The 72,089-nt window shown below is 35.6% G+C and overlaps 4 protein-coding genes and 1 long non-coding RNA gene across 11 annotated transcripts; 2 read left to right on the forward strand and 3 right to left on the reverse strand.

Moving 5' to 3' along the window:
• Window positions 1–650: 650 nt before the first annotated feature.
• On the reverse strand, window positions 651–9,633 carry LOC146906233 (protein ACTIVITY OF BC1 COMPLEX KINASE 3, chloroplastic-like). The gene is made up of 8 exons (XM_085730237.1): window positions 9,237–9,633; window positions 8,177–8,404; window positions 6,581–6,916; window positions 5,596–6,151; window positions 5,295–5,481; window positions 4,610–4,976; window positions 3,615–3,775; window positions 651–868 (listed from the first exon to the last, which is right to left on the reverse strand). Exons 1-7 carry the CDS (start codon window positions 9,561–9,563, stop codon window positions 3,656–3,658), a joined length of 2,121 nt encoding a protein of 706 aa, XP_085586363.1. The 5' UTR covers window positions 9,564–9,633; the 3' UTR covers window positions 651–868; window positions 3,615–3,655.
• Window positions 9,634–14,029: 4,396 nt separating this feature from the next.
• LOC146906234 (uncharacterized) lies at window positions 14,030–19,519 on the reverse strand. 6 transcript variants are annotated; one of them, XM_085724054.1, is made up of 7 exons: window positions 19,441–19,519; window positions 18,826–19,038; window positions 18,383–18,472; window positions 16,999–17,248; window positions 16,813–16,909; window positions 14,820–14,885; window positions 14,030–14,354 (listed from the first exon to the last, which is right to left on the reverse strand). In XM_085724054.1, the coding sequence occupies exons 2-7, from the start codon at window positions 19,028–19,030 to the stop codon at window positions 14,157–14,159; spliced, it is 906 nt and encodes a 301-aa protein (XP_085580180.1). In that variant the 5' UTR covers window positions 19,031–19,038; window positions 19,441–19,519; the 3' UTR covers window positions 14,030–14,156. The 6 variants fall into 6 exon arrangements, with proteins under 6 accessions (XP_085580180.1, XP_085580182.1, XP_085580181.1 ...); XM_085724056.1 differs by having other exon boundaries at window positions 18,826–19,043; XM_085724055.1 differs by having other exon boundaries at window positions 19,416–19,519.
• A 1,924-nt stretch (window positions 19,520–21,443) lies between these two features.
• On the reverse strand, window positions 21,444–22,324 carry LOC146906235 (uncharacterized). Its single transcript, XR_015017906.1, has 2 exons — window positions 21,858–22,324; window positions 21,444–21,695 (listed from the first exon to the last, which is right to left on the reverse strand). It is a non-coding gene; the product is annotated as an uncharacterized LOC146906235 (long non-coding RNA).
• Window positions 22,325–29,690: 7,366 nt separating this feature from the next.
• LOC146906236 (scarecrow-like protein 22) lies at window positions 29,691–32,643 on the forward strand. Its single transcript, XM_085727775.1, has 2 exons — window positions 29,691–29,939; window positions 30,205–32,643. The coding sequence occupies exons 1-2, from the start codon at window positions 29,931–29,933 to the stop codon at window positions 32,380–32,382; spliced, it is 2,187 nt and encodes a 728-aa protein (XP_085583901.1). The 5' UTR covers window positions 29,691–29,930; the 3' UTR covers window positions 32,383–32,643.
• Window positions 32,644–40,565: 7,922 nt separating this feature from the next.
• LOC146906237 (scarecrow-like protein 27) lies at window positions 40,566–43,482 on the forward strand. 2 transcript variants are annotated; one of them, XM_085727774.1, is made up of 2 exons: window positions 40,566–40,797; window positions 41,062–43,482. In XM_085727774.1, the coding sequence occupies exons 1-2, from the start codon at window positions 40,789–40,791 to the stop codon at window positions 43,270–43,272; spliced, it is 2,220 nt and encodes a 739-aa protein (XP_085583900.1). In that variant the 5' UTR covers window positions 40,566–40,788; the 3' UTR covers window positions 43,273–43,482. The 2 variants fall into 2 exon arrangements, with proteins under 2 accessions (XP_085583900.1, XP_085583899.1); XM_085727773.1 differs by having other exon boundaries at window positions 40,566–40,593.
• The last annotated feature ends 28,607 nt before the right edge of the window (window positions 43,483–72,089 follow it).

Consider the following 72,089-nt stretch of genomic DNA (forward strand, 5'->3'; position numbering starts at 1 on the left):
TAACAATAGCATAAAATATCCAACGTTATAGCCGGTGGTGGAGCCCTTCATGGGTTGGCCCACCCGAAAAAAATTAAAAATTAACGATGATAGGTCTACTTTGAAAGATTTTATACAATTTTGTGCCGGTTTTAGATTTCGGTTGATCCAAATTCCCGTAAAGTGGTGTAGTGGCCCACCGGAAAAATTTAAATAATTTAATTATAAGTCTGTTTTGTGAGTCTTTAAACAAATTTTCAACGGTTATAGTTTTCCACGGTTTCGAAAGTGGCATACCTGATTTTTTTTTATGCTTATACTTGACATTTTGTCATGTCAAATAAAAAATTTCTCAGTTAACCGTCGTAATGTACAAAAAAAGTTTCACGTCATGTCAAATAAAAATTTTCTCAGTTAACCGTCGTAATGTACAAAAAAAGTTTCATATTTTACAGTAGTTGTTAAATACGTAATTTCATATTTTATCAAACTCCGTCATTTCAATTTCGTATGCTTATTGCAATTTTAATTTGTGTTTATATATTATAATTAATTTTAGTGGCCCACCGAACTTTTTTTTCTGGCTCCGCCACTGTATAGCCCAGATAATAGAAACAGAATTCATATAATAAGAAGAAACGGTTCTTTCAAAAAAAAAAAAAACGGTAAAATGTGTAAGAAAAATGCATTTCCATTTGATATTACATTATATTATTATCTGTTGATGTTGATCATGATGAGAGCAGCATCAATAATAATGAGTAAGTAATAATATATACAGTCTTTTGTACCATCCCAAAAGAACAAAGTAATCAAACAATTTTGGAAGAATTAACGTTTTTTCCTTCTGTGTTTGTAAAGTAACTCCTTTTTCCTTGGTCAAAACCACCTGGAAAAAAGAAAGAAAAAAAAACATTATTAGCAGTATGAAAGGAAGAATTGTGCAAAGTAATTGTTGCGACTTGGGATTCAAATCTCACACCAATAAACTTAGATGTGTAGAGCAAAATGAAGTAGTAATCAATTTTAAAGTAGCCTCGAGCAAGAATCACAATAACAGACTTAAATCTAATCTAGTAATCAAGTGTAAAGCACAAACCACAAGCAAAAGATAAATTGAGAAGAGAAACAAACATACCAAAAATTGTTCACCCAATTCGACCTAATAATGACCTACGTCTAGAGGAGAGAGAGATCTCCACCTCACTATCAATGAGTTCTTTACTAAGAGATACAAAAGGGTTACAAGAAATTAGTTTCAACAAACTCTCAAAGAACAAACCTAATTTCTACCATTTTCCCGAATCTTTCCCCGTGATCAAAAGACTCAATGATATCACTCTTCCAAGGTGTTTAAAATCGTTTCTCAACCCAGGAATCTCACCAAAGACACTCAACTCCTAGCTTCTAAGTTCCCTAAAAGTCAGTCCTTTGGTTTCATGAGATTGCCCATCAAATGGGTCAAATAAAGCTTAGATAGTGCTCAAATACTGAGAAAATCGCGCTGCCCGGATCACGCCACGATTCATTGTCTCGTACACAGTACAAAGTTGTCATCAGTCAAATTGATTTGACAAATCGCGCCACGATTTCTCTAAAAGCGTGCCACTATTTTTTACGAACCAAAACATGCTCACAGAATCACCAAATTGTGCCACAATTGTTCCAAATCACGCCACGATTTTCCAAAACTTCCAACATCAATTTTCAGTCATTTTTCAACAATAATTATTTTCAATTCTATAGTTTAAATATTTAAAACACTGCATTCAAGAAACGTGATTTAGGATGTCTGCTATGATTTGAAAGGAAAAGATTTGCCATTCTCTTTTGAGGTATGGATGCCATCAGTGAAACAATGATCATAAATCCGAGGACCAACTTGTTTTGAAACAAAACTTCCACTTTAAAATTATCTGACACAATATCTAGGTAAAAATAAGAGTAGGAATATTTCTATAGGAACAGTGAGGTAATGGAAAAAATAAAATTCAATACAACAAGTATGTATGATGACAAATCCACACCAACTTCTTTATAATTTAGTTTTTTGTTTCTAAAACTTAGGACTTTAGCCATAACTCAACTCCAAAAGCTGGTTCAAGAGGCGAGGATCATACATAATAGCGAACTTGGCCTGATGATAAAGGTTTCTTAACATGCGAGGCCTAAAATGCGAGGATTGCTCAAGCTTTATAAGGAAAATCGCTCCAAATTACATGGCCTTCCTCCTCGGATTAATCTTGCTCACAATGTGGACACTATGCCTGGGGAACCAACGGAACCTAGAATGCAAGGTCAACGGATTATATGGTCGTACTCACTCCTCATACTCTGAAGTATGTTAAAGGATAATCCTGGTCAAGGTTTATTGTATGAATGTAGAGGTCATTCTTGGGTGATTGGTTGGTTACTTAGATGTTGATTGGACTGGATCTTCCTCTGATAGACGTTCTACCTCATGGTATTATGTCCTTGTAAGAGATAATCTGATCTCCTAGAAAAGCAAGAAGTCGGATGTCGTTGCTAGATCTATACGTGTTCCGGCATTGGTCACGTATGACCTTATCTGGAACGAGCAACTAATTCATGAGTTGATATTTAATTAGGTCTATCAAATGAAGTTATTTTTGCGATAATCAGGCTGTTATTTATATTGCTTCCAACCCAGTTTTTCAGGATAGGGCCAAATACATTGAAGTGGATTGTCACTTCATCTAAGAGAATGTTTTTTGGTTGTATTGTAACTAGTTACACTAGTTCTAATGATCAACTAGTTGATATTCTCACTAAATCTCTTAGAGTGTGTTTGGATGAGGTAATTTGGAAATTTTAAAGAATTTAAAATTCTATGCAATTTACCTTAAAGTATTTGAATTCCCTCATAACATTACATTTCCTCAACATTACATTACATCCCCCCATCCAAACAATGGAATTCACCTCAGAGTATTTGAATTCCCTCATAACATTACATTCCCTCAAAACATTCCCTCATCCAAACACACTCATAACAATGGGATTCTCGAATTGAGTTTATTTGTAATGAGTTTGGTGCATAAAATATATGCATCAGCTTGTGGGAGAGTCCTAGAGTTCTAAGTATTGGGTCCATATGCCCATTTATGTATATGATGTATAGCCTAGTATATATGTCCTAGCAGTCATTCTCTTTGCTTATGAATGAAAACCATTTCTCACAATTTTTGCAATTCACATAAGATTTAATAGTACTTCCCTAACATACTTCTTTAATTTCAAAGACTCCATCAATGTAGAGTACTTTTTAACAGCTTCAACCTATTAGACTTGAGAAAACCCAAAGATCTATACTATGAACACTCTCATGAAGATCCTGAAGTTCTTCTTGAATACTGCAATCTGGTGTCGCTGAACTTACACTAAGAACCCTGAACTTACTCTCACACTTGCACCCAGATTCCTGGTAGAGAGATCTCACATTATAATAAATCAAGCATAAGATAAAATCAACCTTCCGTATTATCCTACATGCTCGTTTAAATGTCATATTTTAGGTATTGTGACAAGTAAATAATGTCAACAATAAACATTTTTTTATTATCAACGCAATCAGATTATCTTCAAAACTACTAAATTATAAATAATATGTATACCTTAGCTAAACATTTGTTGTCTTTTGAGAGTGACACAAGATTTATGTAGAAGCTGTAACTGGAACTCGAAGTACTTGCTGCAGAAATCGTGCTACGAGACGTTGAGTGATCCCATCCATAACACCTCCCCCAATTCTGCGTACCTCAGGTTGCTGAAGGACCTGTTACCACATGCAAACATCCATTGAATAATATTTCAACTGAGGACAAGTTTGAAACTTGGGAGAAAAATGTTTGAAACAAAGGTCATAATACAAGAAAAAAAAGTATATCAAAATCAACTATATGCTTTTTTTTGTTGACAAAAGTTTAACTAAATACTTAAAACAAACAAATTCATTAATTTTAATTTTAAAATTTCTCTCTTATCCTACAGTAAAAGTATTCAGTCCACTGTTTCAAGACTATATTCTTCATGGCATTTCCTATGTTTAAATTTTATTTATCGCTTGTTTAGTTCCACATCGGGCTTTTGATTCTCGCATCCCAATTTTATTTATACTGCAATTTTACGAAGCTAGAAATTCAAGCTTCAGTCTCACTGCACGGTATCACCACGAGAACAAAAACTCACTTAAGGGAGTACAGACATTTGAAAATACAGTGCTGTATTTGTGTCTGAATGTCATATCCTCAAACACCATTAAATAATACTTGCTTGCATCCTACAACTTTTTCTCCATTTTTTTTTATAAATGTGCCAATATGTGTGGGATACCAATGGTATCATACCATAATAATTTGATAAGTTATAGTGTCTTTCATTGTATGAAAAACGACTAAAAGCTGACTTTTTTCGAGACAGTGATTTAAAATAATGATATTTATAACATTTCATACTAGAGTTATATCAAGTAAACACCAACTGTCAATTTTCCACAAATTAAAATGGACATTTGTCGCTTGAATCCCAAATATATTGTATATATTGGAGGTAAGTCCTCTATTTACGAAAAGATATATGAGATCATTGATGCAGAAAATATGGATCTTACCCGGAATATAGGTAGCACAAGAGCTGGATCAAAATCATTAGAGGATTGCAAAAGTCCCCATATTCTAGATACTTGATTCCTAAGCTCTATCATGCTTTGCATTTCAGATTCCGGCATCATAAGGGGACCATTTGCATTGCCATTGAAAACAAGAGTCCTCATAAAATCAGGAACTGATTTGTATGAATCAGAAATTGAACTGAGAGTAAAAGCTTCAGATACGCGCACAGCTTCTTTGATAACAAGAGTCCTGATAACTTCACCATCAGAACTCAATAATACCTTTAGGACAGGTTGTAGGGCCTCTTTAGCAGAGAAATCACTGTCCATACTGCCTTGGACTAGCAAGTCTTCAAGTCTACTCCACCTGCACTGGAACAGATCAATGAATGTTCAAGTACACTTTCTCAAAATTATTGTGTATCACTACTTCAACATATATAGGGTCTGTTTGAGTTGTTTTATTGATCTTTATCTACCGGCATAAGCACTTATGAGACTGTTTGTGAGAGCTTATAAAAACAGCTTATGACATGTCCATAAACTCTCCAGAATAACTTATGAAAACAACTAATTGATTATATGAAAACTGTTTGACTTTATTTTATCTTTGGTTATAAAAATAGTATATACATAAGCACTTAACCACATAAGCACTTAACCAAGATACTAGTGAAATACATACCTAAACTTCCCATCCTTGAAGAGCAACTCAATAAGAGCATCTCTTAGATATGGATTTGGATCTGTTAAAAGCCTTTTAGCAAAATATGGGTATGAAGCCGCAAGCACCTTAAAATTGGGATCAGCATTAAGTGCTAAACCTTCTAAAACAGTGAGAGATCTCAATATCAGAGCATAGTAAGCTGGGACTGCCAACAGAAAAAGAACAAAAAAAGAAGTATAAACCATCAGACTCTGCAGAAAATAGCCGAAAGTAGGAAAAACTAGTAAGTACAAAAATATAAAGCATGGTATAATCTCACCATTAAACGGAAATTGATACAAAACGTTCCCCAAACCATCCACTAGTGTCTTGAAGTTAAGTTCACTGACAGTATAATTAAGGGCATCGTCAAAAAAGTCTCTAAGTGCCGGCACAATCGGAGAAACATCAACATCAGGTGAAAGGAAATCAAGCGCATAGTAGTCACGAGCCATAGCTTCATAATCACGGTTAACCAAATGAACAACATGACCAATTATGGCGGATCTTGCATCTTCTGGTGTCTCACTCATCATTCCGAAGTCGAGAAAAGCAAGCTTTCCATCTGGTGTTGCTAAAAGGTTACCAGGATGAGGATCGGCATGGAAATATCCATACTCAAGCAGTTGTCTCAGGCTGCATTGTATGCCAGTGTTCACAAGATCCAAGACTTTCAATCCTTGTCTCTCAATAGCTTCTTGCTCACTTAGTTTGACTCCTTCAACCCAATCCATTGCCAGTACTTTAGAACTTGTATAATCCCAGAAAATATCAGGAACGCAAATATCTTGCCTGTCAGCATACAATTTTTTGAACCTCCTTGCATTTTGTCCCTCCTGCAGTAACCTGTCAAAATTTACATTCAATCCTAAAAAAGAATCTTATATAATTTACAAAGTAGCAGTTTCATTGTCATCGTTTACGAAACATATCACCCACGTGCGAAATATTATTATTAATTAAAGTGACACTATTGGCAATTTTGCAAGTGTCTTCAAGGGATTTGATCTTCGTCACTTGAGATTATAAGGTCAAACTCTTACCGCAGAGCTGACAACTCATGGACAGTATCACCACACGCGGGAGATTTTATTATAAATCAGGAAAGGTCCGACAGATAGATACAACCCTTTGCTTGGACACTAGTCCCTAGGCAAAGGATCTAACGTTCAGTGTTTTATAGTTTTTTCTTGAGCAAAAACAATTACGCAGAGGGAAAAAAATACGAAAATATAAAGTATGGTATTGAATGAAGAACAATATACCTGCACATAGTTGAGCTCTTGAAAAACTCTGCGTGCAAATTCATCAATAAGAGCAACAACATCGGTGGTGATTATGTCTACATATTTATTTATGAAACCCCCGAGACCTCTGATTAGGTAGAAGTCCAATCCTATAGCTTCCTCGATGCTAGGACGTTGAACCTTGATAGCTACGAGTTTACCCGAGCACTTCAAACGAGCTTTATAAACTTGACCTAAACTAGCCGCAGCTATTGGTGATGCTGATATAGAAGAAAAAATAGAGTCAAGGGATACTCCTAATTCCCTTTCGATGCACGCAAAGGCTTCCTCGTCAGGAAATGTAGGCAAACCATCCTGTCAAAGCACGGCAACGGTCAAAGTTGTCCAAGTTTTAAAGTCTTTATTAAAAATATTCGTTAGTTTTTTTAACCAATTCATATAAATCTATTAAGCAGAATATATAAAGGGCTGCAATATCCTGCTACACTACATAATTGAATAAACTTTCAATGCACTAACTATGTTAAGGTATGAGAAGAATCCATATATTATACACAGATGAAGAAGCTAAGAAGTGCATTCTATGCTGCATGTTGACATCATCCACTAAACCAATCAACACTCTCACTTTTGCCGAATTTTGATGGACTTATTTTCATATTATTTAGGCTTATATCATCTGCATTGAACAATGGTGATTGATGAAGCTTATTAAAACAGCTTTTGAAACTTACAGATGGTATTATAGTGTTATTTTCAGGAAAATAACCCTGGAACAGTTTTAAAACAATTTGATGAGCTTAACTTCCACAAAACATCAAAATTCCATTAATGTACGGACACTAATTGAAATATGTATGCAAATACAAGGCTTGTTTGGTTTGTGTTGCGAACATCTGTTTGGACATAAAAGTATGTTTGACAAACTGTACGGTCAATTTAGGTCCAAATATCCATTTTTTCAACTGCAAACCAAACACACCCTTAGCTTACTTCATTCTGCATTTCAATAAACTCTACTCAAGTAAATATTAATTTAAGCTGCTTCCACCATACTGGGCCAGTAAGATAGGGCTATGCAGGTGCACAACAAATAGAATAATAACTCTTGATTGTCTTATAATGTATCAACTACTACTAAAAGCTGATGTATCAACTACTATTAAAAGCTGATAATTCTAGACCAAAACTTGTTTCGATATAGTCCTCTTAAAATGGATATATAATTGTCCTACGTATGGCTGACAATAAACTGAACCAACATGAAATAGTTCACAACTCAATTCAATAACTGACTCGTTAAATATGTTTCATGAACCAAATGAGTCGAACAATTAAGCTGAATAGAGTTGTTCATGAACTTGAATTGAGTTGAATTCGAACTGATAAAAAGATTTACAACAAACTCGGGTCGAATTTTGAGCTAAAGTCAATTTATATCAAGTCGAGCTTCAAACTAAACCAAATCGACTAATTTTCAACCCTAGCCACATTTTCCAATTGCACCAAAACAGAACACCTAATTCTGTTCTGTCCTAAGCAACACGTAGAACATGTAAATTGAACAGAAAAATGCAACTATAAAAATGAGGGAAAGGGTAGAGAACACAACACCTGAAGCTCAGAGAGTTCTTCCAAATATTCAGGCGGGCAAATGTCAGGCCTAGTGGACAATCCTTGACCCAACTTCACAAAAGTTGGTCCCAACTTTGTGAATATGGTCTTCAATTCAGTAGCACGTGCCTTTTTATTCTTATCAAGTGCCCCATTCTTTTGCTCTAAAAACAGCTTCAACCCAAATGAACCCAAAGCACTCACAATTTCAACTGCCCTTTGTACAACCTAAACCATAACCAATAAAACCAAAATCAGGGTGGAATCAATCCTCAAAAACCCAATCTACAGTATGAATTCAAGTTTGAGTTAAGGTACAAATTTGACTCCAAATTTCAACAACAATTTGGACAGTCAGTGCAGTGAAATTTAAATACGTGGTTGATTACGTTCAATAGACGGTTAATGAATATAACAGGATGTCACAATTCATCAGCCATCAACATGATTATAATTGACCACATCAGGAACGTCATTAGTTACGATATTTAGGTAGGTGTTTAAATATATGTGCATGATATCCGTTAACCATCCAAATTGTGTTCAAATATACATGACTTTCGACTGTTCAACTATATATATGATATCCATTAACTATGAAGTGTGTTCAAACATACACCTGAAAAATTGAAGTTAATCAAGTTCCAAATCATGATTGACTGCGTTTAATGAATGACTAATAAAAAAGAACACTTTGTTATATGCATTAACAAACATCTTTTGCATAATATTTATGTAAAATATCCAACTAGTAGAGTTGTCAAAATAGACCACTTTACAAACATCGATATTAAACGGTTCTATTAGCCCGTTTTGACAGCTCTACCAATCGGTGAATCAAGTACTACCAAAGAAAGAACTTTCAAAAAGGGTATTCAAAAAACCGTAAAAGTAAAATACTTCTTTTCCTAACCTATTGATTTCTCGCGGGCCCTATTTTATTCGTATGATATAACTCAAACCGCATAAAAACCTCCAAAACGCATTAAAACATTTCCGATTTTAGAATCGGCATGCAAGAAACTCATATGACGGAAAAGTAATGGTCAGAGTAAAAAACCTTGACGCGTTGGGACCCATATTTAGAAGCCAACAATTCAGGACTATACAAAGTAGCATTAACAGCACGTGTCATAGCTCTAGCCTCAGCTTGAATATCATCAGCACGGTTGAATGGAAGTGTAAGAACACGGTTTGTTCCATTTCTGACCAAAGGTACGATGTTACTTGAAGGTGTTGTTTCTTCCACCACAGCAGCAAGAATTTTGAGACGTTTGAGGTTGGTTTTGCCTCTGAAACGACGTCGTGTGATGGTTGTTGTTGAAATGGGAATTGAACCACGAGTCCATGATGATGAACATGGTTGTGTTGTTGCAACTGTAGCCATTGTTATGTTGTGTGTGCCAAATGTAACTTACTTTATTGCAAAAATTTAAAATATTTGTTCAACTAAAGAGGGAGAGATTTTTTTCTTTTTAGAAGTTACAGATTTTTGGTATCCTCTAAATATATTCGTGGTTGCAAGCAAACAGAGCTTTTGTGTATACTCGTGGGCATGTCAACGCCAATGACCGCTTATATTTCAGGATATATATTTTTTTAATGGGGAATTGGTCACTTTAATCCCTGAATGGGAAAAGAGTTGTCACTTTAGTTCCTGAATGAAGAGAAATTGCAAAACAGTCCCTGAATGTAGACTCTGTTGATCAATTTCAGGGACTAAGGTGACTAACAGAGTCTATATCCAGTGACTAAATTGACTAACGAGGTCTGCATTCAGGGACTAATCAAAAAAAAAGTCTGCATTCAGGAACTATTTTGCAATTTATCTGCATTCAGGAACTAAAGTGACGACTTCTTTCCTATTTAGGGACTAAAGTGACTAATATCCCTTTTTTAATGTGAAAAAAATTGAACAAATATATATTTTCGTGAATTGAGTAGCAACAATAATCTATAAATGTATTGGAATTTTAAAATAATTGTCGATTGTGCAATGCATCTATGGATGTATTGAAATTTTAAAATAATCGTTGATTGTGTAATGCATTAGTCAAAATAGTAAGTGATGTTAAAAAAATTCGTTAATATTGTCATATAAGTTTCTCAATATATACTTATTTATCGATATATCAATCTTCATAAATAATTACGTACTATTATATTAGTATATGTATGAAAAAATGTATTGTCAGCGTTTGAATGACAATTTTAACATCAAAAACTATTTTGATTAATAGAGTGTACAATCAGAGACGATTTTAGAATTTTAATACATCGAAGTACTATTGTTGCTACAAGTTACACAATCAAAGAGAAAAATGATTATTTGCCCAAAAAGTTTATATAAATTGAGTATCGTGGCTCATCTCGATCACGACAAACTTCAAGATTTAAAAAATACTTACAAAAATATTTACATACCACTCACAATATATATCTTTACTAATAATGATAGCTAAATCTATGTATAAGTCAACTCCTTATCAATTTAGTTTATCGTCATTATCATTTTTGAATATATATTAGTTGAGGAAATATCAACTTACTTTACGGATAACCAGTGGCGGTTCTAAGGCCCGGCGAGCCCGGGCACTCGCCCGGGCTCCGGCCCAATTTTTTTGCAATTTCTTATGTAAATCCCCTTGAATTTCTTATATAAACCCCTATAAGTTGGGCAATTTCTTTAAATTTTTTATTATTTGCTTGCAATTTCTTATGTAAACCCCTATAAATGTATTGTAAAATTTTTTTTGCCCAGGCTTCATAATAATCCTGGCTCCGCCACTGTGGATAACCTTGTATAATACAAGTTTTTTTTTTAGAGCCGTGTAATACAAGTTATAGCACTTGATAATTATTATTGATAATAGATTTTACAAATTCAACCATTAAATTAAAAAATTTATTGAATAGATCAATTTAAAAAAAAATTATAGCTATGTAATCTATTGTCAGCATTTAATTTTATTTTTAAAGATTTTATTATACTTTAATTGAAATGGTTAAATGAATTATCAAATAATTTAAAATTTTATAAAAAAAAAATTGTTAGAGTTGATTTACTCAATAAAAAAATAACTACATCGTTTGATCACTATTATAACAAAAAAAAATATATCAAAATTTATTGATGAACTAATGTATCTTTTTTTTTAAGAAAATAACTAATATATTTTATCTACGTTATAAATTAGATACATCAATTATTTAGGTTAGTTACTAAAGGAAGAATTTCAAAATATTGTTTTGGCCTCGATGATCCAGCGGTTTTGTATCTTATAAAAATGAAGAAGTATTAATTAAATAAATAACCAAAGTTTTGGATAAATACAATTACGTGTCTTCAACCTTAGCCGACTTGGCAAGTTACGCACGATTGAACCACTCATAAGCATACAAAATATTTTCAAAGTCTTTCCTTTTCACTTGCTTTGTCTTTATGATTTTGTATTCTTGTTTATTTTCATCCAATTGATTGGAGCATTAAAAAATCTATGTTACATCATTTGTTTCTACTTTGAGATAATATGAATCTTCCCTAAAAAAAAAAAGATAATATGAATCTCTAACCTTTGGTAGGGAAAGTTATAGTGACTTTAGCTAAAAATTGGAGAAAATAAGTGATTATGATGTATAAAATGGATGAAAAAAGAAGTGAGAAATGGAAAATCAAAAGAGATAGAGGTAGAGAAGTGAACGATGGAGATTCAAATTCAAAAATATTAAGTAGAGTCGATTCAATAATTTGAAATAGTAAGGGAAGCTTACAACAAATTTTAATGAACGGGGCCTTTTATATATGTTTTTGTTGTTGGTTGGTAGGTTTAAAACGAGGCTATATTAGACTTACCTTTGAGCCGTCTATGATAATAAGGATCCTCAAGTTCAACACCGCCAAAAAATGGAAATTGTTATTTCATATGCATACTTGTTTTTTTTTTTTTTTTTGTTTTGAAAGAACTCATACTAGGTTTAAAATACTTAAAATCTCATTTTATATTAGTTCGTTGTATTTAAAGTATTTTTGACAGTGTAGTCAGGACGGTTTTGGTATAGGATGTGGAAGACTTATATTTGAGAATGAGATTGTTTAGTACAAGTATTAATGGGTTGGTCCCACATCAACTATAAATATTCTCAATATTAGACCTATAAGAGAGATGCCTCGTATGTCTAATATCTTAATATTTTAGATTAATATCCAATGTTCAATTCTATTAGTATGATTACTCTTAATTTAATACAATGATTATCGAACTATCTTCATGACCAAAAATTTGTGGTGTCAAGATGCTGAAAAGTATGATGATGAGAAACCATGTAAATTTCCTTTTAAGTACATGTGGTGGTCACTCTTGTGTAGTATGGGACACAAGAAGTCAGTTCTTGGTTTTGGTGAGGATTTATGGTAAAGGTTTAAATATTTGGGGATGTAATTGGTAGTGACGTATTCATGGATCAATGGATAGCTCTCATTTGTGTCGTTGTATAAAATGGACTAAGGGTCCGTTTGATGGTTAGGATAGGATAGAGGCAGGATATGATATAAAGCTAGATAGAGATAGGATATGATAAGGACATGATAAACATTATCCTATCATGTGTTTGATGCGCACGTGATAACAAACAGGATAACATTATAATTAAATGAAAAAACTGCTCTCATAATTAATTAAATATTATAAATATGGCATGTTATTAATTATAATAGAAAGTACATGCTATAATTATTTTAAAAATGACAATATTTTAAAAATGGCAGAATATCAAGATAATAAATAAGGAATGATCTTCTAATCCCATCAGGATAATTTCTAACCCAGCCTATACTCAGGATAGAAATTACAAAGGAAAGTCGGGATAGGATAGGAAAATGGTTTATTTTATCCTATCCCTTTGGTGCATCAAACATGAGATTTAATCAGGATATGATTAATGTATCATATCTTGTCTCCCTATCTTGGCCATCAAACGGACCCTAAATATCCTAACAAGTGTTCATTTCCAAATGAAGAGAAACTTTCATCATCTTAAGAAAAACCACAGATATTTTAAATCCAATATTTTTTTAATGGCATATTTATTGCTTAAGTGTGTGTATATACCAGTGAGAGTTGGGTCTAGATCAAGGGACTAAACTCCGTCAATGTGGGGATTGAGATTAGTAGTAGATACTAACATTTAATATCTAACACAAATGGAATTACTTGTAGTGGAGGAAGAAGAAACTATGAGAAAACAATAAAAAAAATATATTAAATAAGTTTGACATAAATGAGACAACATAAGCTTATATTTGATCTCTTACTTTATTATAGAAGCTTTTTACCCAAATAGGTATGCTAATTCTAATTTTAGATTCAAATAAGTTCATAGTCGTTGTAACCAACAAAAAAAAAAAAAGGTTCATAATCGGGTTTGTGACGTAGATTTACTTGATCTATTTGTTTTCTTTTATCAATATTTATTCTAAGGTTCTTTGCGGGAGCATATTGTTTAATTTGAAAGGTTAGGTGGATTTTCCATACAATTTTGGAAGGTGTTTCATCTTATTTGGTTAGCGGTGGTGTGGGTGATTTGGAAGGAGAGAAATAAGCTTATTTTTCATTAAAAAAAAAAAAGAGGAGCAGTGAAAAAGTAAAGCTTCATTCTTACCGGTGGTTGAAATCGAAACATGTCATGTTTGACTTTGATTATCAATTATGGAAGCTTAACCCAACTTCCTGTTTATCACCTGTTGTTTAAGGTCTATTGCATGCAATGGCTACGGTGTCAACCTATAGTTGAGATTGCAGTCATTATTGTGATTCTTATGCGCATGCCAATTTGATGTACAATGTACACAACCAATAAGGATAAAGAAGCAAGTTATACATTACACAAGAGTAAATTATTCATCATCAGTCTACATAGAATAGAATTGGATGCAACCATAAATATTTTGGCAGATCCGTTACTCTATATACCATGCACATTATCATCTATCTGAAACTTTACATATTTTGTAAGTTTTCTGACCAATCTTACATTCAATACCTTTGAATTTACAGGTAAAAATACACTTCTTCAATGATTTCCCAGTAACACATTTCTTGATTTCGTCATCCACAACTTTCTTCAAGGAATCGGCAGTGTCGCCCAATGACGATGCTAACGAAATGTGAGGACGTGGATCCTGTACAGAATACTTCAATTTTGAGTACTAGTAAAGAAAAATATCTTATAGCAATGATGATAGAAGTAATACTTTTGAAACAACACATTCTTGGTCCATAAAACCGTTGAGACTCATTTACTTTCTAACAACATTTTTAATTTCCATTTTCAACTTTTGCTTTGTATGCGAGTGGTTGGAAAATTTTGCTTATGAAGTTTCTTTTTTAGTTGTTATGGAAAGAAGATGAAAGCTACCTAGAGAGAATGCATTTCCAGAAACACTGAACATTTTTTTGCTTTTTTTTTAAATATTCAATCTATTTTTTAAATGAATTTTCCGAAAGTTCCATAATGTATTCTCTGAGTAAAAATAGAAACAAATAACACCAGAATTATACCAGGCCTTAATAAACTGCTGATTTTCAAAAACAGTTTGGCCATTCAGTGTTCTTCAAAGCCCAAGTCGTGGTTTACAAACACTGACCTCGTAAAATTCAGGAAGATTATGAAGTTTGTAAATTGCATTGACTGCTTCAATTTGCTTCCTTATCTGAAATTAATTGAAAAGAAACACACATTTAATGTGGCAACAAAAAGAGAGTACTAATTCACAAGACTAAAAAAGCAGATATTAATCGGAGTCAAGAGAAAATGAAAGAAAAGTTAGAGATATATAAACAAGTCTTGGAATCATTTGACTTTCACTTAAGAGTATAATATAATAAATAAAATGCAAGTTTAGCGGGATATACACAAAGCTTAGCTAGTTGAAAATTGAAAAACACACCATATCACAAGTCTTGTGTTTCAAGTACCTTAGATCCATCAAATAAAATGACGTGGAGATATATGATGATATAAGCTTTAGGATTCAAGAAAAAAATACTACTTCTTAAAGGAAAATTATACCACACAACTATAAAAAAAACATGCAATTATGAAATAAATGTTGGACGGTAAAGGGCTAAAATTAGAAGTATGCTACCATAGCAAACATGAGAATATTATGATAGACGAGAGATTACTCAAGAAAAGATTACCGAAACTTCCTTGCAATAGAAAAGATGATAGAATTTTGTGCACGGTTGTTTAGACATACATGCAGAAGACTCGACAAAGGGTTAGACATGACGGAGGATGTCCCAAGAAATAGATGTACAAGAAGACCAAGGAAAACTATATACCAAACTATTAGCAGAGGTATAGACTATTCAGTTCAAAGGTCTATCACAGGATTTAACTCAGGCTAGGGAATCATGGCATTATTTGATCCATGTAACCGACCCCGCTTTACGAGAAAGAGTTGTTGCTATTGTTGTAAACAAGGAAAAATAAGTACAAGTGAACAACCAGTAAATTGAAAGAATGAATGCGTATCGATTACCAAAAAAAAATATGAATGTAAATTGAATATTTGATTATTTGATGATGAATGTAAAACAAACACAAACGTGTTTACTCTGTTTTCCACATATTCTGAATATCTCTATTTTCCTATTCTTTGCAAGTGTCTGTAAGGTCAAAATAAGAGTGACGCCCTCGAAATTCCAAAGCATATAGTAACAGATTTCATCTTGGAGGCTTCTAAAAAAACCTCCATTTGAACCTTGGTTAATTCAATGTTGTCCTGGAACACTAATGCTGAATTACAAATATAATAAGAGCATTGTATAAACATCCATGTTCAGCTTCCAAACACAACTTCTCCAAACTTTTCACAATTCCATTACCAATAAGAGCATTGTATAAACATCCATGTTCAGCTTCCAAACACAACTTCTCCAAACTTTTCACAATTCCATTACCAATAATCCGATTTCAATTACCCAATACTCTATAATAAGGACTGGAAGGTAAGAGAAGATAAAAAATTGAATATATTCTCTGAATTGAATGAAGAATCAAGAACACTTAGGTCAGAAATAACAGAATTCTTATAGTGTCAAGAGATGCCTGTTTGATTCCCTTATTAAATCTGTTTTAAAGTATTAAAAAAATAAAAAGCTGAAAACTTGTCTGTTTAACATATTTTGTAAAACTGTTTCTTATTTTCTTGTTTTAAAACTTAAAAGTCAAAACAGATAGTAGCTGTTTTAAAAACTAAAAAAATGAAAAACACAATCAATTTCTCTATTCTCATATCCTTTTCAATTCCCCTCCCCACCCTTTTATTCTTACTGACGAACTCCAAACAACTGTTACAATTATGCAGAGTTCTGATCCCCTGTTTCCTTCCTATTACTACTACCATACGCTCTCCTACTAGGAAGTCTCAGCCCCCTATTACTTTACCATCAACAATATTATATATCAGCAGTTCTATTATAAAAAAAGGCAAAATATGAATATTGGTCCACTCGCGACACACATTAAGCATCAATCAATCAATCAATCCAGTATAAAAATCCAACTTGCATATGTACTAACACAATAAATAGAGGCATAAAAATTGGAAAAGAAACAGTTATGAATCATACCTCTACAAGCCCACCGTGAACAACCTCGACTGAGAGGAAGGTGCGTGTGCGATCATCATTAACAAAAACCTCCCATTTGTCAAAGTCAATCCAGTAGCTGCTCAAAATGACAAGTTAAAGGCAAGAATCAGGTAAAAGGGTTGACAATATGCCGTTCAATTTTTCAAAACAAGAATAAAAACTTACAGGGGTTGCGTCTGAAGCTTCTGCTTTAGCATTGTGACCACTGAGTCAATCTGATGTACTCGTATTGGAACAGTTCTTCCCAAACTTATGTGAAACTCCCTTCCTAGTAAAACTTGTTCAAGCTTCTCGTCATTTTTAAAGAGGACGTTAAGTGGGACATCAACATCAACGGCACAAAGACTTGGATGCAGAGATGAGATTTTCTTCAAGAAAGCGGCTACTTCTTTTTTCGATGAAGATGAAATATTAACTGAAACAGAACAATTGCAGTCTGAGTCCAAAGTCACTGCACCTTAAAGCAGGAACACTTTTGAACAAATTTTATAGCATTGTCAAGTCTACTCAAGCATTATAAAGTAACATGGAAGTACAGGTATGACATCAAACATTGAATAACCTTTCAAATCAATTAGCTTCAAGAATATCACATTGAACATCAACAAATTCATTACATGTAAATCTTAAAAAGGTATATCTTCAAATTTAAAGAATAACAAATTATCCATTTCTAGATCCTATCAGATCATCCGACTGAGTTTTCCAGGGCTCAATGGAGCTTGAGGAATCAATTGAGATAGGTTTGAATAGATTTAGATTGCACAAAGAAATGATTGAATGAAATCAAACCCCAACCACATATGAAATTTGACTCCAGGGTATTACTTTAAATGATTTGATGCACTTACTATCTCTAACAGTCTCGGTTCCAACTAACTCTAACCAACTAACTAACTCTAAATTCCTCAACAATTATTGTTTTGAAAGAACTCAACTCTATAAATTGTTTTTGTTAAAGTTGCCTTCGAAGTGAAGTGATTTGTGACTAACTGTTTGTACTCTAAAAAATTTTGATGCAAGACTTGGCGACTTTTCAAAATTTAGTGACCAAGGTCATAAGGCAAAAGTAATTCTACTTCAGAACACCCAAACATTTCAAAAAAAATTATTAGTTTGTGGTTCAAAATACCCATTTGCCTCACAAATGTGGATCAAAACATGCAATAACAGTCCAAACAGGAATGTATAACTTCAAAGAACAATTGCAGGCCAATTTGAGATCACCTTAACCTGGTTACAAATGATGATTAAACATTCATGTTGCAAAGAAAGAAAGAATGGCTGATAAACAAGAAAATCAAGTAGTGTATAAAGCATAAAGTTGTCAGATCATATATTTAAGACAAATGTGATGGTTAATTTCCCAACTAATTTACATGCTGACATACAGGTCTTCCAATTCCCAGGTAAATCTAAATGCATGGCATAATCATATGCAATGCATAGACAGATAATGCATGTAAAATTAAATTAAATCTCTAAAATACCATAACCACTGTGACAAAACAGAAAAGTGTTTTCCAACACTAAGATAATGTTAACTTACTTGGTATGTATACATGCAAGGCATAGTTACCATCAACATGAGGGAAGCTCCTAACTTTAGTTGTCTGGCTTATCTGAATATCTTGAGGCCCTTCATCACAACAATGAACATTCATCATGAAAAGGCACTTATCATATGCAATTACCACATATAAATAAGAGTTCATTATTTATTTGATTGCCGATGGAAAGAACTTCAAACATATGAGTAAGAAAATCAGGTCTTATCAATGTTTTGATCATCATCATACTGAAAAATATGAGGTTATTACAAAATCAAATAGCTGATTATCATCATTCTGAAAAATATGAGGTTAGTGCAAAATCAGAATATTATTATTTTCTAATTAATAACCTAAATTCTAAACCTATCCACAAGGAACATATTTTAATTATCTTTTACCCTTGTAAAGAGTAAGAAAATCAGCTTAAAACGCAGCATACCAAGAAAATTTGGAGGATGAAGGAGCGCAATAGGAGGTGGCGGCAAGGGCTGGACGCATGCTTTGTGAAGTGGTTCACGAATGTTTGTTGCCCGGGGTGGCAAGTGCTCACGTCTTTCTGCATAAGCTAAGGTTGGATTGGAAGGAGAAGATTCAGAATCTGAATCAGAAGATCCATCCCCATAACATTGCATTAATGCCTCCATTTTTCAGTCTGCACTACGAAACTTAGAAGGATCAGGACCAGAAACAGATACTACTGAAAATTGAAAATAAATAACATTTACAATATCTCGTCAAACAAATAAACAATCAAAGAATGACTAAACTTTCATAAGCTCTTCAGGATAACTTATGAAAACAACTTATAGCTTACATGGAAACCACTTGACTTTAATTTATCTTTTTCTATATAAATAGGTCATGCATAAGCACTTCTATGAAAAGAGCTCATCCTAGAATCGCTTAATTAAACATCATTCTCACTAGAATCAAAATCTATATTAAAAAAAAAAACTTGAAAAAGGATTTAAGGTTGTTGAAATTGCACTTACAGTAGCAAAGAAAAGGAAGGCAGGTTCTGTGCTTCACTTCTCGCGGTTTTTTTACGACCTACGACGGAGACGGTGGCAGCAGGACGGCGGCGGTGCGGCAAGGCGATGGCGGATTGCAAGGTTTCAAGCAGGTCAAGCAATGGGTAGGGGACACGGGTTTTTGTATGATTTAAGCTTTTTCTGTAAAAAAAGAAAGAAAATTTAAACACGTGTCAAGAGCTGAACCGCTCGATTCATCTAACGGTTCATTAGTCTTTGGCGCCAAGAGTTACATGATCCCGATTCGTTGAGAAGAGAGGGTGTGGTTATGGTGCACTAGACTCTTGACCCGTGCTATCGCACGGGTCTGTTAGTAGTTTAGACTGTTATATATTTTTACAACCAATATTGAATTGTTATTAACATATTAAGTTATATAATCTAACATCCACCAGATGACAATCAAATATAATGTTATTGATTTGAGCAGACGCCATTTTTAGTGAAAATGACATTGAAAAGAGCATAGGAAGGAACATTTTCCTTGTAGAAAAGAGCATGCCAATTTGAACTCAGTGAGAACTATTTCTTTATACCCTTTTCGCTTCTTCGAGACTCAAAGCAACACTAAGGTTCTTGAATAGATAAGATACAATTTTCTAATTAGACAGGTAGAAAAATATAAACGAATAAGTTATAACATATTAAAACATAGTATCCAATCGAAGTAGTATGATAAAGAATCAAAATGGATATTCTACAATAATGATCTAAGAAAGAATTGAGTTTGATTGAAGGCGTTTATTTAACTATCTCGAAAACAAAACAAAACTAACTACTTTAAAGAGACAAATACAAATAGCAGAGGCCAATTTATGCAGTGGCCATCCGAAGAACCCATGATTGAACAAAAGCATATTCTAATTGAATGTTTGATATATCATTCAAAGCTACCGTTCAATGCTCTTAAAAAACTCTAATTATGCTTAAAATAGTACATTGATGAAAGGATCCATATACTATTATTTTTCATTTCTGGTTTCTTCAAAAAAAAAAATTCATTTCTACCTTGTCTTTCACTTTCCATTGATTAAGGTCCTGCAGACACAAAGATAAGTATAAGCATCAGCTGTAAAAGAAGTTAAATATGATCAGATACAAACAGAAATGAAATATGACAATCGAAACAAAGCCCCATAGGTGAAATCATGAATGGTTTATCAATCTGTTAGTAATCATGTTATCAAATGGTTCATTTTCTTTCCTTGTTTTTCTTCTCCTAACTAATCATGCTAAATAAATTGAACCTTAACATACAACACTGAAGTTGTTATTAGTAAATAGAATTCAAAATATACATGATCTTAAAAGAGTACAATTACATTTATTAAAAATTAAATTTGTTAAACATAATCACAACATTTATAGGTATAGTTTAATCAAAACTTATGGATGATGACAAAACATGTACTATCAGCCTTATAGCAAATCATAAATCTGGTTTGCCAATTTCACCACACTTCTTTTACCATGTATCTCAATTAACTTACAGCAAAAACTACTCAAGAGCTAATGTTATAAATATAGAACTAAAACTTATTATAATATAGTAAGATTATAGGTTTCCATAGGCATCTGTTGCCCACATACAAACAACCCCTTGTGAGGAGATGATAAATAGAAAGGAGAATAAATTGAAATTCAAACAAAGGAAGAAACTCTTCAACTATCAAGTTAATTTCAACTTTCAGTTAATTTATAGAATCTCTATTAAACAATAGCCAGACTGCATACATGCCAAACTTTAATTGGAACTCTAAACAATGCAGTCAATTTATAAAGTGGACAAAACGAATGCATACATGCCAAACTTTAATTATATAGATTTTCAAAAACAACTCTAAAAAATTTAAGGTATCACAACTAATTTAATTTTAAATTAAACTTAACAGAGTTGAAAAACAATCAAAATTCAAAGCCATTAACAATTGTAGCACACCCTAAAATTAAGGCAGATGTAGACTGATTATTATCTTCTTATGAAGCATGAAATAGTACTAACTACATATCAATAATGTAAGAATACTTAAGAGAAGGACAATATTTTTCATTGACATTTACCCTAAAACCTGAGAACAATAAAAACTAAAACAATGATTTCAAACATAAAGCAACGTAAGCCATGGCGCTACTTAGTTTCACAGATGTAAAAACAAAAAACAGTAAATAAAATAGACATCAAATATAACATACATTTAGGTTAAAAAAAACTGGTCATTTTGAAGCTTCCTTATATAGATGTCCATCCTCCCCATCCAAGCAAACATGCAAATAATCACTAACCAAACAAATAAGTAGCCAATATGAAGTTGTAACCATTACATTTCTCAAGAATGAAACAATGCAACAATGTCTTTTTTCTATGGTAGAAAAAGAACAACTAATTTGTAAAGAAAAAGAAAACCGCAAAATAGGATTCGTGTAAGAGAGAAGGGCTTACCGTTTGGAGATGGCGATTGGGTTCACTATGAACGAACCAGAGAGAAGCTGATTGGATTTTTTTTACGAAGAGAAATCAAACCCATTTGTCATAGAGATGAGATGAGAAAGATTTAACTATGGAACAAATATTTTTGAGATGTTTTCAATAAATCTGTATGCATAAGAGAGTAGGAGTGATGGATTCGGATACCTGGAAATATGAACAGCTACTTAAAATACTATGTTTGTATAGATTAATGGAGAAGAGGAAACCGCAGCTTCAAACAGAGGGTTTGAATTTCGAACCGAAGGGGAAGGGAGAGAAGTTGTGTTGGGGATTGGTATTCCAGAAGAGTCTTTGGAAATATAGAGGGAGAATAGTAAAAGCAAAAGAGCTGATTGGTTGATGTATGTATATGAAACGTCAGGTATACAACGGCTGAGATTAACTGGGGTGGTTGGCAGTTTAGGCTAGCAATTAATATGGGATTAGGAGGGAAATTAGGGAGAGATTAGGGAAAAAGTGCCAGCACATCAAGTTGAGCTTTTATAATAAAGGATAAGGAGATCCTTATGCACCGTGCATAATTGTTTTCTACACCCAACATAATTACTTTCTACACCCCAAGTGAAAGCTTAATTCTAATAAGTCCTGCATAAGTTTAGCCCATTAACACCTAGTCCAACAAAAACAATTTAACCTTTCTACACCCCAATTGCTTTCTAATTATAATACTAAAAGTATTTCTGCCTAACAAATCAAAGCATCAAATATCTCAAAGCAAATACTTAACCAGATTATTGGCATGCACCGTAAGTTGCGAGCGGGGTAAACTTTTTTACAATATATTTTCCTCAAAAGCGTAACGGTAAAATTCACCTATATTGTATCGTGAAATATAGAATTATGAATTGAAACTTGCATTAAAACAATCAAATGTCTACATATATGCAATTAAGCATTAAGCATGATTTTTTTATTTATATTTAAGTTCCAGGAGTACTTGTTATTGTTTACGTCACGTACCGTTTGCCCTTTTTGTCTTTCATTAAACATTTTTCATTGATTTAGTTGCTGATGATGTAAAACAAAATACCTTCATAATCACGCTTCAAGATGAAACCTAACAACGAAAAAAATTGAAATTTTAATTCGGAAATGAAAAAAAAAGAGTCTCGTCGGAGAAGAAGGCTTTTGCCGGCGGTGCTGTTTCTTTGTTTTATAGAGAGCTTTTTATGAAAAAAAATGGTTTCAGTGAGAGTTATACTCCAAAACCATTTTGCAGTGGAAATGGTTTCTGTGAGTTGGACTCCAAAACCATTTTGCAGTGAAAATGGTTTCCGTGAGTTGGACTCCAAAACCATTTTGCTGTCGAAATGGTTTCTGTGAGTTGTACTCCAAAACAATTAGATGTACTTAATGGTTTTGAATTTTCTTTTTCATCAATTCACAGCAAGAAACATTCGTCGGAGAAGACAGAGGAGACGAATCCATCGCAAACACAAAGTCCATTTTCGAAAATCAATATCTCCATTGTTCATCATCAAAACCGTATAAACTCTTTGATTTGAACTGTATAAACTCTTTAACACCTAAACCTCATCATTTTGCGAATCAAATCATCCAGAAACCAACATCAATTTTCGCAACTGTTCATCATAAACAACACCTTCTGGTCTATTCTGGTGAAACCACCCAGAATTATTATTACTGTTGGAATCATCAACACTGGGAAAACCAGTAACAGATTGTTGTCCGCTTCCAGAACCATACGGCACATCATGAGAATGCAAAATTTTGTCTTCTCATGCTTCAACTTAATCACCAAACCATAAGTAATCTGAACCTACAAAATTTCAAAATCAAAATCAGTAACAAATTCAATTCAACACTGAATTAACGAGATCTCTAACCCTAAACAATAAAATTGGAAAGAAACAAAGAGTGAAAAAATAAAAACCTCGACACCTTCGGAGGAAGCAGCTGAAGCAGAAGCGGTGGAAGAAGGAGAAACATCAGGATCGAGAGTGAGGAAGAGGAAAATAGCGAGAGCGAAGAAACCGAGAGCGGTTATGAAGAGAAACAATGGGAAAGAGTTGAAGCATAAGATTATAACACTGTCCCTGATCTGATGGTTGTGATTAACTTATGCATGGTGCATAAGTTATGGCTTATGCACCATAACTTTTGCCGAGAAGAGAGTGGGAATATGATTTAGTGATTTAGGACAAAAAAGTAACTGTGAGTTGCGTTCAGGTATGTTCCATTTAAACAATACTCCATTTAGTCCATTTAGGATACATATGTGAGACACGTGGCAGAAAAGAATCCAAGGGATGAGTTTTTAATTAAAAGTTAAAAGATAAGTATTATTTAATAAAATACCACCCAACAGGTGCACAACACAAGTCTAGAAGAAGATCGTTGGAGGAAGCCGACACCTGGCAGGTATAAATGCAACATTGATGCATCCTTTTCCACTTCTCTTAACAAGGTTGGATTGAGTATGTGCCTTAGAGATGATGATGGTGCATTTGTCCTTGCAAGAACAGAATGGTTTGCCCCTCTTTGTGATGTAGAGGTGGGAGAGGCGGTTGGTTGCATACAGCCTTGGATTGAATCTCTAATCAACAATTTGATAATGTCGATTTTGTTCTTGATTGTAAAAAAGTTGTTGATTGTGTCAATTCTAGTTTAGATGATAACAGTGAATTTGAGTGTATTATTAATGCTTGTAGACAGCTGCTAGAGGATAGATTTCAGAACTCTCATGTTGAGTTCAACAGGAGGCAAGCAAATAGGGTAGCTCAGGCAGCCGTGTCTAATCCTAGCCCCCATATTATTGATGATGTAGCTACATGTATTTGGCATATTCTATCTAATGAAATGCTATGAATTTATTCCTTCAAAAAAAAATCAGTCATCCTTCTCCCTCTTTATCTGCACACTACACTCTTTCTTCCTCTCAGTGCAGTCGGAGTACCTCTATCCCATCGTCGCCCCTCTACGTTAATTATAACATCGCCTTTCTCCCCTCTTTTCCTTTTCGCTGTTCATGCCGTCGCCCCTATTGTCCCAACGTCATCTCGCTGCCGTCACAAACGAATCCAGTGCCAAAATTGAAACAGTGAGATAAGATCCTGCGAAAAAATAATATTATCTAATTTTTTTTTGAATTTGTAAAAAATATTTGAATTTTTTTCTAATTCTTTAATCTCGAAAAAAATTAGATAATTTTATTTTTTTCCGAAATTAATAATTTTAATTTAATTCAATTTTTTTTTGAAATTTTTGTATAATTTTTTAGGAAATTTTGAAATTTATTAAGTTCGAGAATAGAAATGGTAATATCATATGGATTTTCATTTCATTGATGGGAAATGTATTAAGTTAGAATTTAGAAAAGAATTCAAAAAATTTATTCGTAAATTTTTATGAATTCTTTTACCAAATTAAAAAATAAAAAAAATTATATTTTTTTCGAAATTAGGAAGAATTTTAAAAATAATTCTGGAACTTGATAAAAAATAAAAAAAATCATATTTTTTTTTTCTGAAATTAGGAAGGTTTTTTAAAAAAAAAATCTGGAACTTAATTTTCAAAATAAAAATATGAATTTTATCTGATTTTTTTCTTTTTTAAAATTCTGATTTTTATTTTTTTTTAAAAAATCTGACTTTTTTATTTTTAATATTTTTTCTGTTTTTTTCCCAATTCTGATTTATTTAAAAAAAAAAAGAATTAATGAAGTGTTAAAGAATTGCACACATGCCAAGGTAAAAAAAAACTAAATTAAATATACAGTGGCATGCCACGTCAGCAAGTGGAGTGTGTCAGATGGGACCATGGTCGTTTTCGAAAGAATCGTCATATTTCAGGGACGAAATCTAAACTTTTTTTTACAGGGGGTAAATCGGAACTCGCCCAAATTACAAGGGGTAAAGACATATTAACCCAAATAGGAATATATGAACTGTTTTCTTCACGTATAAAATAGGAACAATTTTATAATACAATGGCTATGATTTTTTAAACTTCAATTTTTATCAAAACATTGAATATATGTGAGCGTAGAGACTATAATTCATTAAAAATATATGGGAGTGTATGTATTTTTACGAGAATATATCAATATATGTTTATTTATGAAACTTTTTTTTTTTTTTGAAGAAGTTTATTTATGAAACTTAAATAACCTATTTTTTTTATAAAATATATGGCATATAAGGATTTTACATTAATAAAAATACATGCGAGTATATGTATTTTTACGGGACCCAGTTTTAAAAAAAAAAGAAGGTATTTTTATAGGATCCATGAGAATAATTAGTTAAAATTATGGTTTTAAAATATTTTTTTGGAAAAAGTTAAAATTATTGTTTTTAAATATTGTTGACGTAAAAAAGAGAATAATATTATGATATCCGCAAATATAGAAATATAAAATTTGCGACGGGCGTGATACAAATATTTTAATAGGTTTTCGAATATAAAATAAACAAATTACTATTAATTCCATGCTTTTATTTTAATTAATATTATTTTAATGCCGTCGTCTTAAAAATTAATATTTTTTCTGCTTATATCTTTAATTTTTTGTATTATTATTGTAATAGTCTAATTTGTAATATTTATGAGTATTTTTTTTTTGTTATTTAGTATTATATGTCATACCATCACACAGTGTCACACACCCCACAACAGTCGCACTGCCCGTGCTATAACACAAGTTATTGACTAGTATGATATAATTATATAGTCAAATTGTCTAAAAATTTATGTGAAACATAAAAAGAGAGTTTAATTTCATTGGTCTATTAGTTTGTTAGTCTATTTAAATTTAGATCACATACATATTTTAAAGATGTTAACATGAAATAAGTTTCTAAAAAGGCTAACATGTCATAATAGACTTTCAAAAGACCAGACTCAAGTCTAAAATGTAAGTTTATAATAAGCTGCAAATCAAACTTAAACCTCCAAAAATTTTATACGTCAAACTTGAGACTTGCAAAATCTAACATGACTTAGTCTATTTCCGACCCTAATCACAATATACAAAGTTTGAGTGCGTGACAAAAATGAGATATTTGAGAGTTTAATTGAAAAAAAAAATAAAAGACATTGCATTTTTTAGTTTAACATAAAAACGGAATATAGTATAAAGAAATAGAAGTGTGATAATAAACCTCTCCCAAAGGAGAACTACAAATAGTGCGCACTACATCTTGTAAGTGGGGACAGATTGTGACAAAGACCCTACCTACCATGCGAGATAACAACGTCTACAGACAAAAGCCACATAAATATTTTCTTTTTCATTTCATTATATGCAGTAAATTACCCTAAAAATTTAAGGCTGTGTTTAGTCCCAGCATTTTCACCGAATTTTGAAATTGGTATTTTGGATTGACATTGATCCATGTATTTTATAAAATTTTTGGTTTTAGTTCTTCTGTTAATTCTCAGTTAAAAAGAAAATCAAAACTAACGGTGTGTCACGTAGGTCAATCATGACACGACACATGACACACTAAAAGACAAAAAAAATCAACTTTTTAATTATTATTTTATTCATTATTTTTTTTACTTAAAAATATCACCAGTCCCTACACTTTCAACATTTTTTTACGTTAGTTCCTGCACTTTGCTATTGGTCCTTGAACTTTTTTTTTTTTTAACTTTCAATGAAATTATTATGTTTTAAATATTGTTTTGTTCATTATTTTTATTGAGAATAATCATAAAAAAAATAAAATCAGAAAAAACTTTTTAAAAAAAATTAAGTTTTAAATGTAACACAATACTTAATCATTTCTATAAAGTAATTAATTGAAAATATTATGTTTTGGTTTATTTCTATAATTAACATTGGGTGTTTATCATCAGCCAATGAAAATACTTTCAATGTTTATAAAAGACAATACTTTGATAAATACACAAGACAATACTTTCAATGATTTTATCATCACTTTTAATCATTGTTTAGGTGTTGTATTCAAAATACACAAGGAAACCTTTCTAAAAACATTTTAGAGTGTATAAATTGCGTTTGATCATTATTTAATTTTTTTTATAATAAGCAAAAAAATCATATTTTTAATCTTTTTTTTTTTTAAATTGAGTCATTAGACTATCTTCTTTGACGAAACTAGCACTGAATTGCAGAATTAGTAAGAATATCCCGAAAATATACGTCCTTTTAATAAAAGATCCAAAATTTAATTTTGAAATATTTATAATGTATGACAAATAATTGGATTTCAAAAAAAATATGTTTTTGGAAATCTAATAAAGTTTTAAAAATAATGAACAAAAAATAATTAAAACATAATAATTTCATTAAAAGTTTTTTAAAAAATAAAATAAAAAATTCAGGGACCAATACCAAAGTGCAGGGACTAATATAAAAAAAATGTTGAAAGTGTAGGGACTAAGAACATCCACAATGGTAATTCCTTAATAGGGACTCCTTAAATGGACCCCACGTTACTCATCATTTATTTATAATATTTTAATAAAAGTACCTATTAAAGACTCAATGGCTCAAATTGAAGTACACTAATAAGAACTCCAATAAAAAGTATTTAAATATGCCCCACTAACTTTACATCATTAAACTAAAATAATTTATTTATTAAATTATAAATTACTACATAATATTTAATTATAATCCTTAAAAAACATTAAATTATAAAATATTTATTTATTCGTATGAACTTAAATTTCTGCCAAGTTTGCTAATAATTTGAAAATGGAAAAATTAACATTACAAATTTTACATTCCTTCATTAAAAAATAATAACAAATATTTACATGAATTACATTTTATTTAAAATGATTACAAACAGATAAAATAATATTTAAAACAACTATTAAATTTTTTTTTTGAAATTAAAACAACTATTAATTATTAAATTATTACTTCTTTTGTAAGCGGGACCACATAGAACATATCTTATTACTTCTTTTAAACGTGGGACCCGTTAGTTGCCTAGAAGATATGGTCCTTATATAGTTACCCGTTCCTTAATGGGGACTCATTTTTTCTTCCTCCAATGCAGGTCCTTAACGGGGAGTGGTCCTTGTCAAGTAAGGACCTCCCATTAGTCATTGAGTCCTTAATAGATATTTTTATTAAAAAAATTATAAATAAGGGATGTGTACACGTAGGATCAATTTAAGGAGTCCCTATTACTGGACTACCATTGTGGATGCTCTAATGATATTTTTAAGTAAAAAATAATGAATAAAATAATTATTAAAAAGTTGAATTTTTTTGTCTTTTATTATGCCACGTGGCGTGTCATGAATTTTTTTGTCTTATATTGTGCCACGTGGCGTGTCATGATTGACCCACGCAGCACACCATTAGATTACAGAGGAACTAAAACCAAAAATTTTACAAAATGCAAGGATCAATGCAAAAAAAAAACGCACGAACCAATAACAAAATTGTGTGAAAATGTAAGACTAAACACATATTTAAATCAAAATTTAACATATACTCTCTCCGTTTCAAAATGAGTGTCGCTTTAGCCAATTGCACACAGATTAAGGAATGGAGTAAAGTAGTCAAATGTCATAGCAATTTTACCAAATTATCCTAATCAACTATTGGTTTGTTTTTCATTAAAGAAAAAATAATACTTTGGAAGTACAATTGAAAAGAAAAAGTTATTATTGCATTGAAAATCGAAAGTGACAGTCATTTTGAAATAAATTTTTTTGGCTAAAGCGACACTCATTTTAAAACGGACGGAGTAGAAAAAAACCAGAGAGAAACACAAGAGTGAGAGAGAGAGAAATCACTTTACCACTTTTATATGCTGCACGCAATCCATCCACAGCAGAGAACGCAAGGAGGACAAGAGAAAGAAAGTAAAGCTTTTCTCTTTTTGTACTGTGCACATCACTACTTCTACAACAACAACAACATAGTTATGAGTTTTTGGTTTTGTTTTTGAAACCATTTATTTTGTTACATTACATAGCAAAGAAGAGAGAGAAAAACATCAGAAAAAGACAATAGTGTTGTGTTGTGTTTGAGTGAAAAAAGGAAGAAACATTGTTCAAGTATGAAGAAGAAGAATGAATGAGGTGACGTGTGTGTTTATGTCTTTTGTTGGTATTATTGTTGTTCTTATGAAAATGGGTTTGCTCAATAAAGCTGCATGCATTTGACAACATCTGTGTTTTTTTGCTGAACTAGGAACAACAAAAACCTTAACTTCAGATCTTGTTTTTTCTTATATTTTCTTAAAGTTATTATTTTTACACAAAAACAAGAAAACCCATTTTGTCTTTGTTGTTGATTTTATTGTTGTTTGAAAGAAACTTGTGTTGGTTGTTGTTGTTGATTTAGATGAAGGCTATGCCCTTACCCTTTGAAGAATACATAGGAAAAGGTGTGTTAGATTTTGGTTCAAGTGTTGTTGCTTCTTCAGATTCATATTTGTTTTCACAACAGCAAGAACAGTTTTTGCAAAGGTGGAGGGAAAATTGTTGCTATGCGGGCATTGAGCCCAATTCTGTTGTTGTTTTTGACCTCAAAAAACCAAATCAACAAACCACTCCTACTTCATCCTCAACACTGTCTTCCTCACACGGTAGCGCCGGAGGCGGTGCTTCCACCGATAGCACCACCGGCGCTGCAGCCAACAAAAACATACCACAAGTTGAAGGTAAAAGATGTGGAATGGAGGATTGGGAGAGTGTGTTATCTGAATCACCAAGTCAAGATCAAGATCATTCCATATTGAAATTGATAATGGAAGATATTGAAGATGCATCTATGGGATTAAGCAAGCTTTTACAAGTTGGAACTAGTAATTCTCATTCTCAACAAGATGTTGAATTCAATGGTTTTAGTTTTATGGATCAACAAAGTTCTGTACTTGACCCTATTTCTTCAAATGGTAACTTTGTAACTAGCATTGATTCTTCTTCTGTTGTTGCTACCACTGCTACTGCTGCTGAGATTTGTTCTGATTTCCCTTTTGGTAGTAGAGGGATGAATCAAATTCAAAACCCTAATTTCAGTTCTTCACAAGTTTCACTTTCTCATGGTGGTTTGTTTCATCAGCATCAACAACAATCAATTGGGTCTCTTGATGAGAAGCTACCTCATCAGTTTGTTATGAACCAAAACCAAGCTCAGTTTATGCCTAACCCTAGTTTGGTGTTTCCTTACACATACTCTCAGCTGCAAGAAAACCGAGAGATTCAGCTTCAGCCACCGGCTAAAAGACTCAATTGTGGAACAAATTATGAAATTCCAAAGATACCGTTTTTGGATTCAGGTCAAGAGATGTTTCTCAAGAGGCAACAACATCAGCAGCAGCTTCAACTGGTTCCTCACCATCTGCAGCAGAGGCCAATGGCCCCTAAGCAGAAAATGGGGAACCCTGGAAGCGGCGGCGGCGAAGATGTATCGGCTCATCAGTTTCAGCAGGCTATAATTGATCAGCTTTTCAAGGCTGCAGAACTTATAGACGCCGGTAATCCGGAACACGCGCACGGGATATTGGCGCGGCTCAATCACCAAATTTCTCCTATGGGGAAGCCTTTTCAAAGGGCTGCCTTTTATTTTAAGGAGGCATTTCAATTGCTTCTTCGATCAAATGTCAACAACAGCAACAACAACAGCTTTTCACCAACTAGCCTCTTGCTCAAGATTGGTGCTTATAAATCATTCTCAGAAATCTCACCTGTTCTGCAGTTTGCAAATTTCACTTCCAACCAAGCATTGCTTGAAGCTGTGGAAGGTTTCGATCGAATTCACATAATAGATTTTGATATTGGTTTTGGTGGACAATGGTCTTCATTTATGCAGGAGTTAGCACTAAGGAATGGTGGTGCACCTGCACTCAAGATCACTGCATTTGTTTCGCCCTCACACCACGATGAAATTGAGCTCAGTTTCACTAACGAGAATCTGAAGCAATATGCTGGTGAAATTAACATGTCATTTGAGCTCGAGATTCTGACACTTGAGTCTCTGAATTCTGTTTCATGGCCGCAGCCACTACGTGATTGCGAAGCAGTTGTGGTTAACTTGCCTATTTGCTCTTTCTCAAATTACCCTTCATACCTGCCTTTAGTGCTTCGATTCGTGAAGCAGCTAATGCCTAAAATTGTCGTAACATTGGATAGGAGTTGTGATCGAACGGATGCACCGTTTCCTCAGCACATGATTTTTGCACTCCAGTCTTATTCCGGTTTGCTTGAATCACTTGATGCTGTTAGTGTTAATGTCCACCCGGATGTCCTTCAGATGATCGAGAAATACTATCTTCAACCGGCAGTTGAGAAGCTTGTTTTGGGCCGTTTGCGCTCGCAGGATAGAACACTTCCCTGGAAAAACCTACTCTTGTCATCAGGGTTCTCGCCGTTGACATTTAGTAACTTCACAGAGTCGCAGGCAGAGTGTTTGGTGCAGAGGATTCCTGGTAGGGGATTCCATGTGGAGAAGAAGCAGAACTCACTTGTCTTGTGTTGGCAAAGGAAGGATCTCATCTCGGTTTCAACTTGGAGATGCTGAGAGTGAAGGGAACAATCTTGCAAAGGTGCTTCATAACTTATATTACTGTTTCTATTGATCTTTTTTTCTTGAATTTGCCTTGACTTATGATTCAATGCTAATTTGTCTATGTTTAGGTTTTGTTATTTCCACTTATGATGGAAGTAAACATATTATGTACTATGTCTTAATTAGCAACTGAATGGCAATTTATGAGCTCTTCTATGTGTAGTGATTTGTTTTGCTTTGAATATTAGCGTTATATTTATGCGTTTTGTCTCATTTCTGTTGCCTAAATTGATGTGGTTTTCATGATTAAGGCTTTGCTTGATTCCTCACAAAGGTTGTCTCTGAAAAACATGCTGTAGTTTATAAGCTCAGTTTGTTATCTCTCTACTATTCACCATGGAATGGGGATTTTAACTTAGTTAGTTTGAATGTTTTTGCAAAAGTTAAGTTTCACATTGAGCTTTTTTACTCCCTTGCCAAATTGAGTTATGCTTTAGCGATGGCCTCATATTTACGCAGTCACACGACAACTTGTATTCCAACTTTGCAAAACAGATTCAAAATACAGTTAAAATGTGGGGACCGTCCAAACAAAAGATTGGCCGGTCCATATCTGCAACAACTTGAATACTTGAATATGTGATTGCAGGGAATCCATTTCCTCTTGCCACTATGAAAAAGTGCATGTTAAGTATGTTTTATGTTTCATGAATAATTATTCCATGTGTTGTCTTAATCATTGATAACATAGATAGGAGAATGATCATAATAATTTTCATATCTTAGTGGTTCTACTCTGCATCTCATTCTATAGCTACTTTTCTTATGATTCTTTCACTCAGACTACCCTTCAGCCTCTTAATAAGATAGCTTCCTCGAACAAATACCAGTAGTTCACCGTTTGCGGTTGAAAGGGATGGTTAGGCCTTCTGCTCGCACCTCGTGCGACTTGGCAAGTTGGCGGTCCTCCCCAACCCTTCATTGAGTGTGCCCCCTCTAATATAATCTGTTTTCAATTTTTTAAAATAAAAAAATAAACCATTAGTTTGATCATTGTTACTGAATCTACACAAATATCATGTGGAAATAATTGTGTTTTGTAAATACAAATCTCTATAGATTGAAACCAGCTATAGCTAGATATTAGGTCAGAGATTGGTTGGGACAATACTATGTTAGAATTAGACACGTAATTGAGAATTGGATGCATCTCAAAAGTAGTGCAGGACAAAACAAAAAGGTGGTGAAATTTGTATGCATTTTGGTCTAGTGGATTAAAGGCCATATAATAGAGTTTTAGCATGTCTTGTTCCTTTTGTACTATATTTTGTGGCTACTTCAAAAGAAGTTATGTATGCTCCAATCTAGTAGTATGGACCTAACTGAGATTGTTTGGTTTTCAACCAAACCACCTTAAACCTGATAGAAACTGCAAGGCATGAGACCTTAGATGTTATTCCACGACTCCTTGGAGAGTTATTCAATGTGTGTTTGTTTGGTTTTTAACCAAACCACTGTATCATTGTGCGTCTGGTGTGGCTGAACACCTAAATAATTTGTTGCTTCGAGAAATCACGTTGAACAAGCCATGGAGATGCGACCCGAGAATAAAGAAGAAAACGTGGAACCAAACATAGGCTTTTGTTGTGCCTCTAAAACGGGGCTCGGAGATCTTGACCGTGTTTCGGGCCACCTTTGTCTACTTGCCACCGATGAATCTTGATTTTGTTTTAGGATTCCAATCTAAAATAAAAGTATATAACCCCCTGATTCAGTTTCTCAACACTCCCTCTCATTTTTTTCTTTCATGAAAGACTCCTGGATATATGTAAATATGAAATTAGTCAAATTGTTTTTTGAAGTATAAATTTTTTGGTTAGTGCCTAGCATTTTGTCAATAATTTTTTTGAGGGAACATTTTGTCAATATATTAGACGGATTTTCATATACTTTATTGATCAATTATTATTTGAGATTAATTAAGAGTGAAATAGATGCCTTAAATACTAATTTAATGTCTAAATTGAAAAAAAAAATTAATGTTCATGTAAAAAACTTCATTAGCTCAAGTTTTTAAATCAACATTTATTTTTTCAATTTTCCTGTTATGATTCATTTGCTTGTATGAATCAATCACCAAGGGTAGCTTGAAATGAAAAAAAAAATACTAATATTTTGCAGGATTGTGACACCTAAATTCTGGACTACCTGTATCCATTGCATATTAACTAATCTTCAATTTTTAATAATTATGTTATAGTTTCCTCAAAAAATAATAATTATGTTATAGTCAATCATAATGGGGTTAAGTAAGGTGGTACTACATTTATTTCACCTTTATTAAATTATTACCATTATCATAATCTTTCTTTTGGTGGAAACCATTATCATAATCTGTGTGGCTGAACATTCAAGACATTGTGTATCGTTTTATTTGGGCATGCCAACGCTTGTGAATTATAAATACATTGAACTAGAAGTTGTTTTGCTAAATTATTTTTTGGGTTAATATGTATCTACTCCCTTGTAATTTGGACGAGTTCCGCTTTACCCCCTATAAAATAACAAGTTTAGATTCCAACCCTGTAATATATGAAGATTATTTCGTTTTAGACCATGGGGCCATATGACTAGACAAAAATGCTGACGTGGTACGCTGACTGTGCAATTTTGATTACGTGGCATGATTACTTGGCATTTATAATTCTTTTCATTTAATATTTTTTCAGCTGTTTTTCTATTAATTAACAATTATTTTTTAAAAAATTACAATTTAAAATCAAGAACATGAACAACACATGAACAGCAGCAACAATACACCAACACAAGAACAACAACACAGCTGCAGCAAAAACAACACAACACCACAACATCAAATTCTTCATCTTGTTCATGTATTTCTCTCTCATGTTCATCTTGATAATCAACGCAAGAAATACAACACAAAAACAACACAACAACGATAGCAACACATCAACAACACAAATCTTCATCAACACAAACCTACCAAATTGCTAAACCCATTTTTTGATCAATTCTTCCAAATTGTTGTACCCATTTTCGAATCAAACGCTAACCATTTGTTGAATCCAGAATTTCAACAATGCTTCACAAAAAAGCTTGAATCCAGAATTTCAATTGAAAACCATAACCATTGTCAGATACAATTTTTTAGGCATCATAGGTTTTCACAACGAAGATATGAAAGCTTGTTTGCAAGTATGACACTTTCAAACTACTGAATCCATAGCAAGAAATTGGGGGTGCAAGTGAGACATTGACGCAAGAGAACAAAAGGGACAAGAACATCTGGAAAATGGGTCAGGATGAAGAAAAGGGTAAGGTAAGGCTTCTAGTGGCTTCATTTTTTGTACTTTTCTTGTAGCATCCTAATGCGATGAATTTTATAGATTTTTGATGGATTTATGAGTATAGAAAATGGGTTTGATAAATTTTTCGAAATTAAAATTGGTGGGTTTGATAGATGTTTCGAAATTGACAATGCTGGATTTTTCAAGAGAAGCAGATGAGATTATGAGAAGTTTTGGATCTGGAGAATGAAAGGATGAATGTGAAATTCTACAATTTTTCCTTTTTTTTTTATTTGAATTTTAAACAGCTTAAGAAAACAACTTAATAAAATAAATGAAAAAGAAATATAAAAGCCAATTCAGCATGTCACGTCATCAAAATGACACAGTCAGTGTGCCGCGTCAGCGTTTTTGTCTAATTAGATGGCATCAAGGTCTAAAACGAAAGAATCTTCATATTACAGGGTTGGAATCTAATTTGTTTTACAGAGGGTAAACTGGAACTCGCCCAAATTACAGGAGGTAAAGACATATTAACCCTTATTTTTTTAATCAACCTCTCTAATGTAATCACATGGGTCGATAGTGGACGCCCTTCTAATTTAGTTTAAGCTTTTCTCTATCTTTAACCTTGAAAGCCTTTCATTTAACCTTTCAAAAAACACAATCATAATATTTAATGATTGAGGCCATGTTGCATGAGAGAGATGTTTGGCTTCTCATTGTGATTATAATTAATTATTCTTGCCTTAATTTTCTTTTAAAAAAGAATGACAAAAACACTTAGGATTTAAAACAAATTTAGGATTTAAAACAAATTCTATCGCAAAAGCCTCACGCAACGAGCACTCGGATCACTCATCATACTTGGAAATAAAAACATACATTTTCAAGCAAACATGATAAAAACGAGCGAATAAAACAGCAAACCAAAATATAAATTACATAATTTTGGTGCTAACCACGAAGGGCGCATAATGTCATTGACACACAGACCGATCACGGCAAAAAGTAAATTGTTCAAAAAAAGAAGAAATTTACAATGCTTCAGTGGCTTGGGCGTCATCGACATGCCCATCAACATCAATCTTAGAAGGGGGACACGATCACTCTGTTTTCAACCCATTTGAGGAAGCCGATCCTCTCAACACACAACTCCACGCAGGGATTCACAACCTTCAGCTGAGCAACCACGTTGTTTAACCCATGCTCCGCGGCGCCCAACAGGTTGGTCTCAAGGACCCTAATCCTGTCCAAAAGGCCGGATCGGTCCAAGGTAGCCGTGTCGGCGGGTTCATCCTCCTCATGAAGAAAGGATTTGCGGGATTCCTCGAGAGATCTCTTCTCTTCAGCAAGCTTATCCTTAGCCTCGATCGCCTCCTCTATAGCCTTCTAAACACCCGCCACCTGTTTTTCCAGCGCAACAATCCGACTGTCTTTCCATTCAACACAGTCTTTGCATTGGCAACATCTTCCTTCATCTTGGACACTTTGGTCAAAAGGGCATTCATTTCCTTCTCCAACACCTCAGACATGACCCCCCTTCAATTGAGGCGTTATTCACGACCACCGCTATTTCCAAGGCCTTCATCGCAGCGATAATCCCTTCGGTCATCGCCCTGCTCCGGCCAGCGGTTCCAAGGTCCTGAATAACCTTTAACTCCGGGTCATTCAGGCAAAAGGTTGTGGTAGGTCCATAACGGTCCAGCTCAAACCATACACTGGGCAATTGTAATAAGTCCCCCCTCAGAGCGAAGAGGAACAACGTTGACAGGCGAGCTCGCCCCTTTGTCAGCCGTCTCCACCCTCTTCCTCTTGGTGGATTCAGCAGCTTTTTCCCCTGCGCGGTCATCCCTGACCAGGTCCACCACCAGACTGGAAGAAGTACCAGAGACCGCCCCGACAATCAGGTGGTCCACGGAGTGGACGTCTTTCTTCTTCCACTTGGCTAGCTTCTTGTTCGTCTTGTTTTCCAACTCTTGAATGTCCTTCATTTTTCCTGCGATCACAAAGTACAAAAACTTGTTAGAAATGCAAGACGAAAAAGATGGAACAAATGGGAAAGAACAAAGAAAATATTCTACCAAGCAGATCCATCGGATCCTCCGCCAACATCAGGTCGTAGGTGTTGATAAAGCGAGGCACAATGACCTCATTCCCATCGGCACCCCACCGACCTAGTAGGTACAAATGCCCTCACATAAGCCCACATCATATCATGAGCTTCTCTCTCGTCCTCGGACAGCAGAGCGAGAGTTCACCCATAGTCCTTGGATTCATATTGATAGTGGTCTCCACACCACCCTAAGGGGAAAAAGGTAACACGTGCAGAAGATTCACCCCCAGCCACTGAAGGCTCCCCCGCAGCCCGCACTAGGTTATTAATGGCAGCTTCACTTCTCGGCTTCACGAAAAATAAGTGCTCCTTAAAACTTCACACCTTCCTCGCAAAGACGCCAAGCAGTTTTTCTTTTTGGCGAAAAGAAACCCAGCCAAAACCTCCCCCTTCTCTGACCCTCGCTGCACAGTAAAAAGGGTAGAGAAAACGTTCTTGGAGGGGGCGACTTTCAAGTGCTGGCACACCAATTCAAATGCCCGCATAAAAACATAAGAATTGGGATGAATCTGAGGTGGAAACAGTTTGGTCCACCTGAAGACTTCCCACTGGAAATCAGAGAACGATAATCGAAAACTTATGTATTTGAAAACCCCTTCGTACATAGGGAAGGAGTAATCTGGGAAGTGCGAGCACATTCTATCTGAGGCACTTAGAATCACATCCTCCAAATCCTCATTCCTCCCTATGAAGTCGAAAGGAACTTCCTTCGTTCCATTCGACGCGAAAGCAGACACCATTTCTAACGGTTCGTCTCCTATCCAGGAAGTATCGGCCATGAATAACCTGAAAGATAAGGAAAGGGAAACAATTAATCTAAACAGTCAGATCCACCCTTCATTCACCTATTAGATCGACCATGGCGAGGAAGGGATTGAACATCTTCGCGAAATGACAATAGATCGGAGGGAGAAAAACAAAAAGGTGACAACTTTCCACAAGTAAGGCAGCCTCAGGGCGAAAACCACTCTTCCCATGGCGGGGAAACCCCTTTTTCGGTAGCAATGGGTCAAAGACTTATTAACTAAATCTTAACCCATCGTCGACGGTTTCCCCTAAAAAATACGACATGTAAACAAACTCTAAGTCCTAGAACTCCTTGTACACAGTGGGAACCACCAAAACAATGGTGGAAACCACCGTAACAGTAACCCTAAACTACTCATGCAAGATTATAGTTTTAAACAAACAAAAATTACAGTAATCATACTAGAAAAACAGAGGAAGAACACAGAAGTTAACGAACCTGTGTTGCGGATGATAGAACTGGATTACGAGAGAGAAGTTGAGGGACTAAAGTGCACTAGAATTCTCAAGAACTTCTGAAAACCTTTGAGTTGCTAAAATACGAAGAAATGTAAAAGTGTTCGAAACATATGTATGAACCTATTTATATTTCCTTCGCAACATTCAGAATACAGCGAGCGCGATCCGGTGAAACCCTTCACGTACAACTCTTCATTAGTTATGCAAATCAATGGCCCAGATCACACCCATCCACACATCCAACGGTTATGATCAAATGCACTTGATTCCGAAACGTCAGGATCATATCAACGATTATGATGATGCCTTGGAAACGCAAACCGAGACGCCCTTAAGGCGCTAGGTGCTCAAGTGCTATCATAGCCTTTATACGTGGCATCAAGAAACCAAAGGTCATGTCCCCTCAATCTCACGCTCGAGACGTGGACATTAATTACAGAATGACAAACGACAAACTCTTTGACGAAGGAATCTTTTTTGCTATTTTTATTAATATTTTTTTAATACCATCGACATAAAAATAAATTAATATTTTTTTTGCTTATGTCTTTAATTTTTTATCGATATTGTAATAGTCTAATTTGCAATATTTATGAGTATTAAAATCCATATGGGTTGGTTTGGTGATATTGGCTTGGGACCTGAGAGTGTGCTCCTTCTCAAGGTCTTCGGTTCGATTGTCCCTAATACCAATTTGGATGAACTAATTTAGGTTAACAAAAAGAATATTTAAGAGTTTTTTTATGTTATTTAATATTATATCTCACACCATCACACAATGTCACACACACACCACAAATACGGCGCAACCGCACTGCCCTTGCTGTAGCACAAATTATCGACTAGTATGATATAATATATATAGTCAATTTGTCTAAAAATTCATGTTAAACATCAAAAGAGAATTTAATCTCATTAGTCTATTCGTTCGTTAGTCTATTAAAAAAAGCTAACATATCACAACAGACTTTCAAAAGATCAAACTCAAACCTAAAAAATAAAATTATAATAGGTCGCAGATCAAACTCAAACCTTCAAATTTGACACGTCATATTTACGATTTACAAATTCTAACTTGACTTGGCCTATTCCCAACTCTAGTCACAGTATACAAAGTTTGAGTGCGTTGCAAAAATGAGATATTTGAGAGTTTAATTGAAAAAATAAAATATATTGAATTTTATAGTTTTAACATAAACAAAGAATAAAGAAATAGTAGTATGATAATAAACCTCTCCCAAAGGAGAACTACAAATAGTGCGCACTACATCTTGAAAGTGGGGACAGAGTGTGACAAAGACCCTACCATGCGAGATAGCAACGTCTACAGGCAAAAGCCACATAAATATTTTCTTTTTCATTTCATAATAATAAGCAATAAATAACCCTAAAAATTTAACATAGACAAAAAAAAAAGAGGAGAGAGAAAAACACAAGAGTAAGAGTGAGAGAGAGAAATCACTTTACCACTTTTATATGCTGCACGCAACCATCCACAGAAGAAAACACAAGGAGGACAAGAGAAAGAAAGTAAAGCTTTTCTCTTTTTGTACAACAATAACATAGTTATGTGTTTTTGGTTTTGTTTTTGAAAACCATTCATTTTGTTACATTACATAACAAAGAAGAGAGAGAAAAACATCAAAAAAAGACAATAGTGTTGTGTTGTGTTTGAGTGAAAAAAGGAAGAAAGAGAGAAACATTGTTCAAGTATGAAGAAGAAGAATGAATGAGGTGAAGTGTGTGTGTATGTCTTTTTTGTTGTTGTTATTGTTGTTATGAAAATGGGTTTGTTCAATAAAGCTGCATGCATTTGACAACAACTGTGTTTTTTTTTGTCTGAACTAGGAACAACAAAAACCTTAACTTCAGATCTTGTTTTTTCTTATATTTTCTTAAAGTTATTATTTTTACACAAAAACAAGAAAACCCATTTTGTCTTTGTTGTTGATTTTATTGTTGTTTGAAAGAAACTTGTGTTGGTTGTTGTTGATTTAGATGAAGGCTATGCCCTTACCTTTTGAAGAATACATAGGAAAAGGTGTGTTAGATTTTGGTTCAAGTGTTGTTGCTTCTTCAGATTCATATTTGTTTTCTCAACAGCAAGAACAGTTTTTGCAAAGGTGGAGGGAAAATTGTTGCTATGCGGGCATTGAGCCCAATTCTGTTGTTGTTTTTGACCTCAAAAAACCAAATCAACAAACCACTCCTACTTCATCCTCAACACTGTCTTCCTCACACGGTAGCGCCGGAGGCGGCGCTTCTACCGATAGCACCACCGGCGCAAAGGATAACAATACCAACAGAAACATACCACAAGTTGAAGGTAAAAGATGTGGAATGGAAGATTGGGAGAGTGTGTTATCTGAATCACCAAGTCAAGATCAAGATCATTCCATATTGAAATTGATAATGGAAGATATTGAAGATGCATCTATGGGATTAAGCAAGCTTTTACAAGTTGGAACTAGTAATTCTCATTCTCAACAAGATGTTGAATTCAATGGTTTTAGTTTTATGGATCAACAAAGTTCTGTACTTGACCCTATTTCTTCAAATGGTAACAACAATAACTTTGTAACCAGCATTGATTCTTCTTCTGTTATTGCTACTACTGCTGCTGAGATTTGTTCTGATTTCCCTTTTGGTAGTAGAGGGATGAATCAAATTCAAAACCCTAATTTCAGTTCTTCACAAGTTTCACTTTCTCATGGTGGTTTGTTTCATCAGCATCAACAACAATCAATTGGGTCTCTTGATGAGAAACTACCTCATCAGTTTGTTATGAACCAAAACCAAGCTCAGTTTATGCCTAACCCTAGTTTGGTTTTTCCTTTCACATATTCTCAGCTGCAAGAAAACCAAGAGATTCAGCTTCAGCCACCAGCTAAAAGACTCAATTGTGGAACAAATTATGAAATTCCGAAGATACCCTTCTTGGATTCGGGTCAAGAGATGTTTCTTAGGAGGCAACAACAGCATCAGCAGCAGCAACATCAGCAGCAGCTTCAATTGCTTCCTCACCATCTGCAGCAGAGGCCAATGGCGCCTAAGCAGAAAATGGGGAACCCTGGAAGTGGCGGCGGCGAAGATGTGTCGGCGCATCAGTTTCAGCAGGCTATAATTGATCAGCTTTTCAAGGCTGCAGAACTTATAGACGCCGGTAATCCGGAACACGCGCAAGGGATATTGGCGCGGCTCAATCACCAAATGTCTCCTATGGGGAAGCCTTTTCAAAGGGCTGCTTTTTATTTTAAGGAGGCATTTCAATTGCTTCTTCAATCAAATGTCAACAACAGCAACAACAACAACAGCTTTTCACCAACTAGCCTCTTGCTCAAGATTGGTGCTTATAAATCATTTTCGGAAATCTCACCTGTTCTGCAGTTTGCAAATTTCACTTCCAACCAAGCATTGCTTGAAGCTGTGGAAGGTTTTGATCGAATTCATATAATAGATTTTGACATTGGTTTTGGTGGACAATGGTCTTCATTTATGCAGGAGTTAGCACTCAGGAATGGGGGTGCACCTGCACTCAAGATCACTGCATTTGTTTCGCCCTCACACCACGACGAAATCGAGCTCAGTTTCACTAACGAGAATCTGAAGCAATATGCTGGTGAAATTAACATGTCATTTGAGCTCGAGATTCTGACACTTGAGTCTCTGAATTCTGTTTCATGGCCGCAGCCACTACGTGATTGCGAAGCAGTTGTGGTTAACTTGCCTATTTGCTCTTTCTCAAATTACCCTTCATACCTGCCTTTAGTGCTTCGATTTGTTAAGCAGCTCATGCCTAAAATTGTCGTAACATTGGATAGGAGTTGTGATCGAACGGATGCACCGTTTCCTCAGCATATGATTTTTGCACTCCAGTCTTATTCCGGTTTGCTTGAATCACTTGATGCTGTTTGTGTCAATGTCCACCCGGATATACTTCAGATGATCGAGAAATACTATCTGCAACCGGCAATTGAGAAGCTTGTTTTGGGCCGTTTGGGTTCGCAGGATAGAACACTTCCTTGGAAAAACCTACTCTTGTCGTCAGGGTTCTCTCCGTTGACGTTTAGTAACTTCACAGAGTCGCAGGCAGAGTGTTTGGTGCAGAGGATTCCTGGTAGGGGATTCCATGTGGAGAAGAAGCAGAATTCGCTTGTCTTGTGTTGGCAAAGGAAGGATCTCATCTCGGTTTCAACTTGGAGATGCTGAGAGTGAAGGGAATAATCTTGCAAAGGTGCTTCGTAACTTATATTATTGTTTCTATTGATCTTTTTTTCTTGAATTTGCCTTGACTTATGATTCTATGCTAATTTGTCTATGTTTAGGTTTTGTTATTTCCACTTATGATGGAAGTAAACATATTATGTATTATGTCTTAATTAGCAACTGAATGGCAATTTATGAGCTCTTTCATGTGTAGTGATTTGTTTTGCTTTGAATATTGGCGTTATATTTATGCATTTTGTCTCATTTCTGTTGCCTAAATTGATGTGGTTTTCCTGATTCCTCGCGAAGGTTCTCTGTGAAAAACATGCTGTAGTTTATAAGCTCAGTTTGTTATCTCTGTATTCACCATGGAATGGGGATTCTTAACTTAGTTAGTTTGAATGTTTTTGCAAAAGTTAAGTTTCACATTGAGCATTTTCACTCCCTTGCCAAATTCAGTTATGCTGTAGCGATGACCGCATAAGATAGCTCCCTCAAATAAATACCATTAGTTTACTGTTTGCGGTTGATAGAGATGGTTAGACCTTCTGCTCGCACTGTGTGACTTGGCCAACCCTTCATTGAGTGTGCCCCCTCTAATATATTTTTTTTTCAATTTTTTTAAATAGAAAATAAACCATTAGTTTGATCATTGATACTGAATCTACACAAATAAATAGAAAATAATTGTGTTTTGTAAATACCAATCTGTATGGATTGAAACTAGCTCTAGCTAGATATTAGGTCAGAGATTGGTTGGGACAATACTATGTTAGAATTAGACACGTAATAGAGAATTGGATGCATCTCAAAAGTAGTGCAGGACAAAACAAAAAGGTGGTGAAATGGTTATGCATTTTGGTCTTACTTGAAAAAGTGGAATTAAAGACCATATAATAGAGTTATAGCATGTCTTGTTCCTTTTGTACTTTGTGGTTACTTCAAAAGAAGTTATGTATATGCTCCAATCTAGTAGTATGGACCTAACTGAGATTGTTTGGTTTTCAACCAAACCACCTTAAACCTGATAGAAACTGCAAGGCATGAGACCTTAGATGTTATTCCACGACTCTTTGGAGAGTTATTCAACGTGTGTTTGTTTGGTTTTTAACCAAACCACTGTGTCATCGTGCGTCTGGTGTGGCTGAACACCTAAATAATTTGTTGCTTCGAGAAATCACGTTGAACAAGCCATGGAGACGCGAATAAAGAAGAAAACGTGGAACCAAACTTAGGCTTTTGTTGTGCCTCTAAAACGGGGCTCGGAGATCTTGACCGTGTTCTGGGCCACCATTGTCTTCTTGCCACCGATGAATCTTGATTTTGTTTTAGGATTCAAATCTAAAATAAAAGTATATAAACCCTTAATTCAGTTTCTCAACACCCCCTTTCATTTTTTCTTTCTTTCATGAAACACTCCTGTTTAGTTTGTACGATATATGAAAAATATGAAATTAGTCAAATTATTTTTTTAAGTATATAATTATTTTTTTGAAGGAAAGTACATAAAAATTTTGGTTAGTGCCTAGCATTTTGTCAATATATTAGATGGATTTTCATATATTTTATGGATCAATTATTAATTTTATGAGATTGAATAAGAGTGAAATAGATGCCTTAAATACTAATTTAACGTTCATATAAAAATCTGCAATAGCTCAAGTTTTTAAATCAACATTTTTTTCTTTTCAATTTTCCAGTTATGATTCATTTGCTTGTATGAATCAAATTTTTTTAACTGTATTTTCAAACAAACCGATCAACCGAACCGATTCAAACCGAACCAAACCGAGTAGTTTGGTTTGGTTTCTTTTTTTTAAAAACAGTATAAATCGAACCAATCCAAATCGATGAAGATTTCATTGGTTCGGACATTTTTTTAAGCAAAAACCGATCCAAACTGAACCATTACACCAATCACCAAGGGTAGCTTGAAAAAAAATACTAATATTTTGCAGGATTGTGACACCTAAATTCTCGACTACCTGTATCCATTGCATATTAACTAATCTTCAATTTTTAATAATTATGTTATAGTCAATCATAATGGGGTTAAGTAAAGTGGTACTAGATTTATTTCACCTTTATTAAATTATTACCATTATTATCATAATCTGTGTGGCCGAACATTCAAGACATTGTGTAACGTTTTATTTGGGCATGCCAACGCTTGTGAATTATAAATACATTGAACTAGAAGTTGTTTTGCTAAATTATTTTTTTAATCAACCTCCCTAATGTAATCACATGGGTCTAGTAATAGTGGACCCCACTTCTAATTTAGTTTAAGCTTTTTTTCTATCTTTAACCTTGAAAGCCTTTCATTTAACTATACTTTCATATAACACAATCATAATATTTAATGATTGAGGCCATGTTGCATGAGAGAGATGTTTGGCTTCTCATTGTGATTATAATTAATTATTCTTGCCTTAATTTCCTTTTATAATTTAAAAAGAATGACAAACACGTCATTTTCTTGCAAAATATTTTTTTAATACTATCATTATTTTTCAATACTATATGATCTAACCTAAGATTGTAATTGTAATGGTGCATATACTTGCTTTTAGTTAATCATGTTGCAAATATTTTAATTATGTTGGTTAGGGATGCATGCCAGTGGTCCTTCTTGTGTCTGTCCCACTCATTTTTTAATTTTTTAATTTAAAAATAGAAAAAGAAAAGAAAAAAGAAAAATAGAAAATGGAGAGGACCACCCTTCAACCTTGGGCAAGTCATCAATATAATAATTTAAAAGGAAGAATGGTGGTGGTGGGGTTCCTCTATCAATTTGTTTTATTTAAGTAAAAGAAACTTGGTGGATAATTAAAAGAGTGGTACATGAATAAAAAGAAACATGGACAATGACATGAAAGGAGAAGGAAAAAGAGTCAAGGAAGAAAAAAATGCTACCAAGTGTTCTTGGGAAATTTTTTAAGAGTTTTAAATGATAAATTTTTATGAAAATTTGTGTAATTATTGTATTACCAATTGAAATATTTGATTTTCTTAAAAAATAATTATCTATTTTGGATTTCTTAAAATGTGTCCGAGACACTTGTTAGCAAGATTTTTAAAGAAAAGAGTCAAGGAAGAAAAAAATGCTACCAAGTGTTCTTGGGAAATTTTTTAAGAGTTTTAAATGATAAATTTTTATGAAAATTTGTGTAATTATTGTATTACCAATTGAAATATTTGATTTTCTTAAAAAATAATTATCTATTTTGGATTTCTTAAAATGTGTCCGAGACACTTGTTAGCAAGATTTTTAAAGAAATAACGTAGAGTTATTTAATGTGTTTCTTACAAAAATAGTATGTTGATTTGATTGAGTCAAAAGAAATTAGAATTAGATTTAATGATGAACATATAGAAAATCTTCAATGTCTAAAAGTAGTAGAATTTAATTTCCATACACTCCTGCCTACCTCAAAAACGGGAAGGGTAGCACTTTGGTGCCATTAATGACACCGTGCCATTAAATCTGGGCCATTAATGGCACCAAGATAGATGTGTTGTGTGACCCAGATGCAATGACAATGTGTTTGTGTGGCCCAGATTTAATGACACGGTGACATTAATGGCACCAAAGTGCTACCCGGGAATGTGGAGAAGTTTGGCGTACCTCAATTCACAACTAATGATTTGTATGATTTTCGTAGTTACGCCAAATTAAAAATCAATATAATCATCCTAAAAAAAATCAATATAATCCAACGATTATGATTAATTGACGGTATAAAAAAACATATATTTACAATGCCAATGCATATGAATTTGGAAAGATTGGGAGTTTACGGCGAGGTTAAGAATTATAAATTTTAGTTATCATTCATTATACGATTAAACGATAAAGTCATATGACTTTTATATATCTGTGATTGGCAAGTATTATTTTTTTTAAATATTCAAGTGAGATTGCATAAAGAAAACTAAAAGCTAGTAAAAAAACTAAAAGTTAGTAAAAAGGGTAAATAATTATTAAAGATCTTTTACTAATTATAAAATTTAGGTTATTTATGGCAATTTAAACATTTATTTTTCATATTTTTCTTAAATAAGAACATATCCAATGGTGGGTGGTATCCAAGAGGACCATAGAAGAATGAACCTCTTAACTTATTTTTTTTTTATCCATTGGATGAATGTGACAAAATTGCTTTGGTTTTGTTGGACTATTTTAATTAATTTTCATTTTGTGCATTCCTCTTTTCAAATCAGATGATCTAATTTTCTTTTGCTCATTAAAGACTTTCGTTTTAAAGTTTCTCATATATACATGGAAGAAAATGCTTGTGATGATGGTTCGACAAATGCTCTTTTTGGTTGTAGTGATTTTAATTGGTTTTCCAAATTATCATTTTCATAAGCTTTCATTGTATATTCTGACCTATTTTTTCCCCTTCAATAAGGTTTTATCCCAATGATTTCCCTTTGCAAGGTTTTTAATGAAACAGAAGGTTGATCACTTGAGTTTTAATCTAGTCCCCAAATTTGTATTCTTCTTTGTTTCTTTTTTCTTCTTTTTTATTTTCATTTATTAATAATAGTTTTGCTTGAGGTGTTGCAAATGATTGTGAGAGTTGGAGTATTAACCTGGTTGGGATGGTTTCCTCTTTCATGATGCATTTGCATCTCTTCGGTCTTCTACATAAAAAAAGATAGAGCATCCTTTTTTTTTTTGGGTTAATTAAGTAAATGTTTCCTATAAATATTTAGAATTTTGTTTTTAGTCCCTACAAAATAAAATCACACTTTTTAGTCCCTATAAAATTTTCCATCAACATTTTTAGTCCCTATAAAATTTTCCATCAGCATTTTTAGTCCCTGTAAAATTTTTTCATTAGTATTTTTAGTCCCTAAAATGCTTAAGGAAAATGTCATAGGGACTAAAAAGTGTGATTTTATTATGTAGGGACTAAAAACAAAACTGTGAATATTTATAGGGACTAAAAACTTAATTAACCCTTTTTTTTGAACAAATCAAAATGAGATTTCATTATAACCACGATGTTACATCGAGCACAAGGCGTGCAAAAGGAGTACCACCGCCAAATATTTACAAAGTCACACTGTCCTTAGTGTGTTTTATCTTGGTTTTTCGGGTGTCAAACATTGATTAAGTTTGAACCTTTTTAACCTTTGATATCTCATTTTTTCTTGGGAAGGGAAAAATAAGAAAAACCCTTGAGAATCGAGGTCCGGGAGTTGGTTTTGCTATAGGAAGGTGTTAGGCACCTATAGCAACTATAGTATTCTATAGGAACCGTCTTTACTTTCTACGCACACGCTTTATTTTTAAATGCTATTTGAAAATGTTATTTACACCTAAGGGTTTGCTAGGTTAAGAATTGGAGGGAGAAGAATGTGTTTGGATTTTTGTTTTATTGGACTTGGAGAAGTTTTTTGACTTCTTGCCTACATACCCTTTTAAGGGATCAAACTCCATGTAGTTCTCTTCCAAAAAATGTTTTTTTGTTTTTGTTGGTTGATTTTAATTTTGAAAATGGAATTTTGAAGAATAAGAGAGAGAGGCCTCTAGGGCATAAGATTTGGAAAATGTGAGGTGGAATTAGTTATTTTGCAAAGAAAGTCTAAGTATTATTAGAATTCGTTAAAGTTTTTGTTTAAGAAAATAAAGGGAAAATTCAATGGGATTTTGATCCCAAGGTTTCTTTGGAAAATTATTTGAGTGAAGTTGTTCATGTTTTTTGGAAAAGAGAATTTTTCTAAGTATCGTGATTCCTAAGCATACATCTAAAGCATGCATTCCCTAAGCATTCATCTAAAGTATCCATGTGATGTGTGTGCATGTGTCGGTGCTTGTGTCGGTGTACATCATTAGAGTCCATTGTCCTTTACATTGGCCTAGTTTACATTCTATGGTCTTGCAAGAAATTAAAATTGCATGAAGTAAAATACACCACCCTAGGTTTTACATTCTAAGTCTTGGCATGAGAATTAAAGTGCAAGAAATGAAACTAAAGTTAAAGGATGAAATATGCTTATGGAATATATGAACATGAGATGAAAATGTTAGTAGCACATGATATAATAACAAGATATAGAGTAAGTAAAAGCTATCATAACAAAAGTAAGAAAATTGACATAAAAACAAACAAAAATAATGTGAAGTAGACCTAAAAATTCATCACTAATGCAAGGTTTGAACATGACCTATAATCCTCATATTTCAAAGAGTTCCCAAAGAGTATCAATTCAGTTTTCACAAAGAGGATTAAAGGAATACACCCTACCAAGCATTTAGGACCAAAGTTAGGCAAATTTCACATTATTTATTCACAAACAAAACTTGGAACACAAGGCATTATCAAGATATATCACAAACAACACCAAATTCATGAATTCAAAGTCACAATCTTCATGAAATTCATATAGTAAGGTTCCATATCAAATATCCAAGATTAGGAGTCAATATCATGCAAGATTTTCTCAAGTTTTACACAAAGTATCACATATAAGCAAGAAAATTACTACATTATTTTTACTAGTTTTTAACATGCAAAATCATCACAGAAACATCACAAAATGAACAAGGAACATGCATGAATTTTTGTAGATTTTTTTAAGGCTTCTTAGGCATGGCAGGGGTGTAAAAAGTAGGATACAGTGTGAGAATAGCAAGAAAATCACAAAAACATAAGGTATGCGCAGAAAGAGGCCCAAGCCCAAAGGGAAATGGATCTGGATTATCCAGAAAGGCTCAGGAGCGTTGGATTGATCCGGATCTGCCTAAACCCTAGATCTAATGGTGAAAACTTTTGGTCCAGAGGTGAACCAGACTGGTTCAAACGAACCGGTCCGGTTCACGCTCCTTTATAAGCACAAGAGGCCGGTCCAGCCTCATTTCCCACTTCTCTTTCTCTCTCTAAGTCTTAGACTCCTCTCCCTTTTCTCTAAAACTCTGGTCGTCTTCTCCGGCGGGTTTGACCACCGCCGGTGAAGATTCCGGCGACGGAAACCTAACCTCCTCCGATCTACATGAATCTAAACCCTAAACTACTCTATCTTTCACACTGATTATGAATATAAACTCAGATTTGAAAAATAAACGGTGAAACACTGTAGATCTACGTTTGAAGCTTCGGTTTCCTTCTTTTTTCAATCTTTTTTAATCTTTTTCGAAAGAACAAGTCTTAGAACTTGTTAATCTACTTCGATTCACCGTTTATTTTTGTTTGTGAACCTTCGATGAAGCTTTGAAACAAAAACGAAAAAGGTTTTATGAGTTTTACCTGAGTTTAAACGGAGGTTCGAGTGAGAAGATGAAGAGAAACTTCGCGAATCTTCTCCGAGCTTCTGGTAAGTGATTTGTTGTTGTTGAAAACTGAAAATGAACCGGTGAAATTCTTCTTCTTCTTCTCTGATTTGATTCTTCTTCTTCGATTCCTCTTCTTCTCAAGTTCGATTCCTTCGTGATCGTGCTTGAGTTCGTCACCGTTGGTGATGAATTCGCACTGGAATTGCGAAGAAAACCAGTTCGATGATGAAGATTCAGCAACGAATCACTGAGAACTGTTGTGAATTCTTGCGAATTCAGTTCAATTTTGCTTCTGAAAAGTGAGGGTTTGGTTGAATTCTTCACAGTTCTTGATGATTTCTGAAACGGTTAGGGTTTTGATCTTTGATGAGATGAGAGATAAACGGTTTTGTGTTTGTGATGAGTTGGCACTGAATGATTGGGATCCCCCTGTGCATTGATGAGTTGGCTTGTATTTATAGCTGACATGTGTGCTTGAGACCCAATGGATTGTTGACACCTATCTGGACTTGTAACTAACTCGGCCTTGCTGAGTTTGGGACCTAAGGACCTTTCTGCAATTATTGAAAATACAAGGACCAAAATGCAATAATGGAAAAGGGACTTAAAAACGAAATTAAAACATTTGAGGACTAAAATGTAAAACTGTCAAAGGACTAAAAAATACAACTTGAACAACTCAGAGGACTTGAAATGAAAAATGGGATTAAAATGCAAATAACAAGACTTTGAGGACTAAAATGCAATTAAAAATAAAATTGGGTAGAAAAATGTAAATTGGAAACAACGTAAAGGGAAACCAATAAAAAACACAAAAAGGACTAAAATGAACCAACTACATAAATGAGGTACTTCAAAGTAACCTCTCTCTGTCAAAATTTCGTGTGAAATGACCAAAATGCCCCTAGGGACTAAAATGACTCAAAATGACTCAAATGCAATTTTAAAATGGTTTTTAACAGGGAATTAAATCAAGAATTTATTCAAGCAAATTGAGAAGACCCAGAAACAATTTCAAATGACTTGATATGCAAGAAAACATTTTGGATGGCTTGAAATGCAAGAAAACATAGACAAAGTCACAATTGAAAAGATTTTTCAAAACAAAGACAATAAGATATGCAGCTGAAACATAGTAAAATATCAGGGTAGACATTATCAAATTGGCAATTACTCAATAGTAATAGACACATATCAGAGATGGAAAAACATTTTGAGCAAGTATTTTTAGGTCCAAAATTAGGGTATAGCAGCTGCCCCTATTTAAGTTTCTTTGTCCGGAGAGTCAAGAGACGAAGTCTTTGATTTGATAGGACGAAGATACTTAAATATTAACATTTGCACTGTTTTTGGACATAAAAATACGCTCTCATATTTTCAAAAACATAAATGCCATGCAACATTTCGATTATGAATGCAAGACAAACAACTGGAGTCTACAGAGCATGTCATATCACTGGGGATCTTGGTAGACATTAACAGGGTATACAAACCAGGGGACAAAAGATAGGTACAAGCTGTTCTTTGGATCGAACTAGCCACTTGACCAAGTAATACAAACAAGAGGTGGGTACAAGCTGTTCTTTGGATCGAACTTGTCACTTGACTGGGAATAGAAATACAAGACAGGTACAAGCTGTTCTTTGGATCAAACTTGTCACTTGACTGGGAACATAGACATATAGGCAGATACAAGCTGTTCTTTGGATCGAACTTGCTACTTGATCAAAAACACAAACAAATAGGCAGGTACAAACTGTTCTTTGGATCGAACTTGCTGTTTGACCTGGAGACATAGACAAAAGGCTGATATAAGCTGTTCTTTGGATCGAACTTGCTGCTCGATCAATATCATAACATGCAGGCAGGTGCAAACTGTTCTTTGGATCGAACTTGTCGTTTGACCGGAAACATAGGCATATGAGCAGGTACAAGCTGGTCTTTGGATCGAACTAGCCACTTGACCAATAACAAGACATATAGCAAGATACATTGAAGGTTTGAATCAAGATACAAATTGAGGGTAGATCGACATTGACTTAATTTGAAGATAGACATGACCATTATTGTTGGCCCAAAAGCAAATTGAGAGTGGATTAGCATTGATGGACACGTTGAATTGGATTGAAAGTTGACATTGAACGAGACATTGAAAGTTGAAAATAATCAGAGACACAAGCATAGACATAGACATGGAATTGAACTGAGAGTTTAACAGAGACATAGACATTGAATTGAGAGTTGAAATTGAATTGAATTGGAAGTTGAGATTGGGTTGAATTGAAATTGAGATTGGAAATGCAACATGTATATATGGTATAACAATATCATCGAATGTATGAGCACATATAATGCATGATTATGCATGTATGAATGCTTGGAAATGCATGATTGGTTTATAGTTTGGCAGGAAAGTTTCACAGAGACAGACAAAACATTGGAAGATTGGGCACGTGGTGGCTCGTGCTATAACATATTCACATAAAAATCCTCCTTGGAGAGACCGTCGTTGAGAGACGTATCGAAACCATGGCTGAGGGCAATATATCACTTCACATACACAAAACTTGCAGAAGAGGGAACCTTGGAAGGTTCTTTGATACAGGTCGCCATTGTTAGGCGTGTCGGTTCTGGGTAAACATCGGATGTTCGCATCTGTGGTCAATGCTTTTCATGTTATTTTTCATTCTTTCGTTTTTCATTCTTTCATTTTTCAATCCCATTTTTGCCTGAACGTCCCTTCGGGTTTTCAATTCACCGGGAATAAATTCTTTTCATTGCCCCATTTTTGCCTGAATTGCCTTCATAGGTTGTCAATCAGCGGGGTGCTCATTTTTGCCTAAGCCGCCCTTTCAGGTTTTCGACTTAGCGAGCTTTTTATTTTCATTTTCATTTTTCACTTTCATTCTGTTTTTTCATTCATGCCATTGACCACAGATCATCCTGGGGAACAACCTGCTTGTGACATGTATTGAAATAGACATTGACACTCATTTATTCATGCATGTTTCACTGGAATGTACCCTATTGCTCATGTTTGCTTTCAAAATAGACGGAAAAGGTTTTTCAATTTTCAAAAATGTTTGTTTCAGACGTTGACATTATCACATAGAAAGAAAGTATTTTGTTCATAGCATTGAAAGTAGAAAGAAAATAGAGTGTCAAATAACAGCACAGGCTCAAATTGATGTAGAAGAGTGAGAGCCAGCCAAAAGCATAACTCCACGGATTTACAAAGCTTGGAAAATGGTAATTTTATTGGTTGGTGGTACATTGAACACGATGACCGCTACATTTCATAGAAATTTTGAATTCACAAGTACAGAAGCTTCTGATGAAGACGATCATTGACAATTGCAGATGCCCCAAGGGGTGATGGTGATTTGCCAGATATAGTTACTTGTCTTTCATTATCAATCTCATTTTTGCATGAACCGCCCTTTCGGGTTTTCGGCTCATCGAGACGCTCATTTTTGCCTGAGTTGCGTACAATCCCAGCGAGCTTTTTCATATTCATTTTTTTGTCCCTAACTTTTGCCTGGATCGCCCCTTCGGGTTTTCGATCCACCGGGAAGCACATTTTTGCCAAGGCCGCCCTTTCGGGTTTTCGACCTACCACGCTGTTCTTTTCGTATTTTTAGACAAAGTATTTCTTGACTATATCGGCATTTATAGGATTCGGAAGTTCAACACCATCCATGTGTGTAAGGATCAAAGCACCACCAGAGAAAGCCTTCTTGACAACATAAGGACCTTCATAGTTAGGTGTCCACTTGCCCCTTGGGTCGGGTTGCTGGCTTATCATTCTTTTCAATACAAGTTCGCCTTCCTTGAATTCACGAGGCCGGACTTTCTTGTCAAAAGCATTCTTCATTCGCACTTGATACAACTGTCCATCAGCCATAGCGTCCATGCGTTTCTCTTCAATCAAATTCAACTGGTCATACCGACTTTGACACCATTCAGCCTCAGTTAATTTTGCTTCCATGATCACTCGAAGAGACGGAATCTCCACTTCTAGAGGGAGAACTGCTTCCATACCATACACCAGAGAAAAGGGTGTTGCCCCGGTTGAACTGCGCACTGTAGTACGGTAACCATGCAAGGCAAACGGTAGCATCTCATGTCAGTCTTTGTAAGTAGTGACCATCTTTTGAACAATCTTCTTGATGTTCTTGTTAGCGGCCTCAACCGCACCATTCATCTGAGGTCTGTAAGGAGAAGAGTTGTGATGTTCAATCTTGAATTATTCACATAAAGCTTGCATCATGTTATTGTTCAGATTGGAACCATTGTTAGTGATGATTTTGCTGGGAACACCATATCGACAGATGATGTTATTCTTGATAAACTTCACTACCACTTGCTTGGTCACATTTGCATAAGAAGCAGCCTCAACCCACTTGGTGAAATAGTCAATCGCCACTAGAATGAAACGATGTCCGTTAGAAGCTTTTGGTTCAATTCTTCCGATCATGTCAATGCCCCACATAGAGAAAGGCCATGGGGAAGAGATAACATTAAGGGCATGTGGAGGAACATGGATCTTGTCAGCATAGATTTGACATTTATGGCATCTCTTGGCATGTCTGTAGCAGTCACGCTCCATGGTCATCCAGTAATAGCCGGCTCTTAACAGTTTCCTTGACATAGTGTGACCTGTAGCATGGGTCCCAAAAGTGACGTCATGTACATCGTGCATCAATTTCTCAGCTTCTTGTTCATCAACACATCTCAACAAGACCATGTCATAGTTCCTCTTGTATAGGATTTCTCCATCCAGAAGGAATTTACTAGCCCATCTCCTCAGGGTCTTTTTATCCCTGTTGGAAGCACCAGGTGGATATTCATGATTCTGCAAGAACTGTTTGATATTATAGTACCAAGGTTTTCCATCATTCACATCTTCATCAGCCTGATCGGGCATATTTTCAATGGTGAACACATGAGCGGGTCTATCAAGACGCTGCACCTTGATTATGGGCACGTCATTCCAGTGGTTCACACAAAACATGGAAGACAAAGTAGCAAGAGCATCAGCCATCTGGTTTTCATCCCGAGGGATATGGTGCAGCTCAACCTTTGTAAAGTATGTCAACAGACGTCTTGCAAAGTCACGGTAAGGGATCAGCTTCTCATGATGAGTCTCCCATTCACCTTTTATCTGATTAATAACAAGTGCAGAATCTCCATAGACGTCAAGGTGCTTAACTCTCATATCAATGGCTTCTTCAATGCCCAGGATGCATGCTTCATATTCAGCCACGTTGTTCGTGCATTCAAAAGTTATTCGTGTAGTGAAAGGAATGTGGAACCCCTGCGGAGTTACAATAATGGCCCCAATCCCTTTACCATAAGCATTGACAGCACCGTCAAAGACTAATTCCCACTTGCTATTGGGATCCGGCCCTTCATTGATCAGTGGTTCTTCATAGTCTTTTGCTTTCAGATACATAATCTCTTCATCAGGGAATTCAGACTTAATCGGCTGGTAATCATCAAGAGGTTGACAAGCAAGATGCTCAGCAAGGATACTTCCTTTGATTGCTTTTTGAGCTTTATACACAATATCATATTCAGACAACAACATTTGCCAACGTGCGATCTTTCCAGTGACAGCAGGCTTTTCAAAGATGTACTTGATTGGATCCATTCGGGATATCAACCAAGTTGTATGGTTCACCATATAATGACACAGGCGTTTGGTAGCCCAAGCTAAAGCACAACAAGTCTTTTCAAGCATTGTATACCGAGTCTCACAGTCGGTGAATTTCTTGCTCAGATAATAGATAGCATGTTCTTTCTTTCCAGTCTCGTCTTGTTGACCGAGAACACAACCCACAGACTCATCTAACACTGACAGGTACATAATCAAAGGCATTCCTTCCACTGGCGGGACAAGGATAGGTGGTTCCAACAGGTATTCTTTAATACTATCAAAAGCTTCCTGGCACTCATCATTCCATTCGACAGGCTGATTCTTTCTGAGCAATTTGAAAATTGGTCCACAAGTAGCAGTCATGTGAGATATAAATCTGGAAATATAATTCAGGCGTCCGAGGAAACCTCTGACTTGCTTTTCAGTTTGAGGGGCCGACATCTCTCTGATAGCTCGGACTTTGTCAGGATCAACTTCAATGCCTCTTTGGCTGACAATGAAGCCTAGTAGCTTTCCAGATCTTACACCGAACGTACATTTGTTGGGATTCAACCGCAACTTGTAATTTCTTAATCTTTCAAACATCTTTTTCAAATACACAACATGCTGCTCTTCATCACTTGATTTCACAATCATATCATCAACATATACTTCAATTTCTTTGTGAATCATATCATGAAACAGAGTAGTCATACCTCTTTGATACGTTGCACCAGCATTTATCAAACCGAACGGCATCACTTTATAACAGAATGTTCCCCATGGAGTGATGAAAGACGTCTTTTCTCTACCTTCAGGTGACATTCGTATCTGGTTATAGCCAGAAAAACCATCCATAAAAGAGAATACTTTGGATTGAGCTGTACTGTCAACAAGCACATCAATATGTGGCAATGGGAAGTTATCTTTCGGACTGGCTTTATTCAAATCTCTGTAATCAACACACATTCGAACTTTCCCATCTTTCTTTGGTACTGGTACAATGTTGGCAATCCACTCAGGATATTCAGCTGTCATGAGGAAACCCGCATCAATTTGCTTTTGCACCTCAGCCTTGATCTTAAGAGCCATGTCTGGACGAGACCTTCTCAATTTCTGTTTGACGGGAGGGTATTCAGGTCTTGTCGGTATACGATGCTCCACAATCTTGGGATCTAGACCCGACATATCTTCATAGGACCAAGCAAAGACATCTGGATAATCATGGAGAAGCTGAGTAATCTTCTTTTTCACTTCTGGCTCTAGTGCAACACCAATTTTGATCTCTCGCTTGTTCTCTTCAGTACCCAGATTAATAAGCTCATTCTCTTCCTGGTGAGGCTGAATGGCTCTTCTTTCTTGCTCAAGCAGTCGAGTGATCTCATACGGTATCTCTTCATCATCCTTCTCATCTTCGGCTTCGTATACAGGGAATTCAAAATTTGGAGGAACCGTAGGGTCACTGTGTTCAACGGGTTTATTATGGTTCAATCTGCATAATATGATTGGGATGATTTTAGAAAAATGTTTTTCATGCAGATTTTTGAAATTAATAAGAAAATACAAATGTTTTGGTTTTTTCTGGCATTACCATTATTTCCAAGAAAAAAGGCACTAAAATGTAAAAAACAAAGAGTCGCGGGGAAGACGACAACTTTTATTGATAACGGCAATGCCGAAACAAACATGCCCTTACAAAGACATCACTTTCACCTTGGGCAGAGCGAAAGGATTGTTATTTTGAAAACAAAGAAAAGCATGAGCAACAAGACACATTACATGGAAGTATGCATGACTAAAGGAATATCAATGGCCTCCTAATTTCTCACGGTGCCTCCTGGTACAACAAACACAGGCACATAACTATTTTCAGCAACATCCTCGGCAATAGCGTTGATAAACCCAGCACTATAGAAAGTTCATGTTGAAACGCTCGAGATCGGGGAGAAGCCGAGGCCCTCTCTGCGCTTATTCTCCAAAACCTGTATCACTTTGCCCCAGCCAGCAGCTTGCCCTTCTTGAACAGCTTTCTGGGCGTCTTTCAATGAAGCCATTGTAGCACTACCTCTTCGGGGTTCTGTATCTTCAACAGTTAAGCCTTGAAATGACGTCCCTTCAGCGGACCCTGCTTCAACACAAGAGAAAGATGACACTTGGCTAACCAGATACGCTTCTTCACCATGCACAGTGACAAGCTTACCATTCCTCACAAACTTGAGCTTTTGATGCAGAGTGGAAGTTACTGCCTCAGCATCGTGAATCCACGGTCTTCCGAGGAGGCAACTATAAGAAGCATTGATGTCCATGACCTGGAAAGTGATCTGGAATGTCTTAGGACCAATGGTAATTGGCAGATCTACTTCTCCAAGAACATCTTTACGAGATCCGTCAAAAGCCTTAACCAAATAACTACTTCCCCTTAGATAAATTCCATGATGACTCAACTGTCTCAGTGTAGACTCAGGCATTACGTTTAAGGACGATCCAGTGTCCACCAACACGTTGGATATCATGTCAGACTTACAGTGCACTGAGATATGTAAAGCTAAGTTGTGGTATTTCCCTGCTTCAGGAAGTTCATCGTCACCAAACCACAAGTAATTACAAGCAGTAATGTTACCCACTATTCCATCGAACTGATCCACGGAGACTTCATGATCAACATAGGCCTGTTCCAGCACTTTCATAAACACTTTCCTGTGAGCTTCCGAGCTCAGGAGCAAAGACAAGATGGATATTTTTGATGGAGTTTGCAGCAGCTGGTCTACAATCTTATAATCGCTCTTTTTGATGAGCCTCAGGATCTCGTCCAGATTAGACTCTTCAATAGACTGGCCCGATGGGCTGGCATCCTTGTCAACAGGAGGAGCAACCGGTGGAGTTACTGTGGTAGCAGGTGTAACAACCTTCTTCTGGAACAAGGGTGGACAGACCCTTCCACTTCTCAGAGTTGTAGTTTCTTCAGCAATGTTACCAACCGCGGCTGGGGATACCAGAGGCACTTCTACCCCATTCTCAATCATAGTCGCATCATACTTGTAAGGGATTGCCTTAGTAGAGGCATAAGATACCGGGCCAGGTAGCCTGATCACCAAGGGTTCGTCCTTCCTTGTTTGAGGCACACTCCTAGCAGGGGAATCATGAAATACTGGCACAATCGTGCAAACGTCACTGACAATCAAGTACTTGTTATCCATTAGACTCTGTATATCACCCTGCACGGTACAACAACCCATGGGATTCTGAAGACACTCTGAACAGGAAGCATGATCGTGATTAAACAAGGAAGCTTGGCAAAGCTTGACATGTAGTGGCACCAAAGGAGTAGCAACATTACGGACATCCAAAGTGGGAGCCCCTCGAGGAACCCGAGATGTTTCAACTTTATCAAAAGCCTCAATCATGTTAACAACTGCATGGACTGGAAGTGGATTGTCAAGAACGTGTGGAACACTATTTTCAAAAGTTAATCGTCCTCTGTCTATTAGATCCTTTACAACGTACTTCAAAGCATAGCACCCTTCAACATCATGGCCCTTAGCGCCCTGATGGAATTCACATCTGAGATCCTGTCAGAACCTGGGAGGCAATGACGTAGGTGGAGGCTTGCCTGGTCTGGTGACGCAGTGTCCTTTAGCAAGTAGAGTTGGGATCAGATCAGCATACCGCATTGGTATTGGTGGAAAATAAAGCCTGGGCCGAGGACCCTGTTGTTGTGGCTGTTGCTGTTGAGCAGGAGGCTGCTGTTGTACCTGCTGGGCAATGGCATTAACGGGCACTGGTGGTTGACCCGGTGGCAGAGGATATTGCTGGTAGAATGGTGGGAAGAAGGGATGTTGAGAGTACTGCCTATATTGGTAAGGTAGGGGTAACTGAGCAGCATTAATGGGAGCGACAGCAGCTGTAGACTGATTACCAGACACCATTGTTTTATCTTGGTTTTCGGGTGTCAAACATTGATTACGTTTGAACCTTTTTAAACCGGTGATATCTTATTTTTTCTTGGGAAGGGAAAAAGTAAGCAAAACCCTTGAGAATCGAGGTCCGGGAGTTGTTTTCGCTACGGGAAGGTGTTAGGCACCCATAACGACTATAGTATCCTATAGGAACCGTCTTTAATTTCTACGCGCGCGCTTTATTTTTAAATGCTATTTTGAAAGAAAATATTAAGCCTAAGAGTTTCTAAGTGAAGAATTGGAGGGAGAAGAATGTTTTTGAATTTTTATTTTAGTTGAATTGAAGGAATTTTGTTCCTTGCCTACGTACCCGTTTAAGGGATCAAATCCATCGTAGTTCTCTTCCAAAAATGTTTTTGTTTTTGTTGGTTGATTTTAAGTTTGAAAATTGGAATTTGAAGAATATAAAGAGGCCTCAAGGGCATGAGATTTAGAAAAGGTGAGGTGGAATTAGTCATTTTGAGAAAGGGAGTCAAAGTTTGATTAAAGTTCATTGAAATTTTGATTAAGAAAATGAAAAAGGAAAATTCAATGGGATTTTGATCCCAAGGTTTATTTAGAAAATAGTTTGAGTGATGTTGTTCACATTTTTTGGAAAATGATTTTTCTAAGTATAAGGCCTAAACATTCATCTAAACATACAATCCTAACCATACATCTAAACATGCATATTCTAGCTATATACCTAAAGTGGTGTGTGTGCATGTGTCGGTGCTTGTGTCGGTGTACATTATTAGAGTCAATTGTCCATATTACATCATGCCCTAGTTTACATTCTATGGTCTTGCAAGAAATTAAAATTGCATGAAAGTAAAGTACAAAAAGTCCTAATCATTACATTCTAATCTTTGGTGAGACTTAAAATGCAAGAAATAAGATAGATATGGAATGAAATGGGAATGCTCATGAAGAATATGAGGCATGAAATGAAATAGTTAGTAACACATGGTAATATCAAAAGAAATAAAGCAAGAAACCCATTATAGCACAAAGCATAGAAAACAATCCAAGATAAAGGCAAAATGGGTGCAAACATGACTAAAATTTGCTCATAGAATGCAAGAGCCATATGACCTATAATTCTCACATTCCAACATATTTTTAAAGGTTTAGAATCAGATTTTGGAATGGTAATTAAGGCAACATGATCAACTTGACATTTTTTGAAGCAAACTTAAGCATATTTGCATTATTTATTTACACAAGTAACTCGTAAACTAAGTAACCTATCAAGATTCACACCTATGCAGCAATACCAAACACAAACAGTAGCTAAAACTCTATGAAATCAAGTGGTATAGGTCACAAATATTCATCAAGCAATTGGGATTGAAATCAAGCAAGTTTTCATTCATTTTTAGCACAAAATATCACAAAATAGTAAGAAAATTAGCCACATTATTTTTACCAATCTTTAATATGCAAAATTATCACAAGAACACCACAAAATTATCAGGAAATGTGCATGAAAATTTTTAGAATTTTAAAAGAATTTTTTAGACACAAAAACATAAAATTTCACAATTTTTTAACAAGAATAGTAAATAATTGACAAGAAAATACCACACACTTTTTAACCAGGATTCAACACATGACAATATCACAAAAATGTCAAGAAAATGATCAAGAACACAATGGAATTTTTTTAGGAATTTTTAAAGGATTTTTTTTAGGCTAAAAAATAGGCAAGAAAATCACTAATTTTAACAAGAATAGGAAAAAAATGCTTCAAATATTTTTTTCTCAGGCTTTAGCACAAAAAAATGTCACAAAAATGTTAAGAAAAATATCAAGAACACATATAGAAATTTCTAGGATTTTTGGTGAACAAATTTGGACAGGCAGGGGTGTAAACAGCAAGGAAATAGCAAGAATGTGCTGAAAGGGGGGGGGGGGGGGGCGCATAGCAACTAAGCTTTCAGGCATGGCAGTTAGGCCCAAAACGGATAGGCCTGGGTCGTTGGAGCATGGACGGGTCAATCCATGGGTCGAACCGGTTCAGTGGCCTATATAAGGCCATGAACCGGTTTTTTACTCATTTCCACTCCCTCTTTCTCTCTCTAACGTTGCAAATCTTTCTTCCTTCTCTCTAGCCGTACGACCTGGGAACTCATGAAGATGGAGGAAGATCTTCATCTTCTCCGGTGAGCTTGATTGCTCCGGCGTGGTGGTTGCCGGCGGCACCACCGCCGGAAAAGTCAAACTCTCTTTTTTTTTAAAAACTCTTGATGAAAGATCTTCCTCTCCTCTTCCTCTTTTCAAATTTAAACCTCAATTTCACAGATTAAACGTAATACGTCCTAGATCTAGCCATAACCGAATCGAACAAACATTTCAAAAGAAACACAAGGATCAAGGAGTACCTCTGTTTCAAATGGAGATTAGTGAATACGACGGAAATAACTTCGGATAATCCTTTTCTTCTTGCTTCTTTCCCGATCTGTTATTGATTCGCGTGATTCACGTGATGATGGAACTTGCGATCTGGAACGGATTTACTGCGAGAACAGTTTCAGAAGGATGATGATTTTGTTACGATCTTGTAACAAACTCAGATGATAGCCTGTGATTTGAATTCGTATTTTGAGTTCTTGTTTGGTTCGATATTGAATTCGAATTCGAACTTGTGTGATTTGATACTGGAATTTGGTGATGATGATGATTCGGTTATGTGAATTCAATGGTGAATTTCTGAGAATTCATGTGAATTCGTTGAATCTGTGAAGGATTTGACGGTTAGGGTTTGGGATTGGGGATGAAGTTCTTGATCTTTTCTGGAAATTTCTGCGTTTTGATCTATTTTGTGATGGAGAGAGAATGAAAATTTTTGTTTCTGATTTTTCTGTGATGTGGCAATGATTCAATGGCTCTGTTGACCCTTTGACTGGTGACTGGGCTTTATAGGCTGATGCAGTAATGCCTGGACCAATCATAATCTGCCATGTGGCGTAACTAACTCTTGGACAAATGAAAACCTGACACGTGGCACTGGACAATGACTTGGACAATAATGGACTAAAATGCAATTTACTAAAAAATAAAGGACTGAAATGCAAAAAAAAAAAATGACAAAAAGGACTTAAAAGTAATTAATAATAAAATTGGTAAAAAACGTAATTTGGAAATAAACGTAAAGTGAAACGATTAAAATTGACAAAACGGACTAAAACGAACCAATGGCTTAAATGAGGTACTTTAAAGTAACCTCTCTCTGCCGAAATTTCGTGTGAAATGACCAAAATGCCCCTGGGGCTAAAACGACTGAAAATGACTCAGATGCAACTTAAAAATGGATTTCTAACAGGAAATTGAAACAAAAGTTTATTTAAAGTAATTTGAAAGACTCAGAGACAATTTTTAAGATTTGAACAGAGTTTTGACACTTGAAAAGACTAAAATGCCCCTAGGGGCTAAACTGACTCAAAATGACTTCAAATGCAATTTTTGAAATGGGTTTTGACATAGAATTGAAATGAAGACTTATTCAAACTATTTGAAAGGACTCAAACAAAATTTTTAAAAGACTGAAAGAAACTTTAACATAGGAAAAGACTAAAATGCCCCTAGGGGCTAAACTGACTAAAAAAAATGACTCAACTGATATTTTTGAAATGGATTTTGACATGAGATTAAAACAAGGACTTATACAAGCCAATCTAAAAGACTCAAACAATTTTCAAGGATTAAAATGAGTTGAATGCAGGAAATGACTAAAATACCCTTCTATGTGAATTTTGCAAATAACATTGAAATAATGTGCAGAGAAAGATATAATTGATGAGAGACAGTTCAACTGACTTGTAATGCAAGGAAAGAAGAATTGAATAAGTATTTTTAGGTCCAAAATTAGGGTATAACAGCTGCCCCTATTTAAGTTTCTTTGTCCGGAGAGTCAAGAGACGAAGTCTTTGAGTTGACGGGACGAAGATACTTAAATATTAACATTTGCACTGCTTTTGGACATAAAAATACGTTTTCAGATTTTCAAAAACATGAATGCCATGCAATACTTTGATTATGAATGCAAGACAAACGACTGGAGCCTATGGAACATGTCATGTCACTGGGGATTCAGGTGGACATTGACAGGGTAGACAAACCAGGGGACAAAAGATAGGTACAAGCTATTCTTTGGATCGAACTCGTCACTTGACCGAGAGATACAAACAAGAGATAGGTACAAGTCGTTCTTGGGATCGAACTCGGTACTTGACCGGAAACATAGACATATAGGCAGATACAAGCTGTTCTTTGGATCGAACTTGACACTTGATTGAAGATACAAATAGATAGACAGACACAAACTGTTCTTTGGATCGAACTGGTTGTTTGGCTGGAGATATAGACAAAAGGGTAGATACAAACTATTCTTTGGATCGAACTTGCCGTCGGATCATCACCACATCACGTGGGTAGGTGCAAACTGTTCTTTTAGATCGAACTTGCCGTTTGACCGATAACAAAGCATAAGCTAGGTACAAACTGTTCTTTGGATTGAACTTGTCGTTTGTCCGGAAGTATGGGTATATAAGCAGGTACAAGTGGTTCTTTTTGTACCGAACCTGGCACTTGACCAGTAACAAGATACAAATTGAAAGTCTGGTTTAACAAGATACCAATTGAGGGTAAATTGTCATTGACTTGATTTGAAGGTAGACATGACCATTTTTGTTGGCCCAAAAGCAAATTGAGAGTAAATTGACATTGATTTGAATTGAATTGAAAGTTGACATTGAAAGAGAGATTGAAAGTTGAGATTGAGCAGAGACATAGGCATAGACATTGGATTGAGAGTTGAAATTGAAAGAGACATTGGAAATTGTAATTGAATTGAGACATAGACATTGACATTGGATTGGAGAGTTGCATTTGACGTTGAGATTGGATTGGAACTGAATTGAAAATTGAAATTGACATTGACATTGAGATTGGATAGAAATTGAATTGAACATTGGAATTGACATTGACATTTGAGATTGCTTCGAATTGACATTGAATTGAAATTGAGATTGCTTCGAATTTGACATTGAATTGAAATTGAGATTGTTTCGAATTTGACATTTGAATTGAAACTGAGATTGGAATTTTGAGAGTTGAGATTGCATCGAATTTGACAGTTGAAATTGAATTGAGATTGACAGTTGGTATTGAAATTGAGTTTGACAGTTGAAATTTGGATTGAATTTGACAGTTGAGAGTCGGATATGCAACATGTATGTATGGTATAGCAAGATTATTGGATGTATGAGCACATAAAATGCATGATTATGCATGTATGAATGCTTGAAATGCATGATTGGTTTGTAATTTGACAGAGAAGTTTCACAAAGGCAGACAAAACATTGGAAGGTTGGGCACGTAGTGGCTCGTGCTGCAACATATTCACAGGGGAAAACCTCTTTTGGAGAGACCGTCGTTGAGAGACGTATCGAAACCATGGCTGAGGGCAATAAACTTGTAGAGGAGGGGACCTTTGGAAGGTCCTTGGATACAGGTCGCCGTTGCTAGGCGTGTCAGTGCTGGGTAAACATTGTATGTTCGCATCTGTGGTCAATGCTTTTCATTATTTCATTCTTTCATTCTTTCATCCCTATTTTTGCCTGAACCGCCCTTTCGGGTTTTCGATTCACCGGGGAATAAGATTCTTTTCATTGCCCCATTTTTGCCTGAATTGCCTTCATAGGTTGTCAATCAGCGGGGTGCTCATTTTTGCCTAAGCCGCCCTTTCGGGTTTTCAACTTAGCGAGCTTTTCATTTTCATTTTTCAACTTTTTTTTTATTTTAATTCTATTTTTTCATTTTTGCCATTGACCACAGATCATCCTGGGGAGTAACCTGCTTGTAACATGTATTGAAATAGACATTGACACTCATTTATTCATGCATTTTTCATTGAAATGTACCCTATTGCTCAGGTTTGCTTTCAGAATAGACAGAAAAAGATTTTTTAGTTTTTAAAAGATGTTTGTTTCAGACATTGACATTATCAAATAGAAAGAAAATGTTTTGTATATAGCATTGAAAGTGGAAAGAAAAATAGAGTTTCAAACAATAGCACAGACTCAAATTGATGTAGAAGAGTGAGAGTCAGCCAAAGGCATGACTTCACGGATTTACGAAGCTTGGAAAATGGTAATTTTATTGGTTGGTGATACATTGAACACGATGACCGCTACATTTCATAGAAATTTTGAATTCACAAGTACAGAAGCTTCTGATGAAGATGATCATTGACAGTTGCAGATGCCCCAAGGGGTGATGGTGATTTGCCAGATATAGTTACTTGTCTTTTATCAACCTCATTTTTGCATGAACCGCCCTTTCGGGTTTTCGGCTCATCGAGGCACTCATTCTTGCCTGAGTTGCGTACAATCTCAGCGAGCTCTTTCATATTCATTTTTTTGTCCCTAACTTTTGCCTGGATCGCCCTTTCGGGTTTTCGATCCACCGGGAAGCGCATTTTTGCCTAGGCCGCCCTTTCGGGTTTTCGACCTACCACGCTGTTCTTTTCTTTTTAGACAAAGTATTTCTTGACTATATCGGCATTAACAGGATTTGGGAGTTCAACACCATCCATGTGTGTAAGAATCAAAGCACCACCAGAGAAAGCCTTCTTGACAACATAAGGACCTTCATAGTTATGTGTCCACTTGCCCCTTGGGTCGGGTTGCTGGCTTATCCTTCTTTTCAATACAAGTTCGCCTTCCTTGAATTCTCGAGGTCGGACTTTCTTGTCAAAAGCATTCTTCATTCGCACTTGATACAACTGTCCATGAGTCATAACATCCATACGTTTCTCTTCAATCAAATTCAATTGATCATACCGACTTTGACACCATTCAGCCTCAGTTAATTTTGCTTCCATGATCACTCGAAGAGATGGAATCTCCACTTCCAGAGGGAGAACTGCTTCCATACCATATACCAAAGAGAAGGGAGTTGCCCCGGTTGAACTGCGTACTGTAGTACGGTAACCATGCAGGGCAAAAGGTAACATTTCATGCCAGTCTTTGTAAGTAGTGACCATCTTCTGAACAATCTTCTTGATGTTCTTGTTAGCGGCCTCAACTGCACCATTCATCTGAGGTCTATAAGGAGAAGAGTTGTGATGTTCGATTTTGAATTCTTCACATAAAGCTTGCATCATGCTATTGTTCAAATTGGAACCATTGTCAGTGATGATCTTGTTGGGAACACCGTATCGACAGATGATATTATTCTTGATAAACTTGACAACCACTTGCTTGGTCACATTAGCATAGGAAGCAGCTTCAACCCACTTGGTGAAATAATCAATTGCCACTAGAATGAAACGATGTCCATTGGAAGCTTTTGGTTCAATTCTTCCGATCATGTCAATGCCCCACATAGAAAAAGGCCATGGGGAAGATATAACATTGAGAGCATGTGGAGGCACATGGATCTTGTCAGCATAAATTTGACATTTGTGGCATCTTTTGGCATGTTTGTGGCAATCACGTTCCATAGTTATCCAGTAATAGCCGGCTCTTAACAGTTTCCTTGACATAGTGTGGCCCGAAGCATGGGTCCCAAAAGTGCCATCATGCACATCATGCATCAACTTCTCAGCTTCTTGTTTATCAACACATCTCAACAAAACCATGTCATAGTTCCTCTTGTATAGGATTTCTCCGTCCAGAAGGAATTTGCTAGCCCATCGTCTCAAAGTCATTTTATCCCTGTTGGAAGCACCAGGTGGATATTCATGATTCTGCAAGAATTGTTTGATGTTGTAATACCAAGGCTTTTTACCATTCACATCTTCATCAGCTTGATCTGGCATATTTTCAATAGTAAACACATGAGCGGGTCTATCAAGACGCTGCACCTTGATCACGGGCACATCATTCCAATGATTGACACGAAACATAGAAGACAAAGTAGCAAGAGCATCAGCCATCCGATTTTCATCCCGAGGGATATGGTGCAGCTCAACCTTTGTAAAGTATGTCAACAGACGTCTTGCATAGTCACGGTAAGGGATCAACTTCTCATGATGAGTCTCCCATTCACCCTTTATCTGATTTATGACAAGTGCGGAATCTCCATAGATGTCAAGGTGCTTAATTCTCAGATCAAGGGCTTCTTCAATGCCCAAGATGCATGCTTCATACTCAGCTATGTTGTTTGTGCATTCAAAAGTTATCCGAGCGGTGAAAGGAATGTGGTGCCCCTGTGGAGTTACAATGATGGCTCCAATTCCTTTACCATAAGCATTAACAGCACCATCAAATACTAATCCCCACTTGCTATTGGGATCCGGCCCTTCATTGATCAGTGGTTCTTCACAGTCTTTTGCTTTCAGATACATGATCTCTTCATCAGGGAAATCAAATTTAATTGGCTGGTAATCATCAAGAGGCTGACAAGCAAGATGCTCAGCAAGGACACTTCCTTTGATTGCTTTCTGAGCTTTGTACACAATATCATATTCAGACAACAACATTTGCCATCGTGCAATCTTTCCCGTAACAGCAGGCTTTTTGAAGATGTACTTGATTGGATCCATTCGGGATATCAACCAAGTTGTATGATTCACCATATAATGACGCAGGCGTTTGGCAGCCCATGCTAAAGCACAACAAGTCCTTTCAAGCATTGTATACCGAGTCTCACAGTCGGTGAACTTCTTGCTCAGATAGTAGATGGCATGCTCTTTCTTACCAGTCTCGTCTTGTTGACCGAGGACACAGCCCACAGAATCATCTAACACTGACAGATACATAATCAAAGGCCTTCCTTCCACTGGCGGGACAAGGATAGGCGGTTCCAACAGGTATTCTTTAATGCTATCAAAAGCTTCCTGGCATTCATCATTCCATACAACAGGCTGATTCTTTTTGAGCAATTTGAAAATTGGTCCTCAGGTAGTGGTCATGTGAGATATAAATCTTGAAATGTAATTTAGACGTCCGAGGAAACCTCTGACTTGCTTCTCAGTTTGAGGGGCCGGCATCTCTCTGATGGCTCGGACTTTGTCGGGATCAACTTCAATGCCTCTTTGACTGACAATGAAACCTAGCAACTTTCCAGATCGTACACCGAATGTGCACTTGTTAGGATTCAACCGCAGCTTGTACTTTCTCAATCTTTTAAACATCTTTTTCAAATACACAACATGCTGCTCTTCATCACTTGACTTCACAATCATATCATCAACATATACTTCAATCTCTTTGTGAATCATATCATGAAACAGAGTGGTCATACCCCTTTGATAGGTAGCACCAGCATTTATCAAGCCAAACGGCATCACTTTATAACAGAATGTTCCCCACAGAGTAATGAAGGACGTCTTTTCTCTATCTTCAGGTGACATCCGTATCTGGTTATAACCAGAGAAACCATCCATGAAAGAGAACACTTTGGATTGAGCAGTACTGTCAACAAGCACATCAATATGAGGCAATGGGAAGTTATCTTTTGGACTGGCTTTGTTCAGATCTCTGTAATCAACACACATTCGAACTTTCCCATTTTTCTTTGGTACTGGTACAATGTTGGCAATCCACTCAGGATATTCAGCTGTCATGAGGAAACCCGCATCAATTTGCTTTTGTACTTCAGCCTTGATCTTAAGAGCCATGTCTGGGCGAGACCTTCTCAATTTCTGCTTGACAGGAGGACATTCAGGTTTTGTCGGTATTTGGTGTTCCACAATCTTGGGATCTAGACCCGGCATATCTTCATAGGACCATGCAAAGACATCTGGATAATCATGGAGAAGCTGAGTAATCTTCTTTTTCACTTCTGGCTCAAGTGCATCACCAATCTTGATCTCTCGCTTGTTTTCTTCAGTACCCAGGTTGATAAGCTCAATCTCTTCCTGGTGAGGCTGAATGGCTCTTCTTTCTTGCTCCAGCAGTCGAGTGATTTCATACGGTATCTCTTCATCATCATCCTCATCTTCAGCTCCATATACAGGGAATTCAAAATTTGGAGGAACCATAGGGTCACTGTGTTCAACGGGTTTATTGTGGTTCAATCTACATAATATGATTGGGATGATTTTAGAAAAATGTTTTTCATGCAGATTTTTGAAATTAATAAGAAAAATACAGATGTTTTGGTTTTTTCTGGCATTACCATTATTTCCAAGAAAAAGGCACTAAAAAGTAAAAAACAAAGGGTCGTGAGAAAGACGACAAATTTTATTGATAACGGCAATGCCGAAACAAACACGCCCTTACAATGATATCACTTTCGCCTTGGGCAGAGCGAAAGGATTGTTATTTTGAAAACAAAGAAAACATGAGCAACAAGACACATTACATGGAAGCATGCATGACTAAGGGAACATCAATGGTCTCCCAATTTCTCACGGTGCCTCCTGGTACAACAAAAGTAGGCACATGGCTTCTTTCAGCAGCATCTTCAGTAATAACGTTAATGAACCCAGCACTGTAGAAAGCCCCTGTTGAAACACCAGAGGTTGGGGAGAATCCAAGGCCCTCTTTACGCTTGTTTTCCAGAATCTGAATCACTTTGCCCCAGCCAGTAGTTTGTCCTTCTCGAATAGCCTTCTGGGCGTCTCTCAATGAAGCTATACTAGTACCAGCCCTTCGGGGTTCTGCACCCTCAACGGTCAAGCCTTGAAACGACGTCCCTTCAGCGGACCCTGCTTCAACACAAGAGAAAGATGACACTTGGCTAACCAGATATGCTTCTTCACCATGTACAGTGACAATCTTACCGTTCCTCATGAACTTGAGCTTCTGATGCAAAGTAGAAGTGACTGCTCCAGCGTCATGAATCCACGGTCTTCCGAGGAGATAGCTGTACGAAGCATTGATGTCCATGACTTGGAAAGTGATTTGGAATGTCTCCGGACCAATGGTAATTGGCAAGTCTACTTCCCCAAGAACATCTTTGCGAGATCCGTCAAAAGCTTTAACCAAGTAGCTGCTTCCCCTCAAAGAGATTCCGTGATGGCTCAATTGCCTTAGTGTGGATTCAGGCATTACATTCAGGGATGATCCAGTGTCCACCAGCACATTGGATATCATGTCAGATCTACAATGTACTGAGATATGCAGAGCCAAGTTGTGGTGTTTCCCTGCTTCGGGGAGTTCATCATCACCAAACCCCAAGTTGTTGCAGGCAGTAATATTACTCACTATTCTATCGAACTGATCCACAGAGACTTCATGGTCAACATAAGCTTGCTCCAGTATCTTCATCAACACCTTCCTATGAGCCTCTGAGCTCATGAGCAGAGACAGGATGGATATCTTTGACGGAGTTTGCAGCAGCTGGTCAACGATCTTATAATCACTCTTCTTAATAAGCCTCAGAATCTCATCCAGATTAGACTCTTCAATAGATTGGCCTGTTGGGCCGGGGTTCTTGTCAATAGGAGGATCAACTGGTGGAGTTATGGTGGCAATAGGTGTGACCACCTTCTTCTGGAACAAGGGTGGACGGACTTTCCCGCTTCTCAGAGCTGTAATTTCACTAGCAACATTATCAACTGTAGCTGGGGATACCAGAGGCACTTCCACTCCATTCTCGACCATGGTTGCATTGTATTTGTAAGGAATTGCTTTTGTAGAGGTATATGATACCGGACCAGGTAACCTGATCACCAAAGGTTCAACATTCTTTGTATGAGATGCAGTTTCAACAGGAGAATCATGGAACACTGGCACGATCACACATACATCACTGGTAATCAAGTGCTTGTCATCCATCAGACTCTGGATATCATCTTGCACCACACGACAGCCCATAGGATTTTGGAGACATTCTGAACAGGAAGCATGATCGTGATTGAACAATGAAGCTTGACAAAGCTTGGCATGTAGTGGTACCAAGGGAGTAACAACATTGCGGACATCCAGCATGGGATCATCTTGAGGAACGGGGATTCCTTCGAAGGCCTCGATCATGTTAACAGCAGCATGGTTTGGAAGCGGATTGT

Source organism: Medicago sativa, chromosome 7 (genome assembly GCF_051527215.1).
Source record: "Medicago sativa cultivar Bolivia chromosome 7, Bolivia_mono, whole genome shotgun sequence".
Lineage (NCBI taxonomy): Eukaryota > Viridiplantae > Streptophyta > Magnoliopsida > Fabales > Fabaceae > Medicago > Medicago sativa.

Bases quoted from the DNA above. Each gene is read 5' to 3' on its own strand.
- LOC146906233 (XM_085730237.1), bottom strand. From the start codon at position 9,563: ATGGCTACAGTTGCAACAACACAACCATGTTCATCATCATGGACTCGT. The intron at 8,405-9,236 runs GTTTTTTACTCT...GTTATGGTTTAG, and splicing joins ATGGGTCCCAACGCGTCAAG to GTTGTACAAAGGGCAGTTGA. The intron at 6,152-6,580 runs GTATATTGTTCT...AGGTTACTGCAG, and splicing joins AAGAGCTCAACTATGTGCAG to GAGGGACAAAATGCAAGGAG.
- LOC146906234 (XM_085724054.1), bottom strand. From the start codon at position 19,030: ATGGAGGCATTAATGCAATGTTATGGGGATGGATCTTCTGATTCAGAT. The intron at 18,473-18,825 runs GTATGCTGCGTT...GTTGTGATGAAG, and splicing joins TCATCCTCCAAATTTTCTTG to GGCCTCAAGATATTCAGATA. The intron at 14,355-14,819 runs GTCAGTGTTTGT...TATTCTGTACAG, and splicing joins ATCTTCCTGAATTTTACGAG to GATCCACGTCCTCACATTTC.